The 72,089-nt window shown below is 36.9% G+C and overlaps 3 protein-coding genes across 3 annotated transcripts; 2 read left to right on the top strand and 1 right to left on the bottom strand.

Annotated features, from left to right (window-relative positions):
• The first annotated feature begins 22,173 nt into the window (after positions 1 to 22,173).
• Positions 22,174 to 23,129, top strand: OR13C2 (olfactory receptor family 13 subfamily C member 2). Its single transcript, XM_025888609.1, is given in 2 exon segments — positions 22,174 to 22,612; positions 22,615 to 23,129. Coding segments are annotated over 2 exon segments (954 nt in total).
• An 11,389-nt stretch (positions 23,130 to 34,518) lies between these two features.
• LOC112836356 (olfactory receptor 13F1-like) lies at positions 34,519 to 35,478 on the top strand. Its single transcript, XM_025887999.1, has one exon. The coding sequence runs from the start codon at positions 34,519 to 34,521 to the stop codon at positions 35,476 to 35,478; it is 960 nt and encodes a 319-aa protein (XP_025743784.1).
• A 6,664-nt stretch (positions 35,479 to 42,142) lies between these two features.
• LOC112836357 (olfactory receptor 13C7-like) lies at positions 42,143 to 43,090 on the bottom strand. The gene has a single exon (XM_025888000.2). The coding sequence runs from the start codon at positions 43,079 to 43,081 to the stop codon at positions 42,143 to 42,145; it is 939 nt and encodes a 312-aa protein (XP_025743785.1). The 5' UTR covers positions 43,082 to 43,090.
• Positions 43,091 to 72,089: the final 28,999 nt, after the last annotated feature.

Raw genomic sequence — 72,089 nt, forward strand, 5'->3', positions numbered from 1 at the left:
TTTTTTCAAGCCCAGGTAGTATCTTTAAAATCATGATTCTGAACTCTAGGTCTGACATCTTACTAATGTCCATATTGAGTATGTCCCTGGCAGACGGTACTACCTTTTGTTCTTTTTGTTGAGGTTATTTTTTCCATCTTGTCATTTTGTCCAGAGGAGAATAGAAAGAACAAAATGCTAAGAGGGTAACAACGTCCCCAGAAAATATAAACAAATCAGAAAATACCTGAAACCACGGGAAAAGAAAGGGAAAGAAAGAAAAAAGAAAGAGGAAAAAAAAGAAAAAGAAAAACAATCAAAAACAGAACAAAACAAAAAAACAGAACATGATCAAATATGATCAGGCTGGTGCATACATCAGTGCCACACACTAGATTTTGGGTGTATTTTGGTCAGCTAGAAGGAAGTGCCTCCCAAAATTTTAAAGAAAGACTTATATATATACAAAATAAGGTTTGATACGATGAATGGATGGAATATGATTGTAAAGATGAAAATGATAAACAATTTCATAAAAGGATTGATAAGAAGCTGTTTGAAAAAAGAAAGAAGAGGATTTAAAAAAAGAATTATAGAAAAAAAAGGGTGGACAATGTGATCAGGTAGGGGACTAGAACAAAGCCATACAGTAGAGATTTAGGTTATATTTTGTTCTGTTAGAAGAAATTGTATCTCAAAATTTTAAAGAGAGAACAACTTATATATGCCAAAAATAAGGGTAACTATTATGAAGGGATTTATTATGACTCTAAAAATGAAAAATAAAAAAAAAATTTTTTAAAAAAAGATTGATAAGATGTTGGTTGAAAAAGGGAAAAAGAAAAATTAAAAAAAAAGACAGTTAAAAAAATAAGTTTGAAATACTAAAGAATCATAGGAAAATAGCCATGAATTCTATGTGCAGTATTCCTCTAGCGGTGGCGTTCTGCCCTTCTCATTGATCAGCAAACTGGGTCTTGGCTGGCTGTTCATGCTGATCTTCTGGGGGAGGGGCCTGTTGCTGTGGTTCCCAAATGTCTTTGCCAGGGGCGGAATTGCCCCACCCTTATCGGTCGGGACTAAGTAATCTGCTGGGGTTTGCTCTCAGGAGCTTTTGTTCCCTGCAAGCTTTCAGTACAGCTTTGGATGACGAGAGTAAAAATGGAGGCCTCCCTATCTCCACCCTGGAGGAGCCAAGAACTCGGGGCCCCGCTCCTCAGTTTCCCCCCAGAGAAAAGCAGTCAATCACTCCCATCCCCCTGGTCTCCTGCTGCACTCTGTGCTTACCCGGCCTGTGACCTAGCGTTTCTATCTCTGGCATCCGACCCCGTGTGGAGTCTCCAAACCCAGCAGATCCCTACGGTGCACTCCCGCGCCGCTCCTCCTGGGGGAGGAAGGGGAGTCTCCCTGGATCTGCCGCTTATTGGGTCCCTGCTGGAGGAGCAGTGGCCCGACTGTGCCGCGGATCACAGTTTATGGCAACCCTGAGCTGAGAGCCCACGCCTCGGCTCCATCTCTGCAGCCGGCTTCCCCACTCTAATACCTGGGAGCTCTGCCACACTCAGGCACCTCCGGTCTTTTCACTGTTAAGGGTATAAGAAAGCAACTGATTTCTGTGCATTGATTTTGTATCCTGCCACATTACTGAATTGCTGTATAAGTTCTAGTAATTTGGGCGTGGAGTCTTTTGGATTTTCCACATAAAGTATTATGTCATCTGTGAAGAGAGAGAGTTTGAGTTCTTTGCCAATTTGAATACCTTTTATTTCTTTTTGTTTTCTGATTACTGTTGCTAGGACTTCTAGTACTATGTTGAACAATAGTGGTGACAGTGGGCATCCTTGTCTTGTTCCTGATCTTAAGGGAAAGGCTCTCAGCTTTTCCCCATTGAGGATGATATTCACTGTGGGTTTTTCATAGATGGATTTTATGAACTTGAGGAATGTTCCCTCTATACCTATACTTTGAAGAGTTTTAATCAGGCAGGGATGCTGTATTTTGTCAAATGCTTTTTCTGCATCAATTGAGAGGACCATATGTTTCTTCTCTCTCCTCTTACTAATGTGTTCTATCACACTGATTGATTTGCGAATGTTGAACAATGCTTGCATCCTGGGGATAAATCCTACTTGGTCGTGGTGGATGATCCTTTTAATGTATTGTTGGATCCTATTAGCTAGGATTTTCTTGAGGATTTGGAATCCATATTCATCACGGATATCAGTCTGAAATTCTTTTTGATGGGATCTTTGCCTGGTTTGGGAATTAAGTTCATGCTGGCCTCATGGGATTTTTCTATTTTTTTGAGTGAGACTTGGATGGCTATGTATTTCCCCCTTAGGACCACCTTTGCAGTATCCCATAGGTTTTGGACCAATGTGCTTTCTTTCTCGTTGGTTTCCTGAATTATTCAAGTTATTTGATTTCCTGTTGAATGTTGACCCAAACATTCTTGAGCAGAGTGGTCTTTAGCTTCCTAGTGTTTGAATTTCTTCCAAATTTTTTCTTGTGATTGAGTTCCAGTTTTAAAACATTATGGTCTGAGAATAGACAGGGAATAATCTCAGTCTTTTGGTATTGGTTGAGACCTGATTTGTGACCCAATATGTGGTGTATTCTGGAGAACGTTCCATGTGTACTCAAGAAGTGTGATTATTCTGTTGTTTTAGGATGGAATGTTCTGTATATATCTATGAGGTCCATCTGGTCCAGTGTGTCATTCAAAGCTCTTGTTTCTTTGTTGATTTTCTGCTTAGATGATCTGCCTATTGCTGAGAGTGGAGTATTGAGTTCTCCTACAATTAACATATTGTTATCAATATGACTATTTTGGTTAACTGTTGGTTTATGTAGATGGCTGCTCCCATGTTGGGGGGGTAGATATTTACAGTTGTTAGATCTTCTTGTTGGATAGACCCTTTAAGAATGATATAGTGTCCTTCTGTGTTTCTAACTACAGTCTTTAGTTTAATATCTAATTTGCCTGCTATAAGAATCACTACCCCAGCTTTCTTTTGAGGTCCGCTGGCATGGAAGATGGATCTCCATCCCTTCACTTTCAGTCTGGATGTATCTTTAGGTTCAAAATGAGTCTCTTATAGACAGCATATGGTTGGGTACTGTCTTTTTATCCAATCTGCAACCTGTGCCCTTTCATAGGAGCATCTAGGCCATTCACGTTGAGAATGATTATTGAAAGATATGAATTTATTGTCATCATTTTGCCTCTGAAGACCTTGTTTGTATAGATTGTCCCTGTAAATTTCTTTTCTATATCACTCTTGGGGTCTTTCTCCTTTTATAGAACCCCCCTTAATATTTCATGCAGGGCTGGCTTAGTGGTCACATATCCTTTCAGTTTCTGCTGGTCTTGGAAGCTCTGTATCTCTTCATCCATTCTAAATGACAGGCTTGTCAGTTAAAGTATTCTTGGCTGCATGTTCTTCTCATTTAGTACCTTGAATATGTCTTGCCAGCCCTTTCTGGCTTGCCAGGTCTCTGTGGATGGGTCTGACGTTATTCTGATGTTCCTCCCTTGTATGTAAGGAATCTCTTCCCCCTAACTGCCCTTAGGATGGTTTCCTTGGTTCTAAGATTTGCGAGTTTTACTATTACATGCCAGGATGTTGGCCTGTTTTCTTTGATCTTGGGTGGGTCCTCTCTGCCTCTAGGAGACAAATGTTTGTTTCATTCCCCAGATTAGGGAAGTTCTCAGCTACGATTTGCTCAAATATATCTTCTAATCCTCTCTTTCCACCCCCTCAGGGATCCCAATAATTCTGTCTTTGGAATGTTTCATGGTGTTACTTATTTCTCTGATTCTATTTTCATGGATTTTGAGTTGTTTTCCCCTGGTTTCCTCTTTCTCCTTCTTGTCTATTAATTGGTCTTCTAGATCACTAATTCGTTTTTCTGCCTCACTTACCCTAGCTGTTAGATTATCTAGATTAGATTGGATCTTATTGATAGCATTTTTAAGTTCTGCCAATTCAGCTTTCATTTCTGCCCTTAGAGACTCTATGTTGCCATTAATCGATTTCTCCATTCTAGCTATTATCTTCACAGTTGCTACCCTGAATTCCATCTCTGACATCTCTGACATCTTGGTTATATCTGTATCCATTTGTAAATCTGTGGCATAAGTCATAGTCTCTGAGTCTTTCCTATTTTGGGCGTTCCTCCTCCTAGTCATTCTGTTGATGGGTAGTTGAGGGAATGTATAGAGTCCAAATTATTGACCACAACCCAAACAAGATGCACCTGTTTTCTAGGGAACTTAGGGTTGCTGGCCTCTTGTTCTCCCAGCCTGTCTTCTGGGGAGGGATCTGCCATGCTGTTACTCAGGCAACCCTGTTTGGGCAGAGTTGCTCTGCCCCCTGTGGTGGGGGGTGGGCTCAGTGAAAACTGGTTTTTGGGAGCTTTTGTTCTCTGGTGGCTTTCCCTGGTTGCTTTCTGTGTCTCTTCCGAGAGTCAGAGCAGAAGAGATCATTTCCAACCCTCTGCCTCAGAGCATAGAGATTGCAGTCTATTCTTCAGTGAGCTCTCCTGGCTACACCATCTCTGTTTCTGTCTGTGCTGCTATAAACTGCAGCATCCTGGGTTGTGTGCCCCTCAGCAGTGCTCCCAGTCCTCTCCTCCAGGTTGGGGCAAATCTCTGCCCTTTGTGTTTCTAGCCAGCCACCCCCAGTTCACACGTGCAGCCCCACTGCTCCAGTTTCATTCTGGGGGGCTGCCCTAAAGCCCTTTCCCCACTACTACAGGTCTGCGAGTCTGTGCCTGGTCCCCAGTGTGGGAGGCTTTTGCTCACTGGCATTGTAGGATCCCAACAGCTTGGCTCCCTCCCCCTTCCGTTTATCCTCTAATATATGCCCGTGTAATCATGGCTCCCCGCTTTGTAACTCGAAACCAACCGTGTGCGAATTCTGTTTGTAGAGATAAGATCTATCTTCTTACATCTCAGGCTGATTTCGTGGGTGTTCAGAGTGGTCTGGTAGATATCCAGCTCAAGTCAAGGGGCCGGTTAGCATGGGGTCCCCTACTCCTCCACCATCTTTTCCCTTCTCCTTGATTCTGAATTTTGATTTTGAATCAGGGTCTTTCCATTTGTGCTGAGAACTAAATGTGTGTGTGTGTGTGTGTGTGTGTGTGTGTGTGTGTGAAAATATAATCTTTGTCTTCTAAGGTATTTTGACAACATTCCTCAGAAATCTCACTACCCTGTATGTGGAATTAATTTAAAATTTGTTCTTAAAAATGAAATCTGAGTTTATAGTGCAGAATTGGAGTAGAAATAAAATCCGAAGGGCAATTATATCTTACAAAACACCACTATGTATTACAACTCAATAGTCACACAGAGGAGACATTTTTAGGACCTTTTCAGCATATTTTACTCACTTCTACTTTTAGCGTCTCCTATTTTCTCTTACATTTAAAGATTAGCTGCTACTTTACAAAAGTATTCAGAATTATAGTTGGGGATGAAGTAGTATATAAAGCCCATTTCTCTTATTTCCCTAAGTGGTATTTCAGATATTTGGACTTGTAATTTTACTATTCTTTTTCCATTTCAACAGTTAAATACTACCCACTATTTTTAATTAATTTGGCATTGTACTCAATACTGAGAACAGTGAGCCATAGTTCTGCCATTGGGAACATTTCAGAAGCTAACAAATGGTTATAACATACAAGAAAAATTGCTGTAGTAGGTAAGTGTCAGGATAGCATAGAAGAGGGAGGAACTAACTCAAGGGAGTTATTGGAAGACTTTACAGAGGACATAACACTTGACCTACTTCTTCTGTCATTGCTAAGATTTCACTAGAGAAAGAGAAATCTGACAATTCAGAGGAAATAGCATTTGCTATTGTTCTTAGGTGAGAAAGAACATAAAAGAATTGGGTAACTGCAGTGAGTGGAGTACAGTATGTGCAAAGGGAATGGGGGCAGTATAGGTAGGAAACAAGACGGTGAAATGTGTAGTTGGAAATGTAGGTTGGGGAAAAATGAGGTCTCTGGGTAAAATTTAAAAAAGAAGCACAAATACATCAAAAGTATTTCAAATAAAAGCTACTAAAATATATGTTTTGTTTGTTAAATAGCTGTATGTGTTGGATTTTCTTGGAAAGGCTTAATTTCAAATATTTTATTTTTTGTTCCCATGAGTTTACTTGCATTTCTTAGACTACTTAGCCCTACCTTTTAATGAAATCATGGTTATTTTCCCAAAGTGATATAATTAGACTAAGTTCTGAGATTCTACATATGACCTTCTTTTGTTCTCTTTATATTGAAAACCCTTGTCTCAAAATATGTGAGCTTTTTTTCCTCTAAGTTATGTGAGCTTCTTTTGTGCATGAATTCATAGATATTAGTTTCTCATCATTTTCTCCAGAACCAGTGTCTACTCATTAATTTTCCCATAGCCACAAGCACTTCCTTATTTCTCAGGTTATAGATGATAGGATTGAGCATGGGGTTGACTACCCATAGAGAAGGGTAACCAGTTTGTCTGAAGTCAATGTCTTTGGACTTCAGCTTCCTGTACATGAAGAGGAGTGTCCCATAAGATATAGCCACCACTGTTATATAGAAAAGGCCTTTTTTCTTCCTTTCGCCAAAGTAATTTTTGGTACAATATAGATGATGAAAATATGGGAAAAAGAAATTAGAAGGAATGGAACAAATGAAAATATTACATTGCCCAACATTATTATACTATTTTTCAAGAAAACATTTGTTCAGGCCAGCCTTATTAAAGTTAGTTTTTCACACAAAATGATTAATGACATTTCTTCCATGAAGGAACACTCTTAATGTGAGTACATTTTGTGTCATTCCATTGAAAAGGCCTAATCTCCAGGAGACAGCTGCCATCTAAACACAAACTGCCTTGTTTATGATGATGGGCTATTTCAGATATTTGCTGATGGCCATGTAGAAGCCATATGCTATCACTGCCAGGAACACACACTCTGTGGACCCCATTACATGAAGAAATAGACCTTTATATAATACAACCTGTGAATGAGAGGGTTTTTTTTTTATGGTAGCAAGTTTGTCAGCATAGAGGGGATAAAAGAAGATAAATACCAGGTATCCACAATGAAAAGGTATGTAGAGACAGGCTTCTAGGAGGGTTAAGATGACCAAGGTGCTATTCTCCGGGAGGAGTGCCAGGTATACCACTAACCAAATGACAAAAAGGAATTTTTTCAGTTCCTTGGTACTCAGAATGTACTGAATTTCAGTTGTCCAATTGGTCCTTTCCATTTTCCTTTTTCATACCTGGAATAAGCCAGAAAAAGAAACAGCATATGAGTTAAATGAGTGGTCCCATATTATATAAAGAAAAAGATAAGTGCGGTAGGAGGTCCAACAACTATGTGAGCACCAGCTGGTGTAGTGGTAACAGCAGTGAGATTAGCTCGTGGGATTCCTCTTCTGGCTCATAAAGCAGCTGACCCACATGGGTAACTTATTAAAAATGCAGGCTTCTGTGTTCTGTTTTCTGAGATTGTGATGCATCAGGTCTGAGGCAGGGAAGAGTGATTTGCATTTTAACAAACATCTGCTATTTCTGATGCAATCAATCCATAAACTCTACTTTAAAAATCAATATTTTAGAGAGAGCATGCTTTATTTTTTCAACAAAGATTTACTTATTTGATTTTATACTACGAGAGTCACTAACAATATCATTTGTTTAGAGTTTTATAGTTAACAAACATGTTAACACACATTACTTATTTTATTATCACTATAATTCTCTGAGGAAAATGAAATCCAGAGAGAAGAAATTTATATAAAATCGTGAGTAAATAAGCTGCTATTCAAATCTGTTTTTTCTGATTTTAAATCTCATGTATTTTTTAACTACACTTTGCTGTCATCCAAAAATTCTATAAGTTAGCTAAACGGTGGGAATCAGACACCTTTTTTAAAAATAATGCTCTCCAGATGATTTTAATATGCAAATAAGGAGGAAAGCCACTGATCTAGTGGTGTCTCACAAACTTTAGGACATATGTGAACCACCTGGGGAATCTTTGAAGAATATAGATTCTGATTCAGTTGGGTTGAAGTGGCTCCTGAGATCTGCACTTACTAACATGTTACTGGGTAATGCCGATGCTGCTTTTCTACAGAACATACATGAGTCACAAGGCCTCTTAGATCCACTCTCTCTAGACCTTGGAGAACACCATTGGTGCTTCAGTTGTGTGTACAATTGAAACTGGATAGTAGGCAGTGTGAAACTGAACATTTTTGTGATACTTGGCAGTGAGAGTTCTGTGTAAAACAGTGTCTTGTTCTTTAGATTGTAGATGTACAAGCAACTAAATTGCACATAGGCTGTTGATCTGAAAGTTATTTATTTTGCATTTGTTGAACTTGCAGTTAGGGCCAATATTTTTTTTTAAAGAAAAAACTTTGGGTGAGCTAAAGCATCTGGGTTGTGTGCCAAAGAGCATGGAACTTCTTCAATTTGAAAAAAATATTAGAGAGTAAATATTAGTAAATGACCTTCCTGTTTATAGTAAATGAATCACAGAATGTCCTTTTCAAAACAGCTCTGCCTGTTTTTAACCAGAGTTGCAAAGTATTTCCCTAGATAAATAAATTAATTGATCCAATGGATGATTTTCAACTTAGTATTTTCAAACAATGGCTGTGGAGATGGTATAGGATTTGCCTTGTGATTGTCATTTGACAGTAAGTTATGTTGCTCCCTAAGGAAACAAATGATCATACCATGTAGTCAATTTAGAAGGAAGTTTACAATCCTATTGGCTATGGGAAAGAGGACCCTTATCCAATGTAAGCTGCACCAAACTATGCACATTTACAAAGAGAACATGAGGAGGTGACTAGGCCAAGATACACTCCTGTTTAAGAATGAAATTTGAATTACTGCAGAAGCATAATCAACCTACTTTTAGTCTGCCAGGCTTTGAACAAGCATTAGTAATCTGGAGTCTATACTGAAACTGTTTTAGGGAAGATATGGATCCAATCAAATGCCATTTCTTCCCTTCTAAGTTTTCCAAAATGTTTATTCTGATTTGGAAATTATTTTCAGAAAATAATTATTTTATGCTGAGAATAAGGTGGTATATTTGGTATTTTAACAGCCCCAAAGTTGTTGCTGCCAAAAGATTTTACTTATCATTCCTACAGAAAGCCACTCATCTCTTCTGATGCTTTAAAAAAAATAACAAATTGAGTGGAGGTAATTATGTTTCTCTTGCAATGCTAGAGTAGCTCCTTTAAGAAGTAATTGATAGATTCCAAATATTCCATTCTTCAAAAGAGTGCTGTCCTGAATACATTTGTGTTTGAAATGCTTCCTGCATTTTTGATTACTTCTTTATAAGATGGAGACCCAGAATCTGTGTAAAGGGAAGAAAAAAATAAGATTACTGATAGTACCTATAGATTTCTATTTATTACCCATAGGATTTGGAGTTTTAGATAATATTGCCATCATTGCCTGCTACCTTTTAAAAAAGTTTTTACTTAAATTCCAATTAGTTAACATACAGTGTCATATTAGTTTCAGGTATACAATATAGTGATTCAACACTTCCAAACAACACCCAGCACTCATCACAACAAGTGCACTCCTTAATCCTCATCACCAATTTAACTTCTCTCCCACCCACCTCCACTCTTGTAACCATCAGTTTGTTCTCTATAGTTAAGAGTTTGTTTCTTGGTTTGCCTCTCTCTCTCTTTTTTTACCCATCATTCATTTGTTTTGTTTCCTAAATTCCACATCTGAGTGAAATCATATGGCATTTGTCTTTGTCCAACTGACTTATTTCACTTAGCATAATACTCTGAGCTCTATTCATGTTGTTGCAAATGGCAAGATTTCATTCTTTTGATGGCTCAGTAATATTACATTGTATATACAAACCACATCTTCTTTATCCATTCATCCATCAATGGACACTTGGGCTGTTTCCATAATTTGGTTTTGTAGACAATGCTGTTTTAAACATTGGGGTGCATGTATCCTTTTGAATTCGTATTTTTGTATTCTTTGGGTAAATACCTAGTAGTGCAATTGCTGGATCATAGGCTAGTTCTATTTTTAACTTTATCAGGAATCTCCATACTGTTTTCCACATTGGCTGCAGCAGTTTGTATTCCCACCAATAGTGTAAGAGGGTTCCCCTTTCTCTGCATCCTTGCCAACACCTGTTGTTTCTTGTGTTTTTGATTTTAGCCATTCTGACAGGTGTGAGGAGATATCTCATTGTAGTTTTGATTTGTGTTTCCCTAATGATGAGTGATGTTGAGCATCTTTTCATGTGTCTGTTAGCCATCTGGATGTCTTCTTTGGAAAAATGTCTATTTGTGTCTTCTGCCCATTTCTTAACTGGATTATTTGTGTTTTGGGTATTAAGTTTAATAAGTTCTTTGTATATTTTGGATACTAACACTTTATCACATATGTCATTTGCAAATATCTTCTTCCATTCCGTAGGTTGCCTTTTAGTTTTATTGATCGTTTCCTTCACTGTGCAGAAGCTTTTTATTTTGATGTAGTCCCAATAGTTTATTTTTGCTTTTGTTTCCCTTGCCTCAGGAGACATATCTGGAAAGAAGTTGCTACAGCTGATGTCAAAGAGGTTTCTGCCTGTGTGCTCCTCTAGGAATTTGATAGTTTCCTGTCTCACATTTAGGTCTTTCATCCATTTTGAATTTATTTTTGTGTAGGGTGTAAGAAAGTGGTCCAGTTTCATTCTTTTGCATGTTGCTGTCCAGTTTTCCCAACACGATTGGTTAAAGAGACTGTCTTTTTCCAATTGCATATTCTTTCCTGCTTTGAAAGATTGATTGACCATATAGTTGTGGGTGCATTTCTGGGTTTTCTGTTCTGTTCTATTGATCTGTGTATCTGTTTTTGTGCCACTACCATGCTGCCTTGATGGTTACAGCTTTGTAATATAACTTGAAGTCTGGAACTGTGATGCCTCCAGCTTTGCTTTTCTTTTTCAAGGTTGCTTTGGCTATTTGAGGTCTTTTGTGGTTCCATACAAATTTTAGGATTGTTTGTTCTAGCTCTGTGAAAAATGCTATTGGTATTTTGATAGAGATTGTATTAAATTTGTAGATTGCTTTGGGTAGTATATACATTTTAACAATATTTGTTCTTCCAATTCATGAGCATGAATGTCTTTCCATTTCTTTGTGTCATCTTCAATTTCTTTCATCAGTGTTTTATAGTTTTCAGAATACAGGTCTTTTGCCTCTTTGGTTAGGTTTATTCTTAGGTATCTTATTGTTTTTGGTGCAATTGTAGATGGGATTGATTACTTAAACTCTCTTTCTGCTTCTTCATTATTGGTGTATAGAAATGCAACAGATTTCTGTATATTGATTTTGTATCCTGTGAGTTTACTGAATTTGTGTATTAGATTTAGTGGTTTCTTGGTGGAGTCTTTTGGTTTCTATATAGAATATCATGTCATCTGCAAGTAGTAAAAGTTTTATTTCTTCCTTGCCAATTTGCATGCCTTTTATTTCTTTTTCTTTCCTTTCCTTTCCTTTCCTTTCCTTTTCTTTTCTTTTCTTTTTTTTTTTTTTTTTTTTTTGGTCTGATTCTGTGGCTGGGACTTCCAGTACTATGTTAAATAACAGTGGTGAGAGTGGACATCCTTGTCTTCTTCCTGACCATAGAGGAAAAACTCTCAGTTTTTTCCCCATTTGAGGATATTGGCTGTGGGTTTTTCATGGCCTTTCTTATGTTGAAGTATGTTCCTTCTAAACCTACTTTGTTGAGGGTTTTTATCATGAATGGATGCTGTACTTTCTCAAATGCTTTTTCTGCATCTATTGAAATGATCATATGGTTCTATCCTTTCTTTTATTAATGTGGTGTATCACGTTGATTGATTTGCAAATATTGAACTACCCTTGCATCTCAGGAATAAATCCCAGTTGATTGTGGTGAATGATTTTTTTGGATTGTTGGATTTGGTTTGCAAGTATTTTTATTGAGAATTTTTGCATCCATGTTCATCAGGGATATTGGCCTGCAGTTCTCTTTTTTTAGTGGAATGTTTATCTCATTTTGTATCAGGGTAATCCTGGCCTCACAGAATGAATTTGGAAGTTTTCCTTCCTTTTCTATTTTTTTTGGAATAGTTTAAGAAGAATAGGTATTATGTCTTCTTTAAATGTCTGGTAGTGTGATACCTGGGTGGCTCAATCAGTTAGGCATCCAACTCTTGATTTCGGCTCTGGTCATGATCTCAGGGTTGTGGGATTGAGCCCTGCATCAGGCACTGTGCTCAGTGGGGAGTCTGCTTGGGATTCTCCCTCTCCATCTCCTTCTACCTCTCCCTCTGCTCTCTCTCTCTCTAAAATAAACAAATAAAATCTTTAAAAATTTTTTTACATTCAGGTAAGCAACATATTGTACATCATTAGTTTTTGATGTAGTGTTCAACGATTCATTAGTTGTGTATAACACCCAGTACTCATCACAACATGTGCCTTTCTTAATACCCATCACCCAGTTACCCCTTCCCCCCACCCCCTCCCTTCTGTAACCCTCAGTTTGTTTCCTGGAGTCCAGAGCCTCTCATGGTTTTTCTCCCTCTCTGATTTCTTCCCATTCAGTTTTTCCTCCCTTCTCCTGTGGCCCTCTGTGCTATTCCTTATGTTCCACATATGAGTGAAACTATGTGATAACTGTGTTTCTCCACTTGACTTATTTCACTTATCATAATCCTCTCCACTGCCATCTATGTTGATGCAAATGGTAGGTATCCGTCCTTTCTGATGGCTGAGTAATATTCTATTGTATAGTTGAACCACATCTTCTTTATCCACTCATCTGTTGAAGGACATCTTCGCTCCAAATCTTAAAAAAATGGTAGAATTCTTGGGAGTTTTTTGATTACTGATTCAATTTCTATGCTGGTTATTAGTCTGTTCAAGTTTTTTATCTCTTCTGTTTCAGTTTTGGTAGTTTATATGTTTCTAGAAATTTATCCATTTCTTCCAGGTTGTCCAATTTATTGGCATATAGTTTTTCATAATATTCTCTTATAATTACATTTCTGCAGGGTTGGTTGTTATTTCTCCTCTCTCATTTGTGATTTCATTTATTTGGATCCTTTCTCTTTTCTTTTTGGTAAGTTTTGTTAGAGGTTTATCAATCTTACTAACTTTTTCAAAGAACCAGCACCTGGTTTCATTGTTCTGTTCTATTGGGTTTTTTTGTTTCTATGTAATTTATTTCTGCTCTAATATTTATTATTTCCTTCCTTCTTCTGGCTTTATTTTTGTTGTTGTTGTCCTTTTCCAGCTCCTTTAGGTGTAAGGTTAGGTTGTTTATTTGAGATTTTTCTTGTTTCTTGAAATAGGCCTGTATTACTATATACTTCCCTCTGAGGATGACTTTTGCTGCATCTCAAAGGCTTGGGACTATTGTGTTTTCATTTTCATTGGTTTCCGTGTTTATTTATTTATTTATTCTTTGATTTCTTGATTCACCCATTCATTGATTAGTAGCATGTTGTTTAACCTCCATGTATTTGTTGTCTTTTCAATTTTTTTTCTTGTGGTAGAGTTCTAGTTTCATAGTATTGTGGTCAGAAAAGGTACATGGTGTAACTTAAGTTTTTTTTTAATTTGTTGAGGCCTGTTTTGTGACCTAATATGTGATCTATTCTGGAGAATGTTCTATGTGCACTTGAAAAGAATGTGTATTCTGCTGTTTCAGGATGGAATGTTCTGAATATATCTGTTAAGTCCATCTGGTCCATTGTGTCATTCAAATCCATTGTTTCCTTGTTTATTTTCTGTTTGCATGGTCATCTATTGATGTAAATGGGGTGTTAAAGGTCTTACTATTATTGTGTTATTATCAATTAATTCCTTTGTGTTTGTTATTAATTGTTTTATATATTTGGGTGCTCCCATGTTGGGTGCATAAATATTTATAATTGTTACATATTCTTTTCAGATTATCCCCTTTATGACTATATAATGCCCTTTATTGTCCCTTTTTGCAGTCTTTGTCTTAAAGCCTAATTTTTCCGATATATGTGTATTGCTACTCTAGCTTTCTTTTGACATATATTTCAGTGATAAATGTTTCTCCACCCCCTCTCTTTCAATCTGCAGGTATCTGTAGATCTAAAATGAGTCTCTTGTGGGCAGCATTATAGATGGATCTTGTTTTTTATCCATTTTGACACCCTATGTCTTTTGATGGATGTGTTTAGTCCATTTACATTCAAAGTGATTATTGTTAGATATGGATTTATTGCCATTTTATTACTTGTTTTATCATTGTTCCTGGAGATTTTCTCTGATCCTTTCTTGCCTTTGTCACTTTGGTCTCTCCTTTAATGTTTCTTGCAGGGATGGTTTAGTGGTCATGAACTCCTTTAGTTTTTGTTTGGGAAACTCCAAGTCTCTATCTGTTCTGAATAATAGCCTTGCTGGATAAAGCATTCTCTCCAGATGTTCTCCATTCAGCACTTTGAATATATCATGCCACTCTCTTCTGGCTTGCCAAGTTTCTGTTGAGAAATCTCCAGCTAGCTTTATGGGTTTTCCCTTGTAAGTTAAGGATTTCTTTTGTCTTGCTGCTTTTTTTCTTTATCAGTCTATTTTGCAAATTTAATTATACTATATCTTGGTATTGGCCTGCTTTTGTTGATTTTGATGGGAGTTTTCTGTGCCTCCTGAATCTGGATGTCTGTTTCCTTTCCCAGATTAGGGAAGTTTTCTGCTATTGTTTCTTGAAATAACTTTCTGTCCCCTTTTCTCTCTCTTCTATTCTGAGACTCCTATAATATGAATTTGATTACGTTTGATGGGGTCACTGAGTTCCTTAAGTCTGTTCTCCTGTTGCATAATTTTTCTTTCTCTCTTTTGTTCAGTTTTATTATATTCTGTTATTTTATCTTTTTGTATCATTAATTCATTCTTCTCCTGCTTCCAGCTACTGTTCATTGCACCAAGCCTGCTTACAGTCTCATTGATTGCATCTTTCATCTCTGGTTGATTTTTTTTTTCTAACTCTTTTATCTCTGTGGTAAGGGTCTCTCTAATGTCTTCTTTCCTCAAACCCAGTGAGTATCCTTATGATTGTTGCTTTAAATTTCCCATCAGACATGTTACTTATATCTGTTTTGCTTAGAACTGGCTGCAGCCTTATCTTGTTCTTTCATTTGGGAGAAATTCCTCCACCTTGGCATTTTGCTTTCTTCTCTATGTTGGAAAAGCCAGTGATGTCTCCTTCTCCTGAAATTAATGGCCTTATGAAGAACAAGTCATGTTGTGCCCAGGACCTGACGCTTCAGGAAGTGTCTCCAGCGGATGTTGCATGCTCTCTACTGTTGTGTTTTGGCTGCTCTATCCTTCAGGCCAGTGGTTTGCAGAAGTTCTCCTTGCCTACTGTGGGCAGTGTTTGGCTCTTGGCTTGAATGTGGTGAGTTTTAACTAAGTGTGCTCTTGTCTGCTTGTGATATGAGACCTAACACCACATCCACCAGAACTGAGGCCTTGCAGGACTCTCTAGTGGGGAGATGTGGTATAGGCAGGGGTTTGTGCTGGCCTTCTGGAGGAGAGGCCCACCGTGCTGGGACTGAGGCAAGTGACTTAGAAGGGCAGTCCTGCCAGAGGTAAGGGGGCTTGGTGTAAGCAAGTTAGGCAGCCAGTGTCAGTGCTGCACTGCTTCCCGCATGTGGCTCTGTGTTTATGGTGAGGGGCAAGGGAGGTGCCAGCCAGCTCCTTTGCTCCCAGAGAGGTGTTTCTGTGACTGCTGTATCTCAGGGACATGCTCCTAGAAGAGTGAATAATCTCCCCACTGTGTGCCCAGATGTTCTTTATATCATTGTTTCCATGCCGTCTGCTCCTGAACTGTTTGCCTGCCTTCTCTGCAGGAGCAATGCAGTGCCATTAGGGCTCTAGCCCAGCCAAACCCACTGACCTTTAAAACTCTAGGCTTTAAGCCCCAATGGTTGCAAGAACTCACAAAATTCAGCCTCTCTAGTTTTCCCAGCTGATGGCTTTGGGGAAATGTTTTCTGTGTACATTTCCCTGTGTACTCCTCTCTCTCTCACCCTTCTCCATGACCAAGACTCCCACTCTTCTGCAGCACCCCTGATCCTTTTTCTCCCCTAAGCCACATCTTTGCACTTCTAACCTTCTTTAAGGTGTCCTCTTCTTTCCCTTTAGTTGTGGAGTTTTTTCTGTCAGTCTTCGGGTTGATTCTGGGGGTATTTAGGATGATTTGATAGTTATCTAGTTGTGTTTATGGGAAGAGACAAGCCCAGGATCCTCCTTTTCCAGTGCCATCTTCTTACCTGCTATGTTTTGAAGCAATTTTTCATACTTGTCTATTTTGATGGAGGGGAATTATGAAATCATCATAGTACATCCTTTGGTGGACTATTTTACTACTACTGAATAACGTTTTTGAAGAATTTCTATTAATACAAAAATACTTATGTTGAAATGGTAATATTAAAGAAAAACAAAAACTAGGCTTTAGCATTGTTTGCAAAGCCAAAACCCAACCAGGAAAACTTATGTGTGATAGATGCTGGAAAGATACATTTAAAAAATTAACCATGATATTTTTCTGAATTGTCCAAGTTTCTCAGATAAATATAGATACATATGGAAAACAGAAAACGTAATTTTAAAGATGGAAAAAACTGAGATAGGTGCCTAATTATGTTAGAAAGATTTATTTATAGTAAAAAATGTAAAATCTCAATTTAAATAATTTAAGCAATGTCTTTAGGTCTGGAGATTACACATTGAGGCTGAGTTGCACTGCATGCCCATTAGGATGTTTTGTACATCCTAGGGGATGACCGAAAAGATAATTATAGTTAAACAAATTTTTTTTTTCAGTGGGGGGCTCTTTAATGAGCCATTTGATTTTATAAAATTATGACCCATGTCCCAGCTTTAATGGTAGGTTGAAAAATAGTAACTAAAACTTTTCTGTCAAAAAATGTAAAAGAATAATTTTATTTTCTTGTCACATTGTTCTGATATGACTTACTTGGGTGCTTCACTTAAGTAATGTTGGATATAGGATTTTGAGGATCCCTTATGATTTGAGAAGAAGGGAAAAAATGGGTAGAGAACTCTGTTCTTGAGAAGGAAGCTTAATCACATGTTGGCAGACCAGGACCTAAGAAGATGACCAAGAAGCAATTCCTTATGGTCAGATCAATGAACTTTAGAAACAATGATATTGGATATCCAGTTTTAACTTGTTTCTGTTCAGTGCTATGATTTTTTCCTACTGTTCTTAGACCTGTAGTCAAAGTCTGTTTTACCTGGGTTAGTGGTTTCATGGTAAACAAATTATATTCATTGTTTGGGTGAAGCAGTTCAAGGAAAGGAGAGCACACCCTTCAGAAGTAGAAGTTGGCTGAGAGTACCTAGTATTTTATACATATATTCATCTTTACCTCCGAACTGTTTGTATTAGATAGGGGGTAATTTTATGTCAATTAATGTGGGTGATAAGTATATCTATTCTTTTAAAAAATATTTATTTGGGAGAGTGAGAGAAAGTAAGACTGGCGTGCGTGTGCACACACACACACACACGCATACACACACACGGGGGTGGAGCTTGACTCCAGGACCTGAGCTGAAACTAAGAGATCATGACTTGAACTTAACTAAGAGTCAGAGGCTTAATTGACTGAGCCACCCAGGTGCCCCTGTTTAGGTGAATTCTTTGGAGATGCTTACAGTATGGAGTGGGATTGAGCTACAAATTAGGTTATAGAGTTGCAATAAGAAAACTGAATAGCTCAATGGCTTCTAGGTTTTCACTGAATGGTTGCAAAATTTCTGAATTTGTTGTGGATTTCAAAATGCCACTCATATTCATATAAGTACAAGTAAATTCTGATTTTCAACTTCAATAATTTTTAGATTATTTTGTACAATAAAACACTTTTTCTCTTCACTCACTAATTAAACAAATAAGAATTAAATGACTTAATATATATAAAATTCTTATAACAATGCCTGGAAATTTATAAGTTTTTACTCTTACTATTAATAACCAAGAGCTAATGTAGCTAAATGAGGTGTTTCTACTATATTATCAATAAGAAATGGTAGGATGAACAAAGGTATGGACAAAGCCACTGGAATATATTTGGATTAAGAATTTCAGCAGTACATGATAATACAGAATGGGTTAAGACATATCCTGACTGGTTATTTGATACACGGTATGGATCTAATATAATTAAGTCTGTAGGGGATTATTCTTGAAGTTTTCAAAAGTTTTGAACGTCTTTCCCCTGAAGCAATTTAAAGCTATGGCTTAGAAAAGTGCATAAGTCCCTTAGAGCAAGAAATATTTAAATTGCCTTCCTGAGCGCAGAGAAAATTCTTTAGAGAAATTCCTGGGTCTTCACAATAGGGCAATGGTTCCACCAGGGCTTGAAGGGCAAATCTTCCATATTCTCAGATACTTATTTTTATCTTACTTTTTAAAAAATATTTTATTTATTTATTTATTTGACAGAGAGACAGCAAGAGAGGGAACACAAGCAGGGGGTGTGGGAGAGGGAGAAGCAGGCTTCCCGCAGAGCAGGGAGCCCGATGTGGGGCTTGATCCCAGGACCCTGGGATCATGACCTGAGCTGAAGGCAGACACTTAACGACTGAGCCACCCACGTGCCCCTTTATCTTACTTTTGAGCTAGCACAGCCAAAATACACTCCCTTTGTAATCAATCATATTTGGCTGTTATGTATAGTTTTTAAAACAATTTTGCAATAGTACCCTTGCCATCAATGTTTTCCAGACAACAAGGCCTGTGACATTGTGGTCCTCAGTGGTTGTCCCTTCAGACATTCATCAGCCTCAAGGAAAATTTTGTACAATAGGCTGCGAATAGAAGATCAAGGTAAAACAATCTGCTGTGTTTTGCAACCTAGGTGATGAATCGATCTTCGATTTAGAGGTAATTGCTGAAAACATACTAATAAAACAAATCCAAGGGGATGTCAGTCCAATGAACTGAGTCGAAATAGCCATGTGTATGGGGGATAGAATATTTCTTACTCTGAAGAGTCTATATAGAATAGGAATAAAAAAATTCCAAGAGGATTTTCATTGATACAGTGAGAAAATAGAGACAAAATTTAGAAATATGACCAAAAGAATAATTTGAATATCCAAAAAAGATGGATATTTAGGTCTAGAATTTATTTTACTGGGAATAAAAATTCATTTAATAATAATATAGTTTTGGGTTCTTGGTTCAGTAGTCCCTACATATGTAATGATGTCATTTCCCACTGGTCTGGTGAGGTTGCTGTACAATAGGCCGCAGATTTGCACTCTTGATCCAGAACGTAAAGTAAGCTTGTGTTACCAGTTTTCGGATTCTGTAACAATTTACCTCATAACACCAATTCAGTTCTCTTTGGTTCCGTTTAGCAAATGTTTGTCTAGTGCTAATCATGAACAGACAAACAGTCCCTGTCCTGGAGCCTTTCACTGGGCTGCTGTTTGGAAAACTTATTACTTGCTCTTGAATACATATTTTGATTTGTGTAAAAAGTAAATGAAGCAGAGAAAAGAGTTTTTAGCTAAAAGGGAAGAATTTTGATTTTCACTGTTATAAGAGTATTTGGAGCATTGTTTTGAGTGCTTTTAATTTTTTGTTGTTGTTGGTAATGCATTCCTGTGGTTAACTTGGGACATATTTGACACACACACACACACACACACTCACACACACGCTCATTTAACTTTTATATGAATGAATTGAAATAGCCTTTCTTTAAACATGTCGACCTGAGTTTCTTGCTTTAAGTGGTGCTGGCCTTTGCTATGGGGGCATAACACTCTTCATTACAATGTGAGTAGAGTTTGACATAACATCCATCTGTGTCATGAAAATTTTCATCCATGTGATGAAAATTAGTAGGTGGACTTCTATTATTTATAGAACCTTTTTGTAGAAACATTAACTCTAATGTACATCTGCATGTCAGTAAAAATCTTAATTTCTTAAAAAAAATGTTTGCTTCAATAGACAAAGTGAATTTGCAGAGTGAATTTACTTCTTAGTCATCATTTACCAAGGAATTGAGATTTGGCTGGTTAGCATTAAAGAAGGTGAACCTGGGACTCAGAATAAAAGAAGCATGCATCTTTAATGTATAAAAGAATCCATAGAAGATGAAGTTGATTGAAATAAGGGCAAAAATAGGATGAAAGAAGAAGTACCCTAATAATAACCAAAGGCAAATATAAGTAGTTAGAAGCCAGTTAAAATAGGTCCAAAGGATTCAGACCTAAAATTCACACTAATTTTCCTGAGTAGGGAGAAATGTTCTAAATGTCAGGTGTCTTTGAGTGAATTAGAACCTTTTCAATGGATTCCGTGTCCATAAGAAAGGAAATTTGTATGTGTGTGTGGGAGGGGTGCTATTTATGAAGAAAAATAAAGGAAGGCCTGAGACTTTATAAGGCAAAGTCTTTGGATGCAAAACCTATTGTTTCTGATCCCTGAGTGATGGCAGTGAATATTTTCCTGAAGAATAACCCAAGGTGAGAGGTGTCAAAGAACTGCCCTTTTAGAAAATGTCTTTTTGGTCACAGTCTTTCTTTCAGCTGAACTTAAGCAGCAACTGGTTAAAGTGGCAATGAAAAGTTTTTTTGCATTAAGAAAATGAGAAGACAAGTTGCAGACTTGTAGACAATATATGTAAGTCATATATCCAAAATATTATTCATAGCCAGAATATATGAAGAACTCTCAAAACTCAACAAAAAGAAAATGAACAATCCGATTAAAATGGGCAAAAAATATATATAATTATAAATATTATATATATACATATATATATATATGGATGAAAAGCAGCTATAATTCCCATACATTTCTGGTAGGAATGCAAAAATGATACAGCTACTCTGGAACTTGCAGTTTCTTATAAACTTAAATATGCACGATTCTTTAGCACTATGCCACTCTGAAATTTACCGTAGAAAAGTGAAAACTTATGTTTACACAAAAATGGGGGTATAAATTTTATAACAGCTTTATTCATAATTGCCATAAAACTGGAAACAACTCAAATGTCTTTCAGTAGGTAAATAAACAAACTCTAGTACATCCATACAGTGGCATGCTACTCAGCAATTACAACTTGGATGAATCTCAGAGGATTTATGCTAAGAGAAAGAAGCCAGAGACCAATGGCTCATATGATTCCTTTTATATGATATTCTGGAAAAGGTAAAACTATAGAATAAAAAGCATTTTAGTCTTTGCAAGATTTATGCATAGACAAAAGGAGGGTTGAAAAACGGATAGCACAAGGGAGTGTTTAGGGTGAAAGACAAGTTCTGTGTTCCGATTATAGCGATAGTTATATGAATCTATACATGTTTTAAAATTCATAGAACTATACACTAAAAGAGAAAAAAATCAACTTTACTATGTATTTTACTGTATGATAATTATTACAGTTTTGTTCTATCTCCCACCAAAAAAAGGATATTTGCATTGTAACAAGAAGACTTCAGTTAATTGGGTTTTACGGGAATTGTACTTGTTTTTTGGGCAATCAGGGCAGTCAATAAATACTGGTTGGGTTTATTGCTGACCATTGTCCCATCCAATTAACACACTTCTTTCCATGTTTTAATATGCAATGGGTTATTATTGAGTCTTCCTGACTAGGAGCCAGGCTGTCTTTACAAGTTAGCTAACCAAGTCTCTGATATAATGCATTCCTTATTGCTTTTATAGTTCATAAGACATTTCAGATAATTAGGGACCACAGCAAGCTTGAGTTTGGGCCGAGGCTTTGCAACATATTAATTATATGACTTTAGGCTTAAACTCTTATAAATTTCTTATCTTTGAAATGATCATAAGTGTGGGGTTTAAGTGAGGTGATGTGTGAAATCAGCCTCAAAAATTGCTGGCCCAGAATGGTGGATACAGTAGATTCTTCATACTTCACTTTCCTTGTTGTTTATTTCACTTCTTTACCTTTCCTCTCTTCTTCCCCTTCTTTATTTTCTTTCTTCCTTCTCATTGGGTCTATGGCAAATTTTTATATATGTGCATTGGTGAACTTGGATTTCCCAGAATAAATAATTATGCTTAAAAATTGTTTTGAATTCTTACAGGTAAGAGAAAGTGAAATGGAATGGGAAAATCAAACCATTCTGGTGGAATTCTTTTTAAAGGGGCTTTCTGGTTACCCAAGGCTTGAGCTACTCTTTTTTGTGCTAATCTTAATAATGTATGTTGTCATCCTTCTGGGCAATGGCACCCTTATTTTAATCAGCATCTTGGACTCCCACCTTCACACCCCTATGTACTTCTTCCTGGGGAACCTCTCCTTCTTGGACATCTGCTACACCACCACCTCTATTCCCTCCACGCTGGTGAGCTTCCTCTCAGAAAGAAAGACCATCTCCTTCTCTGGCTGTGCAGCGCAGATGTTCCTTGGCTTGGCCATGGGGACAACAGAGTGTGTGCTCTTGGGCATGATGGCCTTTGACTGATATGTGGCCATCTGCAACCCCCTAAGATATCCTGTCATCATGAGCAAGGATTCCTTTGTGCCCATGGCAGCTGGTCCTGGATCATAGGTGTCCTCAACTCTGCAGTACAAACTGCATTTGTGGTACAATTGCCTTTCTGTAGGAATAACATTATCAATCATTTCTCCTGTGAAATTCTGGCTGTCATGAAACTGGCCTGTGCTGACATCTCAGGCAATGAGTTCATCATGCTTGTGGCCACAACATTGTTTATATTGACACCACTGTTATTAATCATTATCTCTTATACATTAATCATTGTCAGCATCCTCAAAATTCGCTCTTCTGAGGGGAGAAGCAAAGTCTTCTCCACCTGCTCAGCCCACCTGACTGTGGTGATAATATTCTATGGAACCATTCTCTTCATGTACATGAAGCCCAAGTCTAAAGAGACACTTAATTCAGATGACTTGGATGCTACTGACAAACTTATATCTATGTTGTATGGGGTTATTACTCCTACGATGAATTCTTTAATCTACAGTCTCAGGAACAAGGATGTGAAGGAGGCAGTTAAACACCTACTGAGAAGAAATGTGTTTAACAAGTAAATGGGAAAGGGACAGGTAATTTTTATAATCACAATGTGGAAATCAATTAGAGAAACCAAAGAGCGAAACAGGTTCTTGCTACTGTGTTAAATTCATCTCTCAAATCTCTCAAGCTCTAAAATTTTTTTGGTGCAGGCATAATGAAAATAAGTAAATAGGGCACCTGGGTGGCTTAGATGGTTAAGCGGCTGCCTTCGGCTCAGGTCATGATCCCAGGGTCATGGGATTGAGCCCCACATTGGGCTCCTGGCTCAGTGAGGAGCCTGCTTCTCCCTCTGCCTCTCTCCCTGCTCATGCTTTCTCTCTCTGTATCTCTGTGTCTCAATGAATAAATAAAATCTTAAAAAAAAAGAAAAAGAAAATAAGTAAATAAATGTCTATGTTTTAGGAGTCAATGATTGTAGTTTGCTCTTGTTCTTGTTGTTGAAGAGCTTGATTGTGAGGGCAAGTAGAAGGGTTGTATAATAATGAGAGAGATTTCCAGACAGGAAAGAGTTACGCTTGTATTAAAATCTTTAAAATGTGTTTTGTTGTTGTTGTTGTTTTGTTTTGTTTTTTGTTTTTGTTTTTTTATTGTGTTATGTTAATCACCATACATTACGTCATTAGTTTTTTTCTTTAAATTTTTTATTGTTACATTAATCACCATACATTACATCATTAGTTTTTGATGTAGTGTTCTATGATTCATTGTTTGCATATAACATGTTTTTTTTATAAGATTATTTCCAAAACCAATTTCATACTTTCTTTACAAGACAAAATGAAAACTGGTTTCAGATTTTTAAAACTCAGTTAAAATTATGAATTTACAGTACTGTAATTACTAGAAGAGTCTGATTTACTTGGAGTCTATTCAAATATGTAATGCTGATTCTCCTCTGTCTATGTAGCTGTATAATAGTAAACTTTTTGGTTCTAGAATAGTATTATTTTTTTATAACTTTTTGTTCACCTCCACCTATGAGGCATTAAATTATTATTCTTTATTACTTTCAACATATCTACTTTGACAGCTTTTTTCCCCAAAGATCTTCTGATACATGGGATCTAACTGCTTTGGACTTGGAACTTAATACCTGATTTTTAAATTTTTTTTATTTTTAAAGATTTTATTTATTTATTTGACAGAGAGAGAGAGAGCACAAGCAGGGGGAGTGGCAGGCAGAGGCAGAGGGAGAAGCAGGCTCCCCGCAGATCCAGGAGCCTGATATGGGGCTCGATCCCATGACCCTGGGATCATGACCTGAGCCGAAGGCAGTCGCTTAACCAACTGAGCCACCCAGGCGCCCCCTAATACCTGATTTTTAAAGCCATTTGAAAATTAAAAGCAAAAAAAACCTTCTGAGTGAACTATCCATGGATTAAAGTCGAGCTATATCTTTTCCTTTGTCCCACTGGCTCTCTAACCATGAAGTATGTTGCTGATCCAAAAGGAATTCTGTTATTAGGGAATGGTGGGTCTACCTTTAGATGGTTTTTACATTTGATTTTTATCTGGGATTTATATTTCTTTATTCTGTATGGTAACCTTTGGCTTTAAAAAATATTTACTTTTTATCATTTTATTTTATCCTGATTTGAATTGCACACTTTAAATATTCATGTTAGATTTTAATGTTGGGTATTACATCTTTTTTTTCTTTCCTGCTATTGTATTATCCTCGGAATTTTTTTATTTCAAAATTTAAGTAATTTAGCTTATGTTTCTTTTACAATTTCAGAACACTTTAAGGTTTTAAGTTACTTGGTTTTATTCATTTGTTTAATTGCTTTAGTTTTTAAATGCTGCTTAAAACCCCACATTATTTAATTAATTTTTATTTAAAAATTTTATTTAAAATATTCTTGGTTTTCTATTCTATCCTTTAAATTTTTTACAATTTTGTGTTTACTTTTAATTATAAGGTAGAGACTTATTTTCCCCCTATAGTTCAGAAAGAGGCAGCAATGAAAGAGAAATGACTCCTTTATTTCATTGTCATGCTACTTCTATTTCTGTCTCCTTGAATCTTTTATTTTTTTTAAGATTTTATTAATTTATTTGTCAGAGAGAAAGAGACAGAGACAGAGAGCACAAGCAGGGGGAGCAGCAGTCAGAGGGAGAAGCAGGTTCCCCACTGAGCAAGGAGCCTGATGCAGGACTTGATCCCAGGACCCTGGGATCACAACCTGAGCCAAAGGCAGATGCTTAACCAGCTGAGCCACCCAGGCGTCCCTCTCCTTGAATCTTTTAGTTCTCTTCCTAATTATTTTCTGAGAATATTTCCCAGGAAATTTGAGAGAACCACAAGTTCTAGATCTTTCCTACACCCTGTATCTAACTAACAATAACAAAAAGACCTAAGACTTAAGTGACTTCTTGGAATGGTGTACTTTCTGAAACTATATGGGGGGATAAAATGTTTTCAATTTCTCCAGTACATAGAGCCAACAACATTTGTCTCAAACCAGAAGTTGTCAGGATTCCCGAGGAGGTCATGAAAGATTTGATTGATAAACTACAGTAGAGGTTTTATATAACAGGTTCACAGCCTGATACACTTCAAATATATTTATTCCCAAGGTGGAGTTCTTTGGAATTTCTTTCCAGAAAGGTCATATATATTACTTTTTGTGTCACTCCTTTGCATTACTTTCTTTCATCATGATGGTCAATGAGAAGCTGGCTAGAACCCGGTTTACCCAAATAGGACTTTAAAAAATAGAATAAGAGATTTTTAAAAATGGGGTCAGAGTTGTTTCACTGATTCATGGTTGGATTGTTGGATTTAGAGCTGGTCATTCTGTAGTTGCACAGAAAGTGGAACCACCATATTGTAGATTGGCTCTTTGAAAAATGTTTAGGGAAAAGAGAGACTAGCAATTTTTGAACTTTAGTTGACTTTCTTAGGAGAGAATAATGTGCCATTCAGAGGGAGATAGAAGAGCTGAAAGGTGACTGGATGAGAGTTTTTAGAGATTACTGGTTGTGGCTGATCTCTTGTTCCACACCACTATTTCGTCTTCAGGGCCAGTTATTTCTGCCTATTCTTTGATGTCATCAATGTTGATGCAGTTCTTGGTCTAGTTTGTTTTATCCCATGCATGGATATACATTCCCTTCATTCCCTGAACTGTAGCTAGTTCTGGGCTTCTATTTACTAACTGAAAGTTTGAGGAAGATATAAGGGAATGACAATGTAGAAAAGGAAGAAAGAAAAACCCTAATTAGACTTCAGATCTCACTGTTCCTATCTCCACCATGAGCTTTCATAAAGATTCCTTATCATCCAACTCCTTCCTTAGTCCCTAGTTTCCTGTTATATTAATGGGGTTCACTGTGTCTCAGATTAGAATTATATCTTAAATTTATCATCATTCTAAGTCCCAAAGAAGCATGATATCTGTCCAGAGATTGTTTCTGCAGCCTGACTCCATGAATTTAGATCTGGGCATTGAAAGACATTAAATTCGGAGCAAAACTTAAGTAGTTGCTGTCAGCCAGGGCACAAACAGAGCATAATGCCTTTTTTTTTTTTTTTTTTTTTTTTGGTGAAACATCTTATGTCTTCATAACATGATGGCCCTAATGGAACCAATCTTGGAATGATGACCAGATATCTCTATTTGCTCAGAACTAGTCTAGTTAACACCAGTTTCCCTGGTGTAATTAGTAATAGTTCTGCCTTTCATTGTCAAATGGCCTAGCTTGGATGACCTAATATATGAATACCCTAAAAGTAGGGCCTATTAGAAGCAGCACGAGCATCAGATTCTAGAGAAGTGATGCGAATAGCAGATCATAACATTGTAATGGCTGTGTCCTGAGGCAGACAGAGTGAACACATAATAGGACATGGGAGATACTCCCAAGGACTCTTCAAATTATATGGGTGGTTCTTTCATCAAATTTGGAGATACTCCATTAGATTTCAGTTGTCACTGAAAAATTGCTTAATATCCACCCATAATAAAAACTTTATTTGGATCAGTGGACTTCCTTTCAGATAATAATTCACTAGAAAGATTGTTATTTCTGGTAGCTCCTTGTTAGGATAATAAAACTGTATTGTGTGTTTATAAAAAATGTTTTTCCTTTTCATCTTATTATGGAGGGACTGGCAACCAATTCATCTAAGATGATATGTGATCATTGTATAACAAAAGAATGAGGGTCCAAAACAAAGCAACTCTGTTTTCCCACTGGAACATTAGCTTTTTCATCAGAAGATCACTCTTACTGGCTTTGCCTCTTATGAGGTGAGGAATGTGTGGGAAGTCTACACCTTGTAAACTTTGACCTGTTACTCATCATTAAATATTAAAATATAATGGAGTAATACCTACAGGAAAATAGGAAAAATTTCAAATACTTCCCTATTCACCACGTTGCTAAAGATTCAACAGTTCTCTTAAGATAAATTTGCCTGATGGTCATACATTTACACGTGGATATTCATTTTTTTATTATCTATTTGTACCTCTCATTGCTTAGAGACATTTCTTTTTTAAGACTTTATTTATTTATTTGACAGAGAGAGAGAAAGAGCACAAGCAGGGGGAGTGGCAGTCGAGGGAGAGGGAGAGGAAGAAGGCTCCCTGCCGAGCAAGGAGCCCTGCTCAACCCCAGGGTGCCGGATCATGACCCAAGCCAAAGGCAGATGCTTAACCTACTGAGCCACCCGGGCACCCCTACAGACATTTTTAAATAAGACATCCTTGATATTCTTGCTAATGGCCTTTAAGGCCATTAGAGGTTTTCCTATTATTTTAAAGGATAAATAATTTGGAATCTCGAAAAATGAGATGTCGTTTGTGATTCCATAAATTCTGAGGTAGCTTGAAAATGTCAAGGTGTGTTTGCCATGACTCTGAAAAGACTGACATTAAAAACCATACTTTCTACTCTCCACTAGGTTGGGGAAAATGAATTTATGGGATTTTTATAAGCCAGGGAAAATGTACTTATTTAATATAATCTTGATTTATCACATCCATGAAATATCTTGACTTCAGAAGGGTAAGAAGTTTCTCAAGTTTCTATGAATGGGCTATTAACTGTCTTTTTTAGGTTACCTTGAGACTCAGGGAAACCATGTCCTGCACATGAAATGAATGCTGAGGGAAGATCAACTAAAGCTACAAGTAAACAAATTTTTTTTTTCTGGCCAAATTTTCCCATGTGTCAAAAAAGAGGATTACTCTGGACAGATGTAGATTTGTATCTATAGCTTGCTTGATACTCATAAAAAATATTGGTCTGAAACATAAATATGTCAAGCATTTAGCTACTATTGCAATTGCGAATTGCAATTGCAAATTGCCATTGCAATTTTGGTAGAATGTTTAATAAATTAATATCCATACTTATTGAGGAGTATAGGTGTGTTCGTTTTTAGATGTTTGGATTCTGTTAGAAGGCATGCCAGCCTATCATTAACAACACTGTCTCAACTAGTGCAAATGAGAGCAGTTTCTCATCTTTTTGGGAAATAGCTTTATCCTCAGGTATATTTTTTATATCTTAAGTTTTTAAATAAGCACTATGATATGTGAGGGCCCCTTAACTGGACCCCAGGAAGAAAGTAGCTTGGGATATAAAATCATCAGGACAGTTGACCTTGGTCTGAGCTAAAATATGTGAAGCTGTCTACTGAGGTCCTGCATCTATCTCCTGGACACAAATAATTCTGTCTCAGAATCTGCTCATATTGAAGATCTGTTGGCTAGATAAGATCTACCCAGATACTCTATTAAAATGATATTTTCTACAATTTACTTTGAAATTTGTTAATTTGCTTTACATTTATTAGACATCAGAGAGTGACAGATATTTTTTATTTATTTTTATTCTCTTTTGTTCTGTCTCACTAAAATCATTAGAAATACTTTTTATAGGATTCCTGGGAGCTCATTTATACCCAGTACTAAGAAAATGGACTTTATATTTGCTATAGTATCTTAGAACTAGAAATATTTTATGTCTTCTGTAATCTGTGTTACAGGAAGAATCTTAATTTTTAAGTAATCAAAATGTAGTTTTAAATAGCCATTTTCAGGTACCAATACATTTTTCAAATAAAATTCTTTCATTTTGCCTTATTTTTCTCAGCTCCTGAATGTCACATTGTAATAGTACCAGAATTCATAATCAGTACTAAAAGTAATGATATATGATATAAATAATTAAAACAAATATATCATTATTTATGAATCATACTATATAGAATACTCAAATGGCCTACAAACTATTGGAATTAATAAGTTAATTTACTGTCAACTACATTAAATATTTTAAAAATTATTATTAAAAAGTGAATTTACCAATATTGCTAAATATAAATTTAGCATAGAAAAATCATTACATACCAATAAGAAGAAAGTAGAAAAAAGAGTTTAAAGCACAATTTATAATAGCATCAAAAATATAAAAATATATGAATAAATCTAATATAGTATGTGTAAGACATTTATACAAGAAGAATCAACACAACATTATTGAGAGAAATTTAAAAAGACCTAAATTAATGATTAGAAGATACAATAGTATAAAAATGTCAATTCTCTCTAAATTGAAATGTAGGTTCAAGGTAATCCCAATCAAATTTCCAGCAGGTATATTGTGAAAATTGCAAAGCAGATGCTAAAATATATAATGCCAACACCAAACAATCCATCCATAAAGAAGAAATCATTTAGAGGGCCAAAATCAAGACTTATTATAGAGCTATATCTAATAAGACAATGCAGTATTGGTGCAAGGATAAGAAAAATAGACTAATGGAACAAAACAAGAGACTCAAACAGATGCAAACATATATGGTCAATTAGTTAATGTCAAAAGTGACACTGCAGTGCAATGGGACAGGGAGCTTTTCAATAAAATCATGTTGAGTCAAATAGTGTGCACATAATAAAAAATAAATCTTGCCCTTGCCTCATACCATACACAAAGATTTAATTCTAGATGGATTTCATATCTCAGTATGAAAGGTAAAAATGTAAAGCTTCTAGAAAGTAAGGTAGGAGGCTTGGGCTTACGGATATTTTCCTAGGATAAAAATGGGATAGACAAATGAATAAAATTATGATTCTTTTAAGAAGGATAAAGACCAGGTGAGTCAGTGTTGGATAGGCAATGACACCATTTATTGCTCCATCAGTCTTACATTGCTACAATGAAACAACATAATAAACAGTCATAAAATCTCAGTGGCATACCAAAGTAAGCATTTATTAAAGTCAATGAGACACCTGGAGCCAGTTGATCTCAACTAGATTATCTTTATATCTCAAATCAGCTGTGAGTTGGCTTATTGATTGATTTTGGACTCATTTGTTGGAGATTGAGTGACTGCTGGCTCACAACATTGGCTATTGGCAAGTGAAGCAACTCAGTTCTGCTGAATGTGCATTTTATCCTCCAGTTGGCTAACTTGGATGTATTTTCATGATAGTAGCAGAGATGGAAAAGAGAGGCCTAACCTTAATTGTGCAAGTGCTTTACAAGTGTCTGCATGCATTATATTTGCTAATGCTCCATGATCGAATCAAGTCACATGTGTAGGGCCAAAATCAGTGTGAAGAATTGGGGTCATTAATGAAATTAATATACCACAATTGTCTAAGATTACTTAACTAATCAATAGTTGAACTAAGGTTTAATCCACAACTCCTTAAGTCTAGTACTCATTCCAATGCACTATTCCTTCAAAGATTACTATATATTATTCAAGGGCATTTGATAGTAATAAATTATTTGACTGATCAGTGCTCTCTCTTTGTGGCCATTTAAAAGCTCAGTAAGGATGTTTTATCTTCTATTTCTCAGATAACTGAAATATTTGGAGCGGTCACTTTACAAACTGAGGCCATATAGGCAGGCATTTCTATAGTTCTTATCTGCAATGTTTGCTGTGTGTAATTCAAGGGCTATCTGCAGAAGACATGGAATAGGCAAATAGTCTCCTCCAATTCTGCTTGCACAAATGCTGCTCAACCCAAATAACTTGAAATAATTAAAAAATTTTTTATCTCTTTTTTTTGCTTCCCAATTAGTTAATGGAACTTGGAGAGTCATACCCTGGAGAACTAGAAAGTTTCTTAACTTCTTTATGTTTTAGAATCACAATGCTAAATTGTTAAGGGAGTTGGAAGGTCCCTAATAGCAACGGAAGCTTTAGTAGTCTTAGATCCAGGGATAACCCTTTGGAAGTTTTGGGGAGCAGATCATAGGTGCTGATTTTGGCAAAACAAATTTTTATGTCGTTGTTTTTCTTAAGAAATTATTTTCATATTTTTAATTAACAAAAGCTCTGTATTTTGAGAACTTGTGAATCAGGCAAGATTTGAGTTGATTTTTTGCAAACCAAGAACATCCATATCCTTTTTCATTGCAATCTTCTGAATAAAAATACCTCTGCACAACTCACTCTAATATAGTTATCATGGAATATTGTCCTAATTACAAAAATCAGATTCTTTTACTTTTTTGGGAACTGCACAAGATTCACAAGAAAGACCATGCCGTAGATCAACTTTAAAGACTGAAGCATATATTAATCAAAAAGGAAGATGCTCATTACATGTGCTAAGGTATATGAAAGTAGACATTATCCATTTCTTTCTGTATCCTCAGATTTATAAAACTTATTAATGGGTCTCAGCTAGGCCAGGAAACCAGAATAGAGATATTTACTTTAAAAAGAAATACTAGTTGGTAGGAAAAGTACTGAGTTGAAATGAGTCCTGAATATGGGATAGGATTTTTGGCTTTATGCTTTCGATTTTCTCCTTTACCTCAGATAAGTCATTAAATGCCTTCAAGCGTCCATCAACTTTAAAATAAGAGGATTGGATTAGAACTCTGAGTCTGTTCTGGCTCTGATGTTGAGAAAAAAAGAGGGGAGTTTGTTAGAAAACATTTATTTTAGCACTGGAATTGGAAGTCATTTTAAAGAAAGTATCTCAATAAAATGTGAATTGTGCAAGACTGTTGAATCACAGATCTGTACTTCTGAAACAAATAACGCAACATATTTTAAGAAAAAAGAAAAAGAAGAAGATAACAGGAGAGGAAGAAAAGGGGAGTATGTCAGAGGGGGAGACGAACCATGAGAGATGATGGACTCTGAAAAACCAACTGAGGGTTCTAGAGGGGAGGGGGGCAGGGGGATGGGTTAGCCTGGTGATGGGTATTAAAGAGGGCACTGCATGGAGCACTGGGTGTTATGAACAAACAATGAATCATGGAACACTGCATCAAAAACTAATGATGTAAGGTATGGTGATTAACATAACAATAAAAAAATTAAAAAAAATGATTTAGGATAGGTGAGACTCTTAAAAGGATATGAGATAAGGGTAATGGAATGAGTGGGGACTCAATCTGCATGAGAAAAAGAGACCTCATTGTTTTGTTTATGAGAGAGAGGACAAGAGAGTGGTGAAGAAAGAAGAGAATGGGGAAGGCAAGAGGAGCCAGAGCTAGAGCAAGAAAATTGGGTGCTGGGTGGGGAAAGACAATAGAGAAAGCCTCGGTGGAAGTGGTGGTGTGTGCTGACCAAAGTGGACAAAAGAGTGGATATTTCTAACATTAACCTTTCTGGAAATAATCAGTAAGGTGTTTCATATTCATCCATGGTTGGGGGTTGAAATTTCAATAGATTATAAAGAAGGTGCTAAGTTTTTTTTATCTGAGTCAGTGTGAATGTGTTTCTAGAAAGCAGGAAGACCATAAAATCATTAAACTTTTTGTGATTCTCTGAAATATTAGATAGTTCATGAAATTGGGGTGATGGAGGGAGAATTTAAAACAAGTTAATTTAGGAATTATCATCCTCCTGGTATAGATTAGAAAACTGAGTTTCAAAGAAGCCAAATGATTGGTCTAATTGTGTATATTGGTAAGTAGCATGGTTGGATTTAGAGTCCAAGTCTCATACTCAGGGGACAGTGCTCTAAAACCCTACAGAAGCTAATTGTTTGGGAAGCACTACAAGTTCTTCTCAGAGTCTACATCAGATATTTAAAGCTAAGAGCTCATCATCTTTGTTTCTTAAATGAACTAGTTTCTTTAATGTTAAAGATAAGAGTGCAGATGTAAATGACAAGTTGAGAAATCTTCAGGCTTTTATGTTGACATGGAGAACTGTAGTGAAAATGTACTTATTTGAATATGTATCAAAAGCTTTCCATGTTCAAGGCAGTGGTGTGTTATTAAAAATCTTAAATGTGAGTTATTACTTTGCTAGTATTATGGGGAACAAGCTCTTGAGAAGCTCACTTCTACCAGGGGTGGGAGCAATTGGATGTGCATATATGGCTATAGTTTGGTGTAATATACTTGAGTAATGTAAGTATGTACAAAGAACGAAGTTGTACTTGAGAGAGTGGCATACAGTTTTGATGACTGGATAAATATTCATGAAAGACCAGATTGGAGCTGGGGAGAAAGGCTACTCCATGGAGATAAACTGTTGATTAAAGACATAAAAATATAAAATGACATGGTAAGTATGAGAAACTACATACTGGTTGTTGTTTCAGACCAGAGTGTGAAAGTGGAGTGTTGGGATATGAGAAGTAGGAAGTAGGCAATTATGAGGATGTGAGGCTTGAGTACTTGTGATTGATTTCATTTGAACTCCACTTGTAGGACAGTGGTTTTTAAACAAGTCTCCATATGCGACCAGTTGTGAGACATAGCACAAGTAATTTGAATTGCAATATAAAATACTCAACTTTGAAAATTATTTTGTTTCTAAGTGTGGGTTCAGGATATTCCATATTCAAAAATGCCTTCCTGAAGAGAGAAATCAGGTGGTACTATAGTGATTGGATTGCAATATAAATATCTTCTATTTATATTCCTTAATGTATAGCATATTCATCTATTGTATTACATAATTAGCAGGTTTATGAAATGCAATTAAATCCTTCATCAATGTAACTTTTACAAAAATTTTTTCTTTCCCCAGCAAATCTCCTGTGGTCCTTACCTCGATTAAATCTAATGAATTTTTTGATTAAACTAAGTCTCAAAATGTATCACTGAGCATCATCCCCAACATAGAGTTAAGATTCTTACTCTCTGTGTTCTTCTAGTACCCTAGGGCATACTTATATAATGTTCTTGTAATTATTTATTTACTTGACTATGTGATATTCTATTGTGAGTTGCCCAAGAGCAGCTTTTTGTGTAATTCAACTCTAGATCTTCAGTGACTTGTAGTATATTCAATAAATGTTGAATGAATGAATGAATAATTAATACAGGATTCCCAGAATAATGATCCTTTTAAAATACCCCTACCAAACACCCCTGGAAAGTTGGTAGAATTTAATTTTTATAATATATACAATGTATATTTTTATTCACTACTGCAGATAAACAAAAAGGAATAAAATGGTCAAGGCAAACTTGACAGTCATTTCAAATTTTATTTTTCTGGGATTTACTCACTACCCCAAAGTTAAGGTCATCATATTTGTGTTGTGCTTGCTGATGTACCTGATTACCCTGCTGGGTAATATAATTCTGATCTCCATCACCGTTCTGGATTCCTACCTACACAAACCCATGTACTTCTTCCTCAGCAACCTCTCCTTTTTAGACATCTGGTATACCTCCTCTGCTCTCACTCCAATGCTGGCAAACTTTGTTTCAGGAAAAAACACCATCTCATTCTCAGGATGTGCTGTTCAGATGTACCTTTCTCTTGCCATGGGGTCCACTGAGTGTGTACTCCTGTCCATGATGGCATATGACCGGTATGTGGCCATCTGCAACCCCCTGAGGTACCCCATCATCATGAACAAGAGCGTTTGTGTGCAGATTGCGGCTGGCTCCTGGATGACAGGCTGCCTCACTGCCCTGGTGGAGACAATGTCTGTGCTGCGTCAGTCTCTCTGCGGAAATAGCATCATCAATCATTTCACTTGTGAAATTCTGGCTGTGTTGAAACTGGTTTGTGTAGACACTTCCAGGATACAGTTAATCATGCTGGTGATCAGTGTACTTCTTCTTCCTATGCCGATGCTCCTCATTTGTATATCTTATGCATTCATTCTCTCCAACATTCTGAGAATCAGCTCAGTGGATGGTCAACGCAAAGCCTTTTCAACATGTGCAGCCCACCTGACTGTGGTGGTTTTGTTCTATGGGACAGCTCTCTCCATGTACCTAAAGCCCTCAGCTATAGATTCACAGGAAATAGATAAATTTATAGCTTTTGTATATGCTGGATTAACCCCCATGTTGAATCCTATCATCTATAGTCTACGGAACAAAGAGGTAAAAACAACTGTGAAAAAATTGTTGATTAGGAACCCTCTTTGTGCTTTTTTAATCCCCAGTAGCAAATAATTTCAATAAATGTTAACCTGAGGGGTGTTTTAGTGGTCAATACACAACAGAACATTGGGATAATGGGGGAAGACACTCATTTTTTAAAAAGATTTATTTATTTTAGAGAGAAAGAGGGAGAGAGAGCATAGTGGGAGGACAGAGGGCAAGGGAGAGAGAATCTTAAGCAGAGTCCACACTGAGTACAGAGCCCAAAATGGGGCTCAGTCTCATGACCCTGAGGTCATGACCTGAGCTGAAACCAAGAGTCAGATGCTCAACTGAATGTACCACCCAGGTGCCCCAGGAACACACTCATTTTAAATGAGATGTATGATTTCCTAAGTTTCCTCTTTGACTACTGAAACTAAAATAATATAGATACCTTTTACATAAGCATATCTGAAATCTTATGCAAATAGCTCTCATGATGACAAATTTCAATTTCCATTTTGGGTTATAGAGTGTAAGTATAACTTTAAACATTAAGTTAGTATATTGTTAGTATTCAAAATTTTGTACATGTAATATACAAATGTAATGCCTATAGTAGACTTTTTAGCTACTTTATGATTAACCTCTGTTTTAGTCTGAATTGTGTCCCTCCAAAACTCATGTTGAAACTCTAAACCCCCAGTACCTCAGAATGTATCTATATTTGGGGGCGCCTGGGTGGCTCAGATGGTTAAGCGTCTGCCTTTGGCTCGGGTCATGATCCCGGGGTCCTGGAATCGAGTCCCGCATCAGGCTCCCTGCTCCTTGGGAGCCTGCTTCTCCCTCTGCTTCTCCCTCTCTCTCTCTCCCTCTGTCTCTCATGAATAAATAAATAAAATCTTAAAAAAAAGAATGTATCTATACTTGGAGATATGGCCTTTTAAAAAGGTGATTAAGTTAACACGAGGCTGTCATTGTGGACCCTCATACAATATGAGTTGTGTCATTATAAGAGGAAATTTAGACACACATGGATTCACCAGGGATGCTCACATACAGAAGAAAGGACATAGCAAGAAGGTGACTATCTGCAAGCCAAGGAGAGGCTTCAGAAGAAATCAAATCTGCCAACACTTTAATCTTGGACTTCTAGCCTCCAGAAGTCTGAGCAAGTAAATTTCTGTTGTTTAAGCAACTCAATCTGTGGTATTTTGTTATGGCAGCTTTAGAAAACTAGTACAACCTCTTTTTCAGCATAGCTAAATGTAATGGAAGTAATTGCATATTCCACAAAGTGTAACTATGTTTTACATGTGTGGATATATTTGTGCATGCAAATAGATGTGTGTGTTGTGAATGTCTATGTACACATGGAAAGGGTCTATACAAATGTATCCTGAATAGAAATGGGGTAGGAGTGCCAGTCTGGAAAAAAATATCAGAGAGTTTAGTAGTTTGTTGTTGGTCTTAGAATGCTGACATTATTGGGGTGCCTGGGTGGCTCAGTTGTTAAGCGTTTGCCTTCGGCTCAGGTCATGATCCCGGGGTCTGGGGATCGAGCCCCACATCGGGCTCCCTGCTCCGTGGAAGGCCTGCTTCTCCCTCTCCCATTCCCCCTGCTTGTGTTCCCTCTCTTGCTGTGTCTCTCTCTGTCAAATAAATAAATAAAATCTTTAAAAAAAAGAATGCTGACATTATTTTGTAAATTCAAAGAAGCTACAGGATGTTTCATTGAAACTACTAGTACCCTTCCCTTTTTTATTGTTCTTTCCCCTGACACCTAGTTTCTTAAATCCAAGGGTATAAATGAACCTATCAGCACTTAGAAAGAAAATACATGATATGTATATTATAAGATATACAATACCCCAAACCCACTAAAATGGTGTGAATTATTGAAATACATGAATATATCTATTATATAAGCCACAATATACAAGGAATTAAAAACTGTACACTCAACAGCATTTGTAGCATTTGTATATACTTTCTGGACCAGATGACTAAATGTGAGTTCAGTGTGCAAAACTTATTTGCTCATCATGAAGTTGTCGCCAGAGTCAATAAAATTGTTGAGATGACTTGGATCCAGAAAGCAATGGGATGAAGAAAATAGGATGAATATGGGAATTACAGGGTTGTAGGGCTGATTTGATTTCTCAGGTATGAATAAATGGTCATCAAAGATGATTGGTCCATTGGTCTAAGTAAAGATCTCAGATGCAGCCATTGATTGAATGAGAGGAGAAGCTTAAGGATGATGACTTCACGAAGATAGGGATGTAAGTTGGTTGACTGATTCTCTGTGCATTGATGGTCAGACTTACAGGAGAAGACAGATAGTGAAGTCCAGGAAAGAAATCAGTACTAAAGCTATACATACGTTGGGAAGTCTTTTGCACAGAGATGGAAATTGAGCCCTAGTTGTAGATGATGTCATCTAGGGAGAAATTTAGGACAACTGTCTATAAAATTGTTGGCTTTGTTTTCCTGTGATTGGGCAGAGCTGTGATAAAGGTGAAAGAATAATACACTTAGGATCTGGAGTAAAGAATTAGAATTTTTTTTTTTGGTTTCTATACAAGCTTAGAGATCGTAGGTAATTTATTAAACATCTTAATCTAATTTCCTCTTCTATGAAATGAGAATGATTTATTTAATATATTTATAGTAATTATTTAAAAGTTCATATTTGCTAATTCCAAAAGATCACCTGTCAGTCCTCTAGGATGATAGGCTTATCACTTCGATACAGTCAGTTTTGATCTTCTTTTTCTGGCTAGACTGTAGCTTCAGTTAGTTTGAATTTACCTGTGATTTCAAATGTATTGAGCAACATCTTGTTAGTGTAAGTCTAGGCCTATCACTCTGGTAGTACTTAGGGATATAAGCATAAAATACCCCAAGTTATCTCTTTCTCCCTCTGTCTTTCCCTGACAATCTGAGCTGAGTCATTCCCTGTGTGGATGTCCTCTTGATTCTACTTGGGTTCTGACAACCTGAATTGGGCCTCCCTTTCATGTTATTTCACTTACTCCATCAGGCTCCAAAACATCATGCTGGGCAGAACAAGCAAAGATGCCCTCCTGAACACTGGTTGCTGAAACCTTTGCTGAGTGGCCCTTTAGCATAGATGTTCTCCTCATCCAGCTCAGGCTGTGACACTGTACCAGGCGGCTCAACTATATATCATATAAACATATGATATCACATAAAAAAAACTGCATACTATTATTCACTAGCAATTTCAAAGGGATTTTTTTTAAGGAAAATATTTAAAATGAAACTATTGCTGCTGAAAAGTGAAATTGTCAGTATTCTTTAAGAAGGATTTATACAGGGGCGCCTGGATGGCTCAGATGGTTGAGTGTCTGCCTTTGGCTCAGATCATGATCCCAGAGTCCTGGTCAAGGCCGCATTGGGCTCCCTCTTCTGTTCCCCTGCTTGTGCTCTCTCGCTCTGTCAAATAAATAAATAAAATCTTAAAAAAAAGGATTTATACAATTGATATATCTTTTTCTCAGCAATTTTTTATTAGAGAATAATTATACACTGATATGATTTTTGTCTTACCCAGCCCAAATTTTTTTAAATTTTTTATTGTTATGTTAATCACCATATATTACATCATTAGTTTTTGATGCAGTGTTCCATGATTCATTGTTTGTTCATAACACCCAGTGCTCCAAGCAGAACGTGCCCTCCTCAATACCCATCACCAGGCTAACCCATCCCCCTACCTTCCTCCCCTCTAGAACCCTCAGTTTGTTTTTCAGAGTCCATCATCTCTCCTGGTTCGTCTCCCCCTCTGACTTACTCCCCTTCATTCTTCCTCTCCTGTTATCTTCTTCTTTTTCTTTTTTCTTAAAATATGTTGCGTTATTTGTTTCAGAAGTACAGATCTGTGATTCAACAGACTTGCACAATTCACAGTGCTCACCGTAGCACATACCCTCCCCAATGCCTATCATCCAGCCACCCCATCCCTCCCACCCCCAACCACTCCAGTAACACTCAGTTTGTTTCCTGAGATTAAGAATTCCTCATATCAGTGAAGTCATATGATACATGTCTTTCTCTGATTGACTTATTTTGCTCAGCATAACACCCTCCAGTTCCATCCACGTCGTTGCAAATGGCAAGATCTCATTCCTTTTGATGGCTGCATAATATTCCATTGTGTATATATACCACATCTTCTTTATCCATTCATCTGTCGATGGACATCTTGGCTCTTTCCACAGTTTGGCTATTGTGGACATTGCTGCTATAAACATTGGGGTGCAGGTACCCCTTCGGGTCCCTACATTTGTATCTTTGTGATAAATACCCAGTAGTGCAATTGCTGGATCAAATGGTAGCTCTAATTTCAACTGTTTGAGGAACCTCCATACTGTTTCCCAGAGTGGTTGCACCAGCTTGCATTCCCACCAACGGTGTAGGAGGGTTCCCCTTTCTCCACATCCCCGCCAACATCTGTCTTTTCCTGACTTGTTAATTGTAGCCATTCTGACGGGTGTGAGGTGGTATCTCATTGAGGTTTTGATTTGGATTTCCCTGATGCCGAGCGATGTTGAGCACTTTTTCATGTGTCTGTTGGCCATTTGGATGTCTTCTTTGGAAAAATGTCTGTTCATGTCTTCTGCCCATTTCTTCATTGGATTATTTGTTCTTTGGGTGTTGAGTTGGATAAGTTCTTTATAGATTTTGGATACTAGCCCTTTATCTGATATGTCATTTGCAAATATTTTCTCCCATTCTGTTGGTTGTCTTTTGGTTTTGTGGACTGTTTCTTTTGCTGTGCAAAAGCTTTTTATCTTGATGAAATCCCAATAGTTCATTTTTTCCCTGGCTTCCCTTGCCTTTGGCGATGTTTCTAGGAAGAAGTTGCTGCGGCTGAGGTCGAAGAGGTTGCTACCTGTGTTCTCCTTTAGGATGTTGATGGACTCCTGTCTCACGTTTAGGTCTTTCAACCATTTGGAGTCTATTTTTGTGTGTGGTGTAAGGAAATGGTCCAGTTTCATTCTTCTGCATGTCCCAGCCCAAATGTTTTATCTGCTCTTATATTTCCATACATTTAAAATTAGCTGATACTTTATCAAAAACTTTTGAATTTGTTGTTTAGTCAATGAAATAATACATAAATTCAAGTTCTCTAATCTCACTGTATTATATCGAGTACTTGGACTATATTTTACTATTCTTTTTTTATTTAAAGATTTTATTTATTTGACAGAGAGAGACACAAGGAGAGAGGGAACACAAGCAGGGGGAGTGGGAGAGGGAGAAGCAGGCTTCCCACTGAGCAGGGAGCCCGATGTGGGGCTCGACCTCAGGACCCCCAGATCATGACCTGAGCCGAAGGCAGACACTTAATGACTGAGCCACCCAGGTGCCCCTATATTTTACTATTCTTTAAAAATGTTAATTCAGTAGTTAATTATTGTCTACTGTTTTAAATTTATTTGACATTAGACTTCATACAGGGAACAGTGAGTTCTGCCATTGGGGAGATTTCAGAATCTAATAAATGATTTGGTATAAAGGAAAATTATCATAGCAGAGGTAAAGTTCAAGGCAGCATAGAGGAGGGAATAACTAACTGAGTAAGTTTTGGAAGGATTTGCAGAAGATCAAACACTTGAATTGTCTTTAATGAGATTGCTAGGCTGTTACCATAGAAAGAGAAATGTGATGATGGGGAAGAAGTGGCATATGCTATTGTCTTTGGGTACGGAAAGAACATGATATAATTGGAGAACTAATAGTGAATGGAGCGTAGCATTGTGCAAAGGGGGTGGGAGAAACAGGAGGAAGGAAAGAAGAAGGGGAAATAGGTACCTGAAAAATTAGGTTGGGGCCAGATCAAGTCCTTGGGTAAAAAAACATCAGTATTAAAGAGACAAACAGAAAAACTCAAGTAGTTCTCTCAAAAGGGAGCTGAAAAGTAGGTGTTTTACTTGTTCAGTAGACAAAGGTACAGATGGTCCTTGACTTAAAATGGTTTGACTTAGGATTTTTCGACTTTATGATGATGTGAAAGCGATATGCATTAAGTAGAAACCATACTCTGAAATTTGAATTTTGATCTTTTCCTGGGCTAGCAACATGATAGCTCTTGATACTCTCTTGTTATGTTAGGCAGTGGCCACAACTTCCAGTCTGAGCCACATGATCAGAAGGGTAAACAGCTGATACACTCAAAACCATTCTGAACCCATACAACCATTCTGGTTTTCAATTTCAGTATAGTACTCATATAATTTATTATTTTATGGAATATTCAATATTTTATTGTAAAGTCTTTGTGTGAGATGATTTTGAACAACTGTAGGCTAATGTAAGTGTTCTGAATGCGTTTAAGGTAGGGTAGGCTAAGCTATGATGTTCAGTAGGTTAGGCGTATTAAATGCATTTTTTTACTTATGATATTTTCAACTTCCAATGGGTTTATCAGGATGTAACCCCATCAGTTGAAGAAGATCTGTACTGGGTTTTTTTTGGAAAAGCCTAATTTTATTTCTTTTCTTATTCCTTAAAGTTTACTCTCACTTCTTATACCAATTGTCTCTACATTTTTATGTCATTTTTATAAAAAGATGAATTAGATTATTATCTTGAAATTTATTTCCAACTCCTAAATTCTGTGATGCTACATATAATCTTTATTTCTTTTGTTTTGTTTATATTAAAAACCTATGTCTCAGATCTATGGGCTTATTTTGTGCATGAACTCAAAGAGGTAAGTTTCTCATCCTTTCCTCCAGAACCACTGTCTAGTCATCAATTTCCTCATAGCTCCATGCACCTCTGTATTTCTCAGGCTATAGATGATAGGGTTGAGCATGGGAGTGACTACTCCATAGAACAGAGCAATCAATTTGTTAAAAGCAGAGTCTTTGGACTTTGGCTTCATATACATGAAGAGGATTGTCCCATAAAACACAGTCACTACTGTTAAGTGAGCTGAGCAAGTGGAAAAGGCCTTTTTTCTTCCTTCTGCTGAATTGATTCTTAGTACAGTAGAAAGGATGAAAATGTAGGATATACAAATTAACAGTAATGGAGAAAACAAAAATATTACATTGCCCAACATTATAGTAATCTCATTCAAGGAAATATCTGTACAAGCCAGCTTGACAAAGGCCAGTATTTCACAAGCAAAGTGATTAATGACATTTTTTCCACAGAAGGGCAACCGTATTGCAAGAATAGTTTCTGTCAGTGAATTGAGAAAGCCCAATCCCCAGGAGAGAGCTGCCATCTGAATACAAAGTGCCTTGCTGATGATAATGGAGTATCTCAGAGGGTTACAGATGGCCACATAACGGTCATATGCCATCACTGCTAGGAGCACACACTCTGTGGACCCCATAGCGTAGGAGACAGACATCTGAACAACACATCTAGTGAAGGAGATGGTTTTTTTCTGTGATAGGAAGTGTATCAACATTGAGGGGATAAAGGAGGATGTGTACCAAATGTCTAGGAAGGAAAGGTTACCAAGGAAGAAGTACATGGGCGTATGGAGGTGGGAATCCACAAGAGTTAGGATGATCAAGGTGCTGTTTCCCAGAAGGATCACCAAGTACATCATCAAGCACATCACAAAAAGGAGTTTTTCCACTCTTGGGTACTCAGAAAGTCCCTGCAGAATGAACTCAATGTCAGTCCAATTCATCCTGTCCATTTTACTTTTTTGTACCTGGAGTAATCCAGAAGAGAAAAGTGCATGTGAGTTTAACAAGTCTGTACATATTCCCATACGCAGTAAGAGATCATTGGAGGAGGGGCAGCAAGCGTGTCAGCACTAGTGGAGTGCTTGTAGCAGCTGTGAGTTTAGCTTTTTGAATTTCTCTTCTTTTCCATTTCCTGAGATTTTGATACACAGTTCTGAGGCAGGGAAGAACTATTTGCATTTTTAACAAACATCTGTTATTTCCAATTCATTGGACCCACAGACTCCATTTTGAATATCATCATTGTGGAGAGACTGTGCCTAATCTGTTAAAAAATATCTGTGTATTTGATTTTATTTCATGGCAATCATTAACAATATCATTGGTTTAAGGCTTTATAATTTATAAATATGTTCACACATATTACTCATTTTATCATCACTATAATTATCTGAGGAAAGTGAAATTCATAGAGGTAAAATGTATATAAAAACACAAGTGAGCTACTATTCAGGTCTGCATTTTCTGACTTTACATCACCTGCTCTTTTTAAACAACAGGCTATTGCCCTCTCTAAATTTTGTAAATTGTCTAAGGAGTGGGAATCAGACATCTTTTCAAATAATGTTCTCCAGAGGGGCACCTGGGTGGCTCAGTTGGTTAAGCATCTGCCTTTGGCTCAGGTCATGATCCCGGAGTCCTGGGATGGAGTCCCCATCAGGCTCCCTGCTCAGCAGGGAGCCTGCTTCTCTCTCTGGCTCCCTCTGCCACACCCCCTGCTTGTGCTCTCTCTCTCTCGTGCTTTCTCTCTCAAGTAAATAATAAAATCTTAAAAAAAAATAATGTTCTCCAGATGATTCTAATGTGCAATGTGGAAGTAAACCACCTGTCCAGTGGAGTGCCTCTAAATTTTAGTATATAGATGAATCACGTGGGGAATCTTTGTAAAGGATTCTGAATCAGTGGGTCTGAAGCAGATTCTAAGATCTGAATTTATTAACATGTTCCCAGATGCTGCTCCTGCTGACTACAGAACCCACATGAATAGCGAGTCCTTTTAGACCATCTCTCTACAATACTATTGCAGAGGGCCACTAGTGCTTCCATTGTATATAGGACTAATTGAATACTAGAAAATGAAAAACTGAACATTTCTGGGATTTGGAGTTGAGATATCTGTGTGAGTGTATTGCAGTCAGTTTTGTGTTCTTAGATTTTAGATATACAAGCAACCAACTTGCATACAAAAGAACCTGCTTTTTTATTTCTGTCCATATTAAAGTCATTTCTCTTCCATTTGTTAAATTTGCAATTAGGGTCAATATGTTCCAGAAAAGGAATTTGAGGTCAGCTTAGTCATCTGAGTTGTGCATCATAGAGCATGGAGCAAATAACTTTAATTTGAAAAATTTAAGGAGTAGATATTACTAGATGACCTTTTTTTATAGTAAATAAATCAAAGAACATAATTTTGAAAACACCTTTTCATTCCCAAGGTATTCTGCCAAACTTTAAAATATCCCTAGAGGGTGGCACCTAGGTGGCTCAGTTGGTTAAGTGTCAGACTCTTGATTTCGGCTCAGATCATCATCTCAGGGTTGTGGAATTGAGCCCCACATCATCGGTTCCCCGCTCAGTGGGAAATCTGCTTAAGATTCTCTCTCTCCTTCACCCTTTGTCCCTCTCCACCCACTTTCTCTTTCTCTCAAATAAATAAATACATCTGTAAAAAAATATCCCTAGAGGAAAAGAAAAGAATTGATCCAATGGATGAGTTTCTACTTAGTGTTTCTAAACAAGGCTGTGTTTTGGTATAGAGTTTGCCATTTTTCTCTGTGATAGTCATTTGCCAACAGGTTATGCTTTCTATGACAACTCTAGCTTATAATGGTGAGACATATTAATCAGCACAGTACAATGTTTATATGTCTATTGGCTATGGAAAGGAGGACTCCCCTCCAATTCAAGCTGTACCATACTTTGTAGGCATACATTACAAAGAGGGTAGGAAGGGTTGAGTAGGCCAAGATATATTTCTATTTGGTATTAAGATTGGAATTTGATTAACTGTAGATGTATATCTCAACCTACTCTGAATATGAAAATGAAAGTCTGATAGAGGCTGTGAAGGACCATCAGTTGTCTGGGGTCTCTTGTTTCAGGAAAGATGTGAATCATGTCAGATACCCTCTTTTCTTTTCTGGGGACAAGTTGATTCCTATTTGGAAATTACTTGCAGGAAGTAATGATGGTGTGCATTTAGTATCTTGACAGTTCAGAGATAGTTGCTATAAAAAAACTTCACTTGAAAACATTTATAAGAGAAACCACCAATCCTCTTCATTTTAGCTTACTTCACTAAATGGGTTCCTGGGAACCAGGGAATGAAGATTTTTAAGATTCTTGATAGTTTCTTTCCATGCAAAGTGTATATTGGATAATTCCATTTCTACTAAATCTTTGCCATTATTAGATATTATCTTTTGAAACAGTTTTTCATTCTTAGCTAATGCCACAGGAATTGTTAAATAATCATAGCATACTAATTTGATGGGCCATTCTGCACTTATTAATATGACATTTGTGAGGATGTTGTATTAAAACAAAAATGATGTTTACATTATGTTAAAAGGATTAAGCGAAACAGAAACAAAACAACAGCATTTTTTGCAAAACTGAAACCTAAACCAAGATAACCTAGACAGAATAGAAAGACTGAAAATAAATACCCAAAACATTAATGGTTATATTAGAGAACTTTCTTCTACTTTTCTGAATTACCCAAAATTCTAAAATATATATAAAGAAAAAATATTATTAAAAAAGAGAAAAACACTGAAGCAGTTCCAGTTATGTTAGGAAAATTAACTCAGAATAAAAAAAATGTCAAGACAGTTTAAGTAGTACAGTGATTATCTTAAGTGTCTAGAAACTACACATTGAGGCAGAGCTGTAGAGATATGTCCTATGCAGTTATTGGTAGGAACCTACTATTTCTGGTTGAAGAGAGCATTTATAATCCCTACCCTCAAAATCATCCAAGTAACAGTATTTTTTGTTTTTAGGAGGTACACCAAGATAAGGAACTTGAGTTCTTGACCTAATCATATGTTATCAAAAGAGATTGCAGACTACTGATGCTTGGAACAGAATTATCATTTAGAAGAGACATTCCTATTTTTAAAGGATCTGAACTGGCCTGGATCCTAAAACCTCTCATCCCCCTCTCCCAAACCCTGGTGTTTTACAATAATTAACCACTCTGTGTTTCCAAGCCCTGGGACTTCATCTTGGCACTGTTTTAGTGTTGTAATAGACCTAAGGAAAGTTTGTGACTTTTCATCCAAGCCATCAAGCTCTCTAACTTTCTAGAAGGAAACTGTCTAACTTTGTATAAATTTTTCATTTTATTTTATTGGCTTAGATACTTGAAGATCTAATATTTAAAGTACTAAGATTTTTCAGTGAAAAACACTATCTGCACTCTAGATTCTCACTGGAGGAAATAATCCTGTTATTCTCTCCAGCTCTTCTAAAAATATCAATTAAGACAATTGATACTTTATATAAAATCAGTGGATTTGCTGATTTTCAATTTATAGATTTTATAAACTCAAATCTTCAATTAATATACCACAAGGAAAGATGTATTATTTTAGGTTACAAAGAGAAGAGAAACTGTCATGTGAGGTCCTAGTATGAGGCACTTCATACAAATTTTATCATTTAATCTTCAAAACAATCCCAATATTATTATAAATTTTACCAATAAGGAAATGAGTTAGAAGTTCCAAAGTTTAAGTACAACTTTCAGTATCTTTTTTATAAGTTTTTATTTAAATTCCAGTTAGTTAAGATACAGCGTAATATTAGTTTCAGGAGTACAGTGTAGTAATGATTCAACGCTTCCATATAACACCTGGTTTTCAATATCTTATAGGTGATAATACCAGAACTATGATTTAAACTCTTATCTTTAATTCCCAGGCCTGTTTTAGCACTATACTACGTTTATTTATTTTAAAATTTCTTCTTATTAAACCACGATTTAATATGAAGCATTTAACTTTCAAGGATCCATATGACAAATGCACACATAAAAATATATTGGAATCTTTTGAAAGCATTGAAGGCATTTATTGTCTTCCATTTATGAAGACATTATCCACAATAATGAATTAAAATGAAAAAAAAAAAAGAAGCCAAAGTTCCTTTCAGGTCTAGCATGGACACTTAAGATCTAGAGTGGTAGAATTGATTTGTTACATAAATGGGAACACCAAAAAGTTAATATTTCTTTTTTTGCCTTGGACACCTACAGTTCAGAGTAACAGTTATAATTACTTCAGCCTTCTATTACATATTTTTGTTTCTAATCTTATTTTTACCATAAACACCTTTAGTTACATGTTTCCTCAAACCCTTATTGAGCATAGTTTATGTGTGAGTAATATATAAATTATTGTGGGCTCTTTCTCTAGATAATTTTTACTTAAGATTTTAGTGAACTAGAAACTTAAATACAGTAGCTATTCACCTATAACTTATAAGGGTCTGTTGAATTGCATGCAACTTCCTCTTCCTCACTAGTCTCTTTTTCATGTACTATTTTGGGATTTTTAAAGGAATTTAAATAATAATCTGCTGTTGAAGAGGATGCCTGGATTATTATATTTTTTTCCTTTACATATATATACCTACTTTCAAAATCCCACCAGCAGTGACCACCTCAACAAAAAAATTTTATATTTGATAGGATGTTTTCCTTTTGAAATAATTTTAATAAAACTTTTCTCTTTATCTTACCTCCTGATTAGGTTTTAAAGTCATCCACACCATTCCATTCTATTAAGTAATAGAAAAAATTTCCAGGAATTTGATTTTAATTTGCATTTCTCAGATGAGACCAGACGATTCTCTTTGAAAGACAGTTGTTCTCTTTCCTAAAAAGGAATGTGAGAAAGAATAGCTACAATCAGGCAATTAGTCTGTACATGAATTTTCATAAGAAGGTATCAAGGAAATAAAATATATTAAAAATAAAGATCCATGATGCAACTCTAGCTTCCCATGACTTGTGCTAAAGGTGACATTTACTCAAGAGATTCGGCTTCTTTTGGAAGTCAATTTAGCTCTTATATTTTACAAACATCTTCAATCCCTAAGGTTATGAGTCAGAAACTTAGGATTCTCTAGAGATAAATTCCCTGACTTCTGCACGATCTAAAAACCCAATTATTTTCACTTAAAGAGAATCTTCCCCGGTTATACATTTCTTGGAGTACTCATTGAATATAGCTGTATTTGTTGGCCTCTACATAAGTTAGGGCTGGAAACAGAATATGCCTAAAAGTTCTCAGAAAAGTTACCTTTCCTTGAGAATTTGTTTTTCTTTTTATTCCAGAAATAATACTAGGTCAATCCAAATAGAGTCCTAAATAGTCATTCGACCTCTTTAAACTCTTTTCATTTTTTTAAAACTCTTTTTATCTTTAATATTTTGTTAACTCTAGGCCACACACCACATAATTTTTCTTTCTTTCTTTTTATTATTATGTTATGTTAATCACCATACATTACATCATTAGTTTTTGATGTAGTGTTCCATGATTCATTGTTTACGTATAATACCCAGTGCTCCATGCAGAACATGCCCTCTTTAATACCCATCACCAGGCTAACCCATCCTCCCACCCCCCTCCCCTCTAGTAACCTCAGTTTATTTTTCAGAGTCCATCGTCTCTTGTGGTTCATCTCCCCCTCCAATTCCCCCCCTTCATTCTTCCCCTCCTGCTATTTTTTTTTAACATATAATGTATTATTTGTTTCAGAGGTACAGGTCTGTGCTTCAACAGTATTGCACAATTAACAGTGCTCACCATAGCACATACCCTCCCCAATGTCTATCACCCAACCACGCCATCCCTCCCACCCCCCACCATTCCAGCAACCCTCAGTTTGTTTCCTGAGATTAAGAATTCCTCATATCAGTGAGATCATATGATACATGTCTTTCTCTGATTGACATATTTCGCTCAGCATAACACCCTCCAGTTCCATCCATTTCATTGCAAATGGCAAGATCTCATTCCTTTTGATAGCTGCATAATATTCCATTGTATATTTCTACCACGTCTTCTTTATCCATTCATCTGTTCATGGGCATCTTGGCTCTTTCCATAGTTTGGCATTGTGGACATTGCTGCTATAAACATGGGAGTGCACATACCCATTCGGATCCCTACATTTGTATCTTTGGGGTAAATACCCAGTGGTGCAATGGCTGGATCATATGGTCGCTCTATTTTCAACTTTTTGAGGAACCTCCATACTGGTTTCCAGAGAGGCTGCACGAGCTTGCATTCCGACCAACAGTGTAGGAGGGTTCCCCTTTCTCCACATCCCCGCCAACATCTGTTGTTTCCTGACTTGTTAATTTTAGCCATTCTGACGGGTGTGAGGTGGTATCTCATTGAGGTTTTGATTTGGATTTCTCTGATGCCAAGCAATGTTCAGCACTTTATCATGTGTCTGTTGGCCATTTGGATGTCTTCTTTGGAAAAATGTCTGTTCATGTCTTCTGCCCATTTCTTCATTGGATCATTTGTTCTTTGGGTGTTGAGTTTAAGAAATTCTTTATAGATTTTGGATACTAGTCCTTTATCTGATATATGATTTGCAAATATCTTCTCCCATTCTGTCGGTTGTCTTTTGGTTTTGTGGACTGTTTCTTTTGCTGTGCAAAAGCTTTTTCTCTTGATGAGGTCCCAATAGTTCATTTTTGCCCTTGCTTCCCTTGCCTTTGGCGATGTTCCTAGGAAGAACTTGCTGCAGCTGAGGTCGAGAGTTTGCTGCCTGTGTTCTCCTCAAGGATTTTGATGGATTCCTGTCTCACATTTAGGTCTTTCAATCATTTTGAGTCTATTTTTGTGTGTGGTGTAAGGAAATGGTCCAGTTTCATTCTTCTGCATGTGGCTGTCCAATTTTCCCAACATCATTTGTTGAAGAGACTGTCTTTTTTCCATTGGACATTCTTTCCTGCTTTGTCGAAGTTAGTTGACCATAGAATTAAGGGTCCATTTCTGGGCTCTCTGTTCTGTTCCATTGATCTCTGTGTCTGTTTTTGTGCCATTACCATACTGTCTTGATGAATACAGCTTTGTAATAGAGCTTGAAGTCCGGAATTGTGATGCCTCCAGCTTTGCTTTTCTTCTTCAAGATTCCTCTGGCTATTCAGGTTTTTTTCTGGTTCCATACAAATTTGAGGATTATTTGTTCCATTTCTTTGAAAAAAGTGGATGGTGTTTTGATGGGGATTGCATTGAATTGATTGCTCTAGGTAACATTGACATCTTCACAATATTTGTTCTTCCAATCCATGAGCATGGAACGTTTTTCCATTTCTTTGTGTCTTCCTCAATTTCTTTCATGAGTATTTTATAGTTTTCTGAGTACAAATTCTTTGCCTCTTTGGTTAGATTTATTCCTAGGTATCTTATGGTTTTGGGTGCAATTATAAATGGGATCGACTCCTTAATTTCCCTTTCTTCTGTCTTGTTGTTGGTGTATAGGAGTCCACTGATTTCTGTGCATTGATTTTATGTCCTGCCAATTTAGTGAATTCCTGTATGAGTTCTAGCAGTTTTGGGGTGGAGTCTTTTGGGTTTTCCACATAAAGTATCATATCATCTGCAAAGAGTGAGAGTTTGACTTCTTCTTTGCTGATTTGGATGCTTTTGATTTCTTTTTGTTGTCTAATTGCTGTGGCTAGGACTTCTAATACTATGTTGAATATCAGTGGTGATAATGGACATCCCTGCCGTGTTCCTGACCTTAGGGGAAAAGCTCTCATATTTTCCCCATTGAGAATGATATTCGCTGTAGGTTTTTCATAGATGGCTTTTATGATATTGAGGTATGTACCCTCTATCCCTACACTCTGAAGAGTTTTGATCAAGAAAGGATGCTGTACTTTGTCAAATGCTTTTTCTGCTTCCACTGAGAGGATCATATGGTTCTTGTTCTCCTCTTTTATTAATGTATTGTATCACGTTGATTGATTTGCAGATGTTGAACCAACCCTGCAGCCCAGGGATAAATCCCTCTTGGTCATGGTGAATAATCCTTTGAATGTACTGTTGGATCCTATTGGCTAGCATTTTGGTGATGATTTTTGCATCCATATTCATCATGGATATTGGACTGTAATTCTCCTTTTTGATGGGGTCTTTATCTGGTTTTGGGATCAAGGTAATGATGGCCTCATAAAACAAGTTTGGAAGTTTTCCTTGCATTTCTATTTTTTGGAACAGTTTCAGAGAAATAGGTGTTAATTCTTCTTTAAATGTTTGGTAGAATTCCCCTGGGAAGCCATCTGGCCCTGGGCTTTTGTTTCTTGGGAGTTTTTTGATGACTGCTTCAATTTCCTTAGTGGTTATAGGTCTGTTCAGGTTTTCTATTTCTTCCTGGTTCAATTTTGGTAGTTGATACATCTCTAGGAATGCACCCATTTCTTCCAGATTATCTAATTTGCTGGCATATAGTTGCTCATATATGTTCTTATAATTGTTTGTATTTCTTTGGTGTTGGTTGTGATCTCTCCTCTTTCGTTCATGATTTTGTTGATTTGGGTCATTTCTCTTTTCTTTTTGATAAGTCTGGCCAGGGGTTTATCAATCTTGTTAATTCTTTCAAAGAACCAGCTCCTAGTTTCATTGATTTGTTCTACTGTTCTTTTGGTTTCTAGTTCATTGATTTCTGCTCTGATCTTTATGATTTCTCTTCTCCTGCTGGGTTTAGGTTTTATTTGCTGTTCTTTCTCCAGCTCCTTTAGGTGTAGGGTTAGATTTTGTATTTGAGACCTTTCTTGTTTCTTGAGAAAGCCTTGTATTGCTATATACTTTCCTCTCAGGACTGCCTTTGCTGTATCCCAAAGATTTTGAACAGTTGTGTTTTCATTTTCATTGGTTTCCATGAATTTTTTAAATTCTTTAATTTTGTGGTTGACCCATTCATTCTTTAGTAGGATGCTCTTTAGCCTCCATGTATTTGAGTTCTTTCTGACTTTCCTCTTGTGACTGAGTTCTAGTTTCAAAGCATTGTGGTCCAAAAATATGCAGGGAATGATCCCAATCTTTTGGTACTGGTTGAGACCTGATTTGTGACCTAGGAAGTGACCTATACTGGAGAATGTTCCATGGGCACTAGAGAAGAATGTGTATTCTGTTGCTTTGGGATGGAATGTTCTGAATATATCTGTGAAGTCCATTTGGTCCAGTGTGTCACTTAAAGTCTTTATTTCCTTGTTGATCTTTTGCTTAGTTGATCTGTCCATTTCAGTCACGGGGGTGTTAAAGTCCCCCACTATTATTGTATTGTTATCAATGTGTTTCTTTGCTTTTGTTATTAATTGCCTTATATAATTGGCTGCTCCCATGTTAGGGGCATAGATATTTACAACTGTTAGATGTTCTTGTTGGATAGACCCTTTAAGTAGGATATAGTGTCCTTCCTCATCTCTTATTACAGTCTTTTGTTTTAAAATCTAATTTGTCTGATATAAGGATTGCCACCCCAGCTTTCTTTTGGTGTCCATTAGCATCATAATTGGTTTTCCACCCCCTCACTTTCATCTGGGGGTGTCTTTAGGTCTAAAATGAGTCTCTTGCAGACAGCATATCGATGGGTCTTGTTTTTTTTATCCAATCTGATAGCCTGTGTTTTTTGATTGGGACATTTAGTCCATTTACATTCAGGGTAACTATTGAAAGATGAATTTAGTGCCATTTTATTGCCTGTAAGGTGACTGTGACTGTTATTGTCTGTGTTTCTTTGTGGTCTTTGTTGCTTTTAGGCTCTCTCTTTGCTTAAAGGACCCCTTTCAATATTTCTTGTAGGGCTGGTTTCGTATTTGCAAATTCCTTAGTTTTGTTTGTCCTGGAAGCTTTTTATCTCTCCTTCTAGTTTCAATGACAGCCTAGTTGGATATAGTATTCTTGGCTGCATATTTTTCTCATTTAGTGCTCTGAATATATCATGCCAGTTCTTTCTGGCCTGCCAGGTCTCTGTGGATAGGTCTGTTGCCAATCTAATGTTTCTTCCATTGTAGGTTACAGATCTCTTGTCCCAAGCTTCTTTCAGGATTTTCTCTTTGTCTCTGAGACTCGTAAGTTTTCCTATTAGATGTTGGGGTGTTGACCTATTATTATTGATTTTGAGAGGGGTTCTCTGTTCCTCCTGGATTTTGATGCCTGTTTCCTTCCCCAAATTAGGGAAGTTCTCTGTTATAATTTGCTCCAGTATACCTTCTGCCCCTCTCTCTCTTCTTCTTCTGGAATCCCAAATTATTCTAATGTTGTTTCATCTTATGGTATCACTCTTCTCTCGAATTCTGCTCTTGTGATCCAGTAATTGTTTATCTCTTTTTCTCAGCTTCTTTATTTTCCATTATTTTGTCTTCTATATCACTAATTCTCTCTTCTGCCTCATTTATCCTAGCAGTTAGAGAGTCTCCATTTTTGATTGCACCTCATTAATAGCCTCTTCGATTTCAACTTGGTTAGATTTTAGTTCTTTTATTTCTTCAGAAAGGGTTTCTCTAATAACTTCCATGCTTTTTTCAAGCCCAGCTAATATCTTTGAAATCAACATTCTAAACTCTAATTCTGACATCTTACTAATGTCTGTATTGATTAGGTCCCTGGCAGTCGGTACTGCCTCTTGTTCTTTTTGTTGAGGTGATTTTTTTATTTGTCATTTTGTCCAGAGGAGAATAGATGAATGAGAGAACAAAATGTTAACAGGGTAACAACATCCCCAGGAAATATACACTAAACAAATCAGAAAAGACCTGAAACTGGGGGAAAAGAAAGGGAAAGAAAGAAAAAAGAAAAAAGAAAAAGAAAAAGATAAAAATAAAGAAAAACAAAACAAAACAAAAAAACCAGAATATGATCAAATATGATCAGGCTGGTGTATAGATCAGTGCCACACACTAGATTTTAGGTATATTTTGGTCTGTTAGAAGAAAGTGCCTCCCAAAATTTTAAAGAAAGAAAAACTTATAGATGTACAAAAATAAGGGTTAGTACGATGAAGGGATGGAATATGACCTTAAAGATGAAAATTATAAAAGATTTTATAAAAGGAATTGATAAAATAAGAAGTTGGTTGAAAAAAGAAAGAAAATAATTTTTAAAAAAAAGGGAGAGAGTGTGATCAGGCAGGAGACTAGAACAAAGCCATACACTAGAGATTTAGGGTATATTTTGATCTGTTAGAAGAAACCGTATCTAAAAATTTTGAAGAGAGAACAACTTACATACATATACCAAAAATAAGGGTAACTACTATGAAGGGATAGAATATGACCCTAAAAATCAAAAATAAAAAATATTTTTTAAAAAAGGGATTGATAAGATGTTGGTTGAAAAAGGGAAAAAGAAAAATTGAAAAAAAAAAAGACAGTTAAAAAAATTAACTTTGAAAGACTAAAGAATCATGGTAAAAAAGCCATGAATTCTATGTGTGGTATTCCCCTAGCACTGGAGTTCTGCCGTTCTCATTGATCGGTAAACTTGGTCTTGACTGGATGTTCTTGCTGATCTTCTTGGGGAGGAGCCTGTTGCCGTAGTTGTCAAATGTCTTTGCCGGAGGCGGATTTGCCCCGCCCTTGCCCGGTGAAGGCTAAGTAATCTGCTCTGGTTTGCTCTCGGGATCTTTCGTTCCCTGCAAGCTTTCCATATAGCTTTGGAGGACGAGAGTGAAAATGGTGGCCTCCAAATCTCCACCCCAAGGAGCTGAGAACTCGGGGCCCCACTCCTCAGTGAGCCCCCAGAGAAAAGCAGTCAGTCACTCCCATGTTCCTGGTCTCTGGCCACACTCCGTGCTCACCCGGCCTGTGACCGAGCGTTTCTATCTCTGGCACCCGACCCCGTGTGGAGTCTCCAAACCCAGCAGATCCCTGCAGTGCACTCCCACACCGCTCCTCCTGTGGGAGGAAGGGGAGTCTCCCCAGATCTTGGGCTTGTTGGGTCCCTGCTGGAGCAGCAGTGGCCTGGCTGTGCTGTGGATCATGGTTTATGGCAACCCTGAGCTGAGAGCCTGTGCCTCGGCTCCGTCTCTGCAGCCGGCTTCCCTGCTCTGATACCTGGGAGCTCTGCCGCACTCACACACCCCCGGTCCTTCTGTGACCCTGAGGGTCCTGAGATCCCACTGTCCCGTGAGCGTTCCACCCCCCACTTAGCCACTGGAGCGACGTCCCTCAGCGGAGCCGACTTCTAAAAGTTCCGATTTTGTGCTCCGCGCTCTATCACTTGCCAGAAGCAGCCGACGGAGGCCCCCTCCCCCGCCGTCTATCCTCCCAAATTTGACCTTGGATTCACTTCTCCGCACGTCCTACCTTCCAGTAAGTGGTCGCTTCTCTGTTCAGAGAGTTGTTGCTACTGTCTTCTTCGATCTCCTGTTGAGTTCGTAGGTGTTCAGAATGGTTTGATCCCTATTCAGCTGAATTCCTGAGACCAGACAAAATCCAGGTCTCCTACTCCTCCGCCATCTTGCTCCTACCCCCCCCATAATTTTTCTTTATACTGGTAAAATCACAGTATAAATTTTAATTAGTATTTGCTACTTTATAGTAACATGTTTTGTGATTTTTCATAGTCTTTTTAATATTCCTTTTTAACATTTGAAGAATATATCATTAAGTGGAATTACTATAATCTAGCCTACAATTTTAATATTACTGGATATTTTATTTTTTATTTTTTAAATTACTTTATTTTTAAATTTATAGATATGGTTTTTTTTATTATGTTCAGTTAGCCAATGTATAGTACATAGTTTTTGATGTAGTGTTTATTGATTCATTAGTTAAGTATAACACCCAGTGCTTATCACAACACATTCCCTCCTCAATATCCATCACCCTGTTACCCCCTCCCCCCACCCTCCTCCCCTCTGAAACCTTCAGATTGTTTCCTGGGGTCCATAGTCTCTCATGGCTCATCTCCCTCTCTGATTTCTCCCCCTTTGGATTTCTGTCCCTTCCCCTATTGTCCTCCACGGAATTCCTTATGTTCCACATATGAGTGAAACCTTATGATAATTGTCTTTCTCTGCTTCACTTACTTCACTTAACATAGTCCCCTCCAGTTCCATCCAGGTCGATGCAAATGGTGGGTATTTATCCTTTCTGATGGCTGAGTAATATTTCCTTGTTTAAATGTACCACATCTTCTTTATCCATTCCTCTGTTGAAGGGCATCTCAGTTCCTTCCACAGTTTGGCTGTTGTGGACATTGCTGCTATGAACATTGGGGTGCATATGGCCCTTCTTTTCACTACATCTGTATCTTTGGGGTAAATACCTAGTAGTGCAATTGCTGGGTCGTAGGGTAGCTCTATTCTTAACATCTTGAGGAACCTCCATACTGTTTTCCAAAGTGGCTGTACCAACTTGCATTCCCACCAACAGTGTAAGAGAGTTCCCCTTTCTCCACAACCTCTCCAACATTTGTTGTTTCTTGCCTTGTCCATTTTTGCCATTCTAACTGGTGTAAAGTGGTATCTCAGTGTGGTTTTGATTTGTATTTCCCTGATGGCTACTGATGTTGAACATTTTTTCACGTCTGTTAGCCATTTGTATGTCTTCTTTGGAGAAGTGCCTGTTCATGTCTTCTGCCCATTTTTTGACTGGGTTATTAGTTTTTTGAGTGTTGAGTTTGATAAGTTCTTTATAGATTTTGGATATCAATCCTGCATCTGTAATGTCATTTGCAAATATCTTCTCCCATTCTGTGGGCTGCCTCTTAGTTTTGTTGACTGTTTCCTTTGCTGTGCAGAAGCTTTTTATCTTGATGAGTCCCAAAAGTTCATTTTTGCTTTTTTTCCCCTTGCCTTTGGAGACGTGTCTTGCAAGAAGTCACTGTGGCCAATGTTGAAGAGGTTACTGCCTAGGTGCTTCTCTAGGATTTTGATGGATTCCTGTCTCACATTGAGGTCTTTCATCCATTTTGAGTTTATCTTTGTGTATGGTGTAAGGGGATGGTCCAGTTTCATTCTCCTCTATGTAGCTGTCCAATTTTCCCAGCACCATTTATTGAAGAGACTTTTTTCCCATTGGTATTTTTTCCTGATTTGTCAAAGATTAGTTGACCATAGGTTTGAGGGTCCATTACTGGATATTTTAATTTGTCTCAAATTTTTTGTGATTTTGATATAATAACTATTGATATCTATGTATCAGGTTATCTAATCTGCTTTTCCTTCTACTGAAAATTCAGCATTTAAGGCAAATCTCTAGAGGTTAAGACTAAAGAATGAAAGTGCATGAATTGAGAGAATTCTTTGTTCACATGCAAAATTATTTTTCCACTCTAAAACTTAACACTTTACAGTGCTACTGAAGTATTTCCATAGACAAAATTTTGTGTATTTTCTGGCACCAGAGAAGGTGTTTATTCTTTTCTGCATGTATAAAACATTACTTTTAGCTTTTCATTTTTATGATTTCCAGTTAGATTCCTCATTCCCTCTATGTTTATTTATTGCTTATATTTTCTCTTTTGTTGTCCTTCCACATCCTTTGCTTAACTATCTCTTGGTATTTTAATAGTTTACCTCTTAATTAGTATGAATTCTTAATAGATTAACACTTTGTTCTTCAAATTTTTTGCAAATATTTTTCCAACTTGTGGTTTTCCTTATTTTTGACTTGTTATTTTAATTTTCATTGAGGTAAGATTTTCATAGATCCCTGAAAAAATATGAATTAAATTTTCTTTCTTTTTAAGATTTTTATTTATTTTTTTGACAGAGAGAGACACAGCGAGAGAGGGAACACAAGCAGGGGGAGTGGGAGAGGGAGAGAGAGAAGCGGGTTCCCACTGAGCAGGGAGCCCGATGCGGGGCTCAATCCCAGGACACTGGGATCATGACCTGAGCCGAAGGCAGACGCTTAACGACTGAGCCACCCAGGTGCCCCTGAATTAAATTTTCTTTTGACTTGATATTTTTCTGTCTCATCCATATGGTAACTACATAGTTTTATGTTTAAGGCATGGGACAGATTGATATTTTAAAAATATTAACTATTTTTCCAAAATACTTTATTAAAAATGTGTCACACCTTTCCCTTATTCATTCCCTCCCATTCATTAATCTCTCCTTATTCATTCGTCAAGTACTTACTGAGCACCTCTTATGGACCTGGCACTATGGCAATGTTGAGATGAACTTGGACATAGCTGATAGAAAAATATAGGTTCAGAAATATAGGTTCAAATATTTTAAAGTTGAACAGGAGAACCATATTGTAGATCATAAAATTTCTACCTTTATTTGTAATTTATATCCTCTTATGCTTAACATTATATCATAAACAGTTTTTTACATAGCATCAAATACTTGGGTAACACATGTTTATAATGACTATATAGTAGTCCATTATATTTACGTCTCAAGATTTATTTAATCTATTCTCAAATAATGGGCATTTGTCTTGCTTTCATTTTTTACTATTATAAACAATGCTGCAATATTAATTGTAAATTATTCTTTAAAAGCGATGCTTTTATTTTATTTATTTTTTGGAATAATCTCAACTTTCATAGTAAAAATTATGAATAATGAATTATGAACGTGCAGATAGAGATAATTAAATGTGTACTCTAATACAGTCATTCTAGTGAAACAGTAAAATTCATTTAGAGTTGGATCTTAGAACTGGAAATAATCTTTCTATTAATTTAGTTATAAACCTTATGAGGTGACAGAAACACATTTACAGTATGGTTGATGTTCTTCTACTTCTGCCCCCAAACCCAGTAATGGTTAGAGCACTTTATAAAGCCACACAGGTTATTTCTAGATAATCCTCATTATTAGAAAGTTCTTCACATTTAACTGTATATATAACTCTCTATGTGCCTCGCTCATCTTTCCTTGTGCAACAACAAAAAGTATATACTCTATTTTCATGAGAGTTTTTCACGTTTTTTCAGATTGCTGTTTCTGGGTCTTTTTCTCTTTATTGAAGTTAATTGACATACAACATTAGTTTCAGGTATACAACATAATGATTTGACATTTGCATACAATGCAAAATGATCACCATAGTAAGTCTTAGTTACTATCTATCGCCATACAAATTTACAGTTTTTTTTTCTTGTGATGGGAACTTTTAAGATTTACTTTCTTAACATCTTTCAAATTTTTAATACAATATTATTGGCCATAGTCACCATGCTGTGCATTAGATACTTATGACATTTATTTTATAACTGCAATTTTGTACCTCTTGATCTCCTTCACCTATTTCACCCCCTTCACCCCAGCCCTCTGGCATCAGTCTGTTTTCTATATCTGAGTTTTGTTTGGTTCATTTGTTTTATTTTTTGAATTCCACATATAAGTGAAATTATGCAATATTTTTCTTTCGTTGTCTGACTTATTTCACTTAGCATAATACCCTCAAGGTCCATGCATGCTGTCACAAACGGCAAATTTTCATTTTTTATGGCTGAATAGTATTCCTGTGTGTGTGTGTGTGTTTGTGTGTATGTGTGTGTGTGTGTGTGTGTGTGTATCTTTATCCATTCTTCCATTGATATAGTAGGTTAGCTATTGTAAATGAAGCTGCCCTGAACCTACAGATGCGTGTATCTTGTGAATTAGAGTTTTTGTTTTCTTTGGATAAATATGTAGAAGTGGAATTGCTGGATAATATGTATATTGTAGTTCTATTAATTTTTTAAGGAAGCTCCGTACTATTTTACATGGTGGCTGTACCAGCAGTGCACAAGGGTTTCATTGTCTCCACATCCTTGCTAACACTTATCTTTTCTTGTCCTTTTTGATGATAGTCATTCTAACAGGTGTAAGATAATATCTCATCGTGGTTTTGACTTACATTGCTCTGATGATGAGTGATGTTGAGCATTTTCATGTACCTGTTGGCCATCTGTATGTCTTCTTTGGAAAAAATGTCTGTTCAAATCCTCTGCCCATTTTCTTGTTAGATTGTTATTTTGATATTGAGTTGTATGAGTTTTTAAATATATTTTAGATGCTAACCCCTTATTGGATATATCATTTGCAAATATCTTCTCCCATTCAGTAGGTTGCCTTTTTATTTTGTTGATGGTTTCCTTCACTGTGCAGGTGCCTTTTACTTTGGTGTAGTCCCATTTGTTTAATTTTGTTTTTGTGACCCTTGCCTTTGGAGTCTTATTAAAAATAAAAATATCACCAAGATCGATGTCAAGGAGCTTACTGCCTCTTTTTATTTCTAGGAGTTTCATGATTTCTGGCCTTTCACTGAAGTCTTCAAATTCTGAATTAATTTTGTGTTTTATTCTTTTGTATTTAGCTTTCTAATTTTCCCAACACTATTTATTAAATGACTGTCCTTTCCCCATTGTATATTCATGCCTCCTTTGTTGTGAACTAATCGACCATACATGCGTGGACTTATTTCTAGGCTTTCTATTCTTGTTCCATTGATTGATGTTCCTGTTTTTATGCCAATACCATAGACTTTTGAGTACTATACCTTTGTAGTACAGTTTGAAATTAAGGAGCATGATGCCTCCACCTTTGTTTGTTCTTTCTTTTTTTATTATTATGTTTAATTAGCCAACATATAGTATATCATTAGTTTTTGATGTAGTGTTCAACAATTCATTAGTTGCATATAACACCCAGTGCTTTCAATAAATGGTGCTGGGAAAATTGGAGAACCACATGCAGAAGAATGAAACTGGACCATTCTCTTACACCATACACAAAGATAAACACAAAATGGATGGAAAACCCAAATGTGAAACAGGAATCCATCAAAATTCTAGAGGAGAACATAGGCAGTAACCTCTTTGACATCAGCCATAGCAACTTCTTTCAAGACACGTCTCCAAAGGCAAGGGAAACAAAAGCAAAAATGAAATTTTAGGACTTCATCAAGGTAAAAAACTTCTGCACAGCAAAGTAAACAGTCAGCAGAACTAAGAGACAGCCAACAGAATGGAAGAAGATATTTGCAAATGACATAACAGATAAAGGGCTGGTATTCAAGATCTATAAAGAACTTATCAAACTCAACACCTAAAAAACAAATAATCCAGTCAAGAAATGGGCAGATGACATGAACAGACACTTCTCCAAAGAAGACATGCAAATGGCTAACAAACACATGAAAAAGTGTTCAACATCAGTAGCCATCAGGGAAATACAAATCAAAACCACAACGAGATACCACCTTACACCAGTCAGAATGGCAAAAATTAACAAGACAGGAAACAACAAATGTTGGCGAGCATGTGGAGAAAGGGGAGCCTTTCTCTTTCTTAAGATTGCTGTGGCTATTCAGAATCTTTTGTGGTTCCATACAATTTTTTTGTTTGTTTGTTATTGCTATCAATTTCTCCCTTTAGGTCTGTTAATATTTGCTTTATATATTTAGTTGCTCCTATGTGGGGTACATAAATATTTACAAGTGCTGTATCTTCCAGCTGAGATGACCCTGTTATCATTATGTAATGCTTATCTTTGTCTTTTATTACAGTCTTTGTATTAGAAACCTATTTTGTCTGATATAACCATAGTTACCCCAGCTTTCTATTGGTTTCCATTTGCATGAAAAATCTTTTTCCATCCCTTCACTTTCAGTCTGTATGTGTCATTATATCTGACATGAGTCTCTTATAGGCAGCATATGGATGGGTCTTATTTATTTAACCATTCAGCTGGTCTGTGTTTTTTGATTGGAGAATTTAAATTTACATTTAAATTATTCACATTTAATTATTGATAAGTATGTACTTCTTGCGATTTTGTCAACATTTTCTAGTTGTCTTGTAGTTCCTGTGTGTTACTATCTTCCCTTGCTTTCTTCCCTTTTGGTTTGGTGACTTTCTATAGTGTGATGCTTAGAGTCTTTCTCATTATCTTTTGTGTATCTACCTAGTGCTTTTTGCTTTGTGGTTTCCATGTGGCTCACATAGAATAGCCTATATATATACATATATATATAATAGTTCATTTTAAGTTGATAGCAAGTTAAGTTTGAATGCATTCTAAAACTCCACATTTTTACTTTCTACTTTCCCCTTACATGTTTTTGATGTCACATTTCACTCACATCTTTTTATTTGGTGTATCTCTCATTATAGTTATTTTTATTACTTTTGCCTTTTAACCTTCATATACATGTGATTAATCCTCTACGTTTACTACATATTTATTCTTATTAGTGAGATATTTACTTTCATATGTTTTCTTCTTACTAATTAGTGTCCTTTCTTTTTAGCTTAAATGAATCCCTATAATATTTCTTATTGGCCCAGTTTATTTTATGTTTTAAAAAGATTTTATTTATGGGGCACCTGGGTGGCTCAGTCATTAAGCATCTGCCTTCTGCTCAGGTCATGATCCCAGCATCCTGGGATTGAGCCCCACATTGGGCTCCCTGCTCAGCAGGAAGCCTGCTTCTCCCTCTCCCATTCCTGCTTGTGTTCCCACTCTTGCTGTCTCTTTCAAATAAATAGATAAAACCTTTTTAAAAAGATTTTATCTATTTATTTGAGAAAGAGAGATAGTGAGAGAGGGAGAGCACGAGCAGGGGAGGGAGAGGGAGAAGCAGGTTACTCTCTGAGCAGGGAGCATATTGTGGGGCTTGATACCAGGACCCTGGGATCATGACCTGAGCTGAAGGCAGAAGCTTAGCCAACTGAGCCACCCAGGCGCCCCCTGTTGGCCCAGTTTAGTAGTGATGAACTCCTTTAGTTTTTGTTTGTTTGGAAAGCCCTCTTTCTTTCCTCAATTCTGAGTAACCTTGGCAGGTAGTGTATTCTTGGTGGAAGTTTTTTGCATTCAGCACTTTGAATATATCATGCCACTCCCTTCTGGCCTGCAAAGTTCCTGCTGAGAAATATGCTGATAGTCTAATGGAGTTTCCCTCATATGTAACAAGTTGTTTTTCCTCTTGCCGCTTTTAACATTCTCTCTTATCTTTAAACCTTGACATTTAATTATGTGTTTTGGTGTGGATCTCTTTGGGTTTGTATTGTTTGGAACTTTCTGGGCTTCCTTTATCTGGATGTCTGTTTCCTTCCCCAAGTTAGGGGATTTTTCAGCATTATTTCTTCAAATAAGTTTTCTTGCCCAACTTCTTCTGGTACCTCTGTAATGAGAATGTTATTCTGTTTTATGTTGAACTATAGGTCCCTTAACCCATGTTCACTTCTTAGAACTCTTTTTCTTTTTGCAGCTCTGTTGAGGGAGTTCCACTGTCTTGTCTTCCAGATCACTGATTCCTTCTGCTTTGTCTAGTCTGCTATTGAATCTCTCTAGTATATTTTTCAGTTCAGTTTTTGCATTATTTAGCTCTGTGACTTCTGTTTGGTACTTTCTCATACTTTCTGTCTCTTTGTTGAAGTTCTTGTCATGTTCATCCATTCTTCTCCTGAGTTTGATGAGCATCTTTATGAACATTATTTTGAACTCTTTATCAAGTAAATTACTTATCTCTGTTTGGTTACAGTTTATTTCTGTAGTTTTATCTTGCTCTTTCATTTGGAACGTATTCCTCTGTCTCCTCATTTTGCTTGACTCTCTGTATTTGTTTCTATGGGTTATGTGAAATAGCTATCTCTCCCAGTCTTAAAGGAGTGGCCTTGTGTAGGAGATGAACTTTATTGTTTAACCTTGCCCTACCTCTTGGTTGTCTCTCAAACTTTTGTGAATGTCTAAGCAGCCTGAATTATTCTTGATAGATACCAGTTGTTGAGGGAGAACCAAGTCCTCTGAGTGTTCCAGAGGGAGGGATCCCAGTCAGCCCCTAGTTTCAGGCTGATTGGAATCTAGACTCTCAGGTAGCACACTTAAATTACACAAATATATATAGTCCTATGGGACAGCAATTATAAACTCTGCTGACCTTCAGACTGGGTGATCTGGAGGTGTCTCCTTGGAGACAGTTGCACAAACGAGGGCTCCAGGCAAGTGTATGAGCTCCTTTCTGGGAGGTACTGGCAAGCTGTAGCAAAGCCAAGGGAGAATACAAAGATGGCACTTCCTGCCCTGTGTTCCCTGAGAGTACTTCTGTAACCTCTAGATATGCGGTCATCTTGAAGCCTGCCCCTTAGGTTGAAGCTCCAGGACAAGTAAATAGGCCTTTTTTCACAGGAAGACTGGGAATGTGTTTTGGCCTTCTGTCTGTGCAGTGCTCTGGAGGTGGTAGCCTGCCAAGAACTGTATCTCCAATTGTTTCAAACCCACGGGGCCCAGAAATGCAATCCTTTCTGGCCACTAGAGCCAGGCACATAAAGGGTGTCCTCTCTGTGGGCTATGTGCACCCACTGGCTTTACTGGGGCTGTGGGGGAAGCATGGATGTGGGGTGCTTGTCACAGGGACCGGGTCCCACCCACAGCACTAGCTGGTTAGTGGAAGAGTGCAAAAATTGCAATGCAAGCACCAGTGTTGGCAAGATCGAGGGAGAATGCAAAAATGGGGCCCACCAGTCCCTGTGTTCCTGAGAGAGTCCTAATAGGCTCCTGCTCCTCTGGCAGACACTGTAAGATTAGTAAATGAATCTCCTTCACATTTGGTCTAGGTGCTTTTCCAACTGCTCCTTTTGTGCTGAGTCCTGGGGCAAGCAAGTCTGTGCATAAGTCCTTTAAGAGCAGTGTCAGTTCCCTGTAGCCCTGTGGTTCTCCTGGATATAAGCCCCATTGGTTTTCAAAGACAGATGTTTTGGGAACTCATTTTTCTCTTGCAGTTTCCAAGAGTTAAGATGCCTCATGTGGGGCACAAACACTTGCTTCTCAGGGAGAAACTTTATATTTGTAATATCTCTCCTGGTCTCCTGGTTGTGGGTCATAACACAGGGGCAGAGAGATGGTGAGATTTTTGGTGAGACCACATCTCTGTCTCTCCTATCTCGATGAGGCCCTTTTATCTTTTGTTCTGGAGGAGCTATTCAGCTAGTTTTCAGGTCTTTTTCAGAGGGAGTTATATCATATGTAGTTATAGGTTTGTAGTGTCCATGGGAGGAAGTAAATTGAGGGTCTTCCTGTGCCACCATCTTAAGCTGCCTCCCTCTGAGTCTTTCTTGCACCAGGCTACAATTCTTTCTTCCTTCGGCCTTTCCCCATGTGTTTGGTTAAAATAATTAAGAACATATATTACTGAAGAGAATATTTTAGGATTATGAGGCTCGTGATAAGGACCTCTCCCTATGTATTATATTCTGGTTGCTGGTTTTGCCTGACTCTACAGGAGCAAAGTATTTTCTGCAATTTAGGAGGCAGAGAACGAGTTGGTTGAGAACCTTGGATTCTGGAGTTAGACAGTCCAGTTTTGTAAAGTACTACCTCTATGACCTCAGTGAGGTCACTACACCTCTCTAACTGTAGGTTCCATGTCTATAAAATAAGGAACTGAAAAATTCCTACCTGATATTATTATTCTGAGAATTAATGAGGCAATGCATTTGAAGAACCTAATATAGTTATGGATTCATACTAGGTACTCAGGAAAAGTGCTTGCTATTTTAATTATATTGAATACTTTCAATATGCATTTTGCTATTATAGAAAGCGTTTTACTTTGGAGTTGGATACACATGCGTTAGGACCTCAGTTTCCTGACTTGTAGCTTGTTGACCTTGAGTAAGTTATTTGAGTTGTAAAGTGAGTATTGTAACTACCTTGTTAGGCTGTTATGTGATAAAAAGTACTTTTCATGGTTCTTGGTATCTAATAGGTACTCCATAGAAGACAGTTAACATTATTGTATTTGATTATGAGTCAGTGAATCTGAGTATAGTTTGCCTAATGTCGATGCTACCAATAATCACTCTCAGTTGGTTTTGGTAAATAAAACAGATGTATGATCATTCTGCCTCAATATGAAGCTATAAAAATCAATAGAAAGAGCATCAAAGTGAATCACTGCCACCAAAGAATGGAATCTATTTTTTTTATGAGTTGGGGAAAATACAGATTGCTTGTGTGAGACAAAATTATATAACTTATTGAATTTGATTACACAAAACCTTGACAAATGATTTAAGATAACTCCATCTAAATTAGAGGAGGCTTATTTTTTGATAAATGTATTCAAGTCAATTTAACTCAACAGCCACTTTGGAAGACCAAAAAGCCACGGGAGACACAAAGATCAGTAATGCATAGCTTAGACAAGTCACGAGCTCTTGCTTAACATGGCATTTCTGCCACAGCTCCTAACTGGCTTCTCAGCTTTCACTCTGCCTCCCTTCAATATATTCTCCAGATACCATGGTGGATCTTCTTAAAATGTGATACAGATCAAACTACCACTCTGCTTATAGCCTAATATGCTTCCAGCTGGGTTTCTGTTCTGATTTGTTGTAGCCTATGCCGTACTTATTAAATATTTTTTGAGTATCATCTCTTGTCTAGACTTAGCTTAACATCCATAGTCAAACTGGGAAATGGCTACAACTTGATATATTGTGAGGATTACTTTCTAGACAGTGAAATTTGTCTGAAAATGAGAGAAGATACTGCCATCTGACTACATGTTCTCTACTTTCACGTGCAGCAGTTTTCCTATAAAAGTAAAGGTAATACATTTGGAAGAAGCAGGGCTCATACTTTCAAGGGTCAAGCCTGGCATTCCCATGCTCATATGTGAGAGTTTCAATTGTAGCCAGGTAGCACTATCATTCCTTCTGGAGCTTTCTGTGGAGTGGGAGTGGGTGAGAGCAGGGTTGACAGGAAACAAGAGTCAGCAGGTGAGCATGGCCCAATTCCCTTCTCACTGCAGATTCCTGTGTCCAAGGCCACCAGATGCCAAAGGGACAGATACTGATAAATTTTTATTTGTTGGGTGCTAGGTAATATTAATACATTTGTGTTATATTCAGTACAGATATTCTCTCGGTTGATGATCTTGTGAATATATATCATATTGCTTAATATATATGCTTAATACTCTTAAAAACCTTGGGCATTTGGCATATTAAAATTTCAGTCATAGATGTTCACATATCTAGTTGCAGATGAACAAATAATTTGTTCATGTGTATCCCCCCAAAATACCCTAGGAGAACAGGTTGCTCTTCGAGGATGGTCATGATTATTCCTCAGTGATTCTGAATTGATGTGATAAATAGTCCTGTTACAAAGGTGTGCTGATTAGTATGATTTTTTTATTTACCATTCTTTGTTTTTTTGCCAGTTTCATTTTACTGGTCCTGAGCTGAGCACTTGTGCCATATTTAGATGTCATTATAGATTATGTAAATTCTGAGTTAGAAAAAAATCTTAATACTTATTGAATCCCACTCTAGGTGCTTCAGGATTCTCCATTATAGTGTTCTGCCCTATGGTTGTCCTGGATTTATGTGACTATTGGAGAAAAGGTACTCTTTATTTCAAAAGTTAGATCATTCTATTTTCAAACCAAAAAAAATTCTATTTTTCAAACAAAAAAAAAGATTAAAAAAAATCATACCATTAATTATATGGGCCTTCAATTAATTTCCCAGGGTGAAAATGGACTGTCTGCATGACTTCATGTCTCTTGGGAGTCACAAATTTAAACATCTTCACTGCTATGCAATGATTATACTTGAGTAGAGCAAACTGGGTCTAAAGCAATATGGAGGAGTGAGGACTGTGGCAAATCTCTTTAATTCTATGTAACTGAACAAAATATGTGTGCTATAATATCCCATTCCCATTAGTTTATCACTTCTGACCCTAATGCAATGTTTTTATTAGAATATTTATTCTTTACCTTGTCTAGTTATATTTTATTAATGACTTGGTGATGGCAATGCATCGAGGATTTCTTTACAGAATAAAATGATTCCACTTTTAGAATTTTTCACATGATGATCTCATATACTCTTTTCTTTACTGTTTAGTTGTAACTAAGGAGGAGAAATGAATCTCTTAGGAACAGTCCCAGATTCCCTCCAGAAAACTTGTGGAGGGAAGAGTGTTGTTGAAAAGTTACAAGCTTTAACAAGCTTGACTTTTAGACTGTTGCAAGCATGGCATCCCATCCCTATGTAACCTATTTGTACCTTGCAATCAGATAGAAGTAGGTCAGTCAAATTTTAATGATGTCCTCTGAGATGTAGTTTCCTGCTCAGATGTACATATCAGACTGTGTTTTATATTCCTGTGGGAAGAGATTACCAGGGTGTGAGATAGCAAGTAAAAAAGAAACAATGTCTTCCTAGGTCGATTGGCCTCTCTGGAACCCTCATGTTTAAATAATTAGAGGTCATGTAGTGCTGGAAATTGTCCTTTGGGTATTTGCTAAAGAGATAGATAAGAAGTTCTTCTAGCAGTCAAAACATTGAAAGACATGATGGGGTGATGAGAAGTGTATGAAATTTGTGGTCTGTTTAGTTTTGCTCCAGTGCCCACTGTGCCACTACCTACCTGTAGGACCTAGGGCAATTTGTATAATTTTTTTTGGACTACACATTCTTTATTTTATAAGATATGTATATTTTCAGGTTTTATGAAGATTAAATATATATGCAACATAAATGATATTTAAGGTATTATTGTTCTTGAGCTACAGTAAACATTAGTCACTGAAGTGGTTGCTTCATTTTTAAATAATCTGCAACAGGAAGGAGGGCTCTTCCTTCCTTTTCCCAGTTTTCTAGAAACCTCATGCAAGTTGTCCAGGGATAGTTACAAGAATTTCCTATCTTGGCTCAGTAAAAGTATCACACTTTCATCATTGTTTAGGGTCCTACTGATCCTATCACAAAATTTGGATGTACCACTGGTGACTCTCCAGTCTCCCCTACAGAAACCATTCCTGAACCAAGTGGGTCATAGTCCCTCTTCTCTGCATTAATATCTCTAATACTGCCAATGTCTGCATTTCCATTTTCTTTTCTTAGAGTTGCAACAGTCCCTTTTAAACTTATTGAGACTCTCCCTTTTGTGCTCTGTGACACTACATAGACATACCTCTCTTTCTACCTCTTGGGCAGCTTACTTGCCCTCCTTTCAGTAGTTATACTTCTTTCTCCCCTAAAATTTGGGATATAGTTAGTAATGGCTGCCCTGATTTTTCTCATATTGTAAAGACATTACCTGTAATATTTGTGTCAAGAGTCGCACCATCTACAGCAGCAAACACCATCATTGGTGTTTAAATTTGCCTCATATACTGGCTGGATGCCATCAGTCTGGTGATCCATAATCACCACAAGCAAACCTGGTTATAGTCGAACTCTCCCTATTCCTCTGGCTTCTTGGTTTTTCAAACTGAGACCCTTTCTCTAGAGTGAGGTAAGTGCTGCAAAATTTGGGTGAATAAGCTGATACATTTAATTTTTACAACAAATGAGAAAATTGAGGTTCAGAGAAGTTAAACTACTTTCATAGCTAATAGATTAATGAGGTAGATGTGGAGGTGAGATTCAAAACCAAATAGTTTACATATTCAGTATTCTCTCCATTAATGTTTTCTGCCTCCCTTGATAAACTAAAAATTCTTGTGCCCTAAAAATTCATCTTCCCTAAAGTGCATCAGACTGAAAACTCATGACCCTACATTTATTTAGCAGTTTTCTGCTTGGTGGAAACACTTGGTTCCTGGTGATATCATCTATTACCTTAAGTATGGGACTCAATGAGTTTCTAAAGAGGAGGATGCAATACTGGGCTCAAGACAAAGTATTATGCACTCTTATTCATGGCCTTTCCCCCAAATCATTGAAGACTTGATCATCATGGGCCCCTGAATTCACCTATATATATACAGTTAACAGCTTTAGAGAAATTTCAAGGATAAATCCAATTAGGATATCTTAACTTTTATGTCCTCTAATATCTTTGGATTAACTTTCCTGATTCAGATGCAACTGGACTTCAAGATATCTCCCTTCTGACCAGTAGGCAGTAAAGGAAATAGATGTTTTTATAGTCAAGACTGTGGTTTGAAAACTAGCTTTCCCACTTAAAATCTGTGTGATCTTAACTTTTATGTGTCTTAGTCTATTCATCTATAAATTAAGAGCAAGAAGATATACCTTCCATGATTATTGTGAAGATTTAGTAAGAAATAATAACATGTGAATATATAGCACAATGGCTTGCACATTGGTCTTGCATTCAAATTACTTAGATAGCTCCATATTATCTTCCTTTTATTTTTGTTTCCTTCTTTCTCTAGCCACATTTCCTATCAGAATTTAAGTATACGAATTTCCCTCAAAAAACTGTTTATTCTACATTTGATAAATTTTATTTTATTATTATTTTAGCATTTGTTTAAATTTATTTCTTCTTTTTTAAAATCTTAATCCCAATACAGTTAACATACAATGTTATATTAGATTCAGGTGTACAATATAGTAATTCAGCACATCCATGCATCACCCAATGCTTATCACAAGTGAAGTCATTAGTCCCAATCACCTATTTAACCCATTCCCCAACCAGTCTCCCCTCTGGTAACTATCAGTTTGTTCTCTATACTCAAGAGTCTGTTTCTTGGTTTGCCTCTCTCTCTCTTATCCCCCTTTGCTCATTTTTTTGGTTTCTTAAATTCCACATATGAGTGAAATCATATGGTATTTGTCTTTCTCTGACTGACTTATTTCACTTAGCATTATACTCTCTAGCTCTATCTATGTCATCACAAATGACAAGATTTCATTGGTGAGAAAAAAAAAGTTATACTCACATTTCTTTTTCTCAAAGTTCTAAGTTTATCCTTTCTCACAAGTATCTTAGAGTTGGTGAACCACTCAATGTTCTCCTTTCACAGAGTATATGACTATTGCTATGTTATTTTAGAGTGTACTAAAGAGACTTTCATAATCTACATTTTTAGAAACAAGAAACCAACTGTAGAAGAAACAGAAATGTCTTGCCCAGTACCTTCTGTTATTTATTTGTATATGGAAGTCATAGTCTGACCAAATATATTGTTTATGCTCTATCTGATTCACTACATTTCTCGAGCAGTGAATTGCCTATTTTACTGCCTTTAAAGATACCTTAAGACAGACTAAGCACTTGATATGAAGATTCATTTTCCAGAAGTAAAAGCTGAGTGACAGAATCAAATCTCTGAGGAGGTGGCACTCGTAGGCTACTGATTCTGGGTTATAGAGAAAAAATAAAAACTGAAACCAATACTGGAAGCAGCTAAGGAGCTGCCATTGTCATGGTGAAGACCCATGGCTGGAGTGATGCTGACAGGAACAAGCAACAAGTAGGAAGCTCTAAGCCCTTGTCATCAGCCAGCCTTCCATTCTCCAGTAACTCTTTGGGAAGAATTTAACAGAAGCTAGCTAGCAAAGGAGAAATTGGTTTTCAGTGGCCCAATCCTAACACAAAATGGAGCATAGAAAATGGATTTGAAGTTGAGAGACTGTAGTTTAATAGCATTAAAATTACTCTATAAAAAATAAGGATGAAAATCTTGCTCCTGCTCAAAGCTTTCTGACCTACTGAAGTTCACTCAACACTAGTTCTAATAAAACAATCAATATTTATTGGATGTTTAGGATGTTCCATGCACTATTTAGTACTGTGCATGAATTAATCTTATGAAGTAATCTTAATTACCCCTTCACAAGAAAGGAAGATATGGACTTACTCTTAGAATTTAGTAGTTAGTCTTACTTTAGACTTGTGTTCCATATTTCAAATCCCATAGACTCTTCAAAGGGCTAGATAAAAGGAATGCTTTCTTCTATTGATACAGGTGACTCAGTTGCTTCCATGGAAATGGGGCTTCCGTCCTCACATTGGCACTGCTCCATATGGCTGTACTCTTTAATCATTAGAGATCATCTCCGTTTTGGCCCATTTTTGTCTTATTGCCAACACCAAAACCCTATAGCTCTTTAGTTTATTTAGTAATTTGACTCTTCTTCTTTTGTTACTTCTTATCCTTTTATTGCAATTACCAGTTCTGTCTAGTTCTCTTACTGCTTAGGAACTATGTGATCCAATGCAGAGTAGGAAAGTAGTTCTCATTACCACCTG

Source organism: Callorhinus ursinus, unplaced genomic scaffold, assembly GCF_003265705.2.
Source record: "Callorhinus ursinus isolate GAN/ISIS: 27379988/994484 unplaced genomic scaffold, GSC_fseal_2.0 scaffold24, whole genome shotgun sequence".
Classification (NCBI taxonomy): domain Eukaryota; kingdom Metazoa; phylum Chordata; class Mammalia; order Carnivora; family Otariidae; genus Callorhinus; species Callorhinus ursinus.

What these genes read in the sequence shown, in the direction of transcription:
- LOC112836356 (XM_025887999.1), top strand. Translation starts at nt 34,519, where the DNA reads ATGGTCAAGGCAAACTTGACAGTCATTTCAAATTTTATTTTTCTGGGA.
- LOC112836357 (XM_025888000.2), bottom strand. Translation starts at nt 43,081, where the DNA reads ATGGACAGGATGAATTGGACTGACATTGAGTTCATTCTGCAGGGACTT.